Raw genomic sequence first — 72089 nt, forward strand, 5'->3', positions numbered from 1 at the left:
CTCCCGATAAAAATGGTACCTCACTTGTGTGGGTAGGCCTAGCGCCCATGAAAGGAAATGCCCCAAAACCCAACGTGGACACATCACATTTTCACAAAGAAAACAGAGCTGTTTTTTACAAAGTGCCTAGCTGTGGATTTTGGCCTCTAGCTCAGCCGGCACCTAGGGAAACCTAGCAAACCAGCACATTTTTGAAAACTAGACTCCTAGGGGAATCAAAGGTGGGGTGACTTGTGGGGCTCGGACCAGGTTCTGTTACCCAGAATCCTTTGCAAACCTCAAAATTTGACCAAAAACACACTTTTTCCTCTCATTTCGGTGACAGAAAGTTCTGGAATCTGAGAGGAGCCACAAATTTCCTTCCACCCAGCGTTCCTCCAAGTCTCCCGCTAAAAATGGTACCTCACTTGTGGGGGTAGGCCTAGCGCCCGCAACAGGAAAAGCCTCAAAACACAAAGTGGGCACATCAAATTTTCACAAAGAAAACAGAGGTGTTTCTTGCAAAGTGCCTACCTGTGGATTTTGGCCTGTAGCTCAGCCGGTACCTAAGGGAACATAGCAAACCTGCGCAGTTTTGAAAACTAGCCTTCTTGGGAATCCATGATGGGTTGACTTGTGGGGCTCCAAACAGGGTCTGTTACTCAGAATCCTTTGCAAACCTCAAAATTTGGCCAAGAAAACACTTTGGCCTCTCATTTCAGTGACAGAAAAACCTGGCATCTGAGAGTAGCCACAAATTTCCTTCCACCCAGCGTTCATCCAAGTCTCCCGATAAAATTGGTACCTCACTTGTGTAGGCAGGCCTAGCGCCCGCGAAAGGAAATGCCCAAAACCACAACGTGGACACATCACATTTTTCCACAGAAACCAGAGGTGTTTTTTACAAACTGCGTACCTGTGGATTTTGGCCTGTAGCTCAGCCGTACCTGGTGAAACCTAGCAAACCAGCGCATTTTTGAAAACTTGACAACTAGGGGAATCCACGATGGGGTGACTTGTGGGGCTCTGACCAGGTTCTGTTACCCAGAATCCTTTGCAAACTTCAAAATGTGGCCAAAAAAACACCTTTTCCTCTCATTTCGGTGACAGAAAGTTCTGGAATCTGAGAGGAGCCACATATTTCCTTCCACCTAGCGTTCCCCCAAGTCCCCCGACAAAAATGGTACCTCACTTGTGGGGTTAAGCCTCACGCCCACGACAGGAAAAGCCCCAAAACACAACTTGGACACATCACATTTTCACAAAGAAAACAGAGCTGTTTTTTGCAAAGTGCCTAGCTGTGGATTTTGGCCTCTGCCTCAGCCGGCACCTAGGGAAACCTAGCAAACCTGCACAGTTCTGAAAACTAGACACCTAGGGGAATCCAAGAGGGGGTGACTTGTGGGGCTCTGACCAGGCTCTGTTACCCAGAATCCTTTGCAAACCTCCAAATTTGGCCAAAAAAACACTTTTTTCTCTCATTTCGGTGACAGAAAGTTCTGGAATCTGAGAGGAGCCATAAATTTCCTTCCACCCAGCATTCCCCCAAGTCTCCCGATAAAAATGGTACCTCACTTGTGTGGGTAGGCCTAGCGCCCGCGAAAGGAAATGCCCCAAAACACAACGTGGACACATCACATTTTTCCACAGAAAACAGAGGTGTTTTTTACAAACTGCCTACCTGTGGATTTTGGCCTGTAGCTCAGCCGGCACCTAGGGAAACCTAGCAAACCAGCACATTTCTGAAAACTAGACTCCTACGGGAATCCAAGGTGGGGTGACTTGTGGGGCTCGGACCAGGTTCTGTTACCCAGAACCCTTTGCAAACCTCAAAATTTGACCAAAAACACACTTTTTTTCCTCTCATTTCGGTGACAGAAAGTTCTGGAATCTGAGAGGAGCCACAAATTTCCTTCCACCCAGCGTTCCTCCGAGTCTCCCGATAAAAATGGTACCTCACTTGTGGGGGTAGGCCTAGCGCCCGCAACAGGAAAAGCCTCAAAACACAACGTGGACACATCACATTTTCACAAAGAAAACAGAGCTGTTTTTTACAAAGTGCCTAGCTGTGGATTTTGGCCTCTAGCTCAGCCGGCACCTAAGGGAACATAGCAAACCTGCGCAGTTTTGAAAACTAGAGCCAGATGTAGCAAATTTAAAATTTGCGAGGTGCAAAGTGCGAGTCCATGCGACTCGCACTTTGCACCTCGCAAATTGGTATGCAGTACGGTGTCTCAGACACCGACTGCAACCCGCTATGGGGTCGCAATGACCCACCTCATGAATATTCATGAGGTGGGTCGCAAATTGCGGCCCCATAGCGAGTATAGGCACTCGCAAACATGGAGGCCTGCTGTCGTCAGCAGACCTCCATGTTCGTGACTGCTTTTAAATAAGGCAGTTTTTTTTTTTTAAGTGTAGCCCGTTTTCCTTACAGGAAAACGAGCTGCACTTAAAAAAAAAACGAAACCTTTAGTTTCGGTATTTTTTCAGGGCAGGGAGTGGTCCCTTGGACCACTCCCTGCCCTGAAAAAATATTTGCGGGTCCAGTCACAAACTGGAAGGGGTCCCATGGGGACCCCTTCCAATTTGCGAGTGGGTTACCATCCACTTGAAGTGGATGGTAACTGCGATGCCATTTGCGACCGCGTTCGCGGTCGCAAATGGTATTGCATACCACTCAGACTCGCAAATAGGAAGGGAACACCCCTTCCTATTTGCGAGTCGGAAATGCATATTTCGAGTGGGTACGGACTCGCAATATGCATTTCTGCATAGCAAAGAGGCATTTGCACCTCGCAAACGGCGATTTTCGCCGTTTGAGACGTGCAAATACTTTGCTACATCTGGCCCCTAGCCACCTAGGGAATCCACGATTGAGTGACTTGTGGGGCTCCGACCAGGGTCTGTTACTCACAATCCTTTGCAAACCTCAAAATTTGGCCAAAAAAACACTTTTGCCTCTCATTTCGGTGACAGAAAGTTCTGGGATCTGAGAGGAGCCATAAATTTCCTTACACCCAGCATTCCCCCAAGTCTCCTGATAAAAATGGTACCTCACTTGTGTGGGTAGGCCTAGCGCCCGCGAAAGGAAATGCCCCAAACCACAACGTGGACACATCACATTTTTCCACAGAAAACAGAGGTGTTTTTTACAAACTGCCTACCTGTGGATTTTGGCCTGTAGCTCAGCCGGCACCTGGGGAAACCTAGCAAACCAGCACATTTCTGAAAACTAGACTCCTAGGGGAATCCAAGGTGGGGTGACTTGTGGGGCTCTGACCAGGTTCTGTTACCCAGAATCCTTTGCAAACCTCAAAATGTGGCCAAAAAAACACCTTTTCCTCTCATTTCGGTGACAGAAAGTTCTGGAATCTAAGAGGAGCCACATATTTCCTTCCACCTAGCGTTCCCCCAAGTCCCCCGATAAAAATGGTACCTCACTTGTGGGGTTAAGCCTCACGCCCACGACAGGAAAAGCCCCAAAACACAACGTGGACACATCACATTTTCACAAAGAAAACAGAGATGTTTTTTGCAAAGTGCCTGGCTGTGGATTTTGGCCTCTACCTCAGCCGGCGCCTAGGGAAACCTAGCAAACCTGCACAGTTCTGAAAACTAGACACCTAGGGGAATCCATGAGGGGGTGACTTGTGGGGCTCTGACCAGGCTCTGTTACCCAGAATCCTTTGCAAACCTCAAAATTTGGCCAAAAAAACACTTTTTCCTCTCATTTCGGTGACAGAAAGTTCTGGAATCTGAGAGGAGCCATAAATTTCCTTCCACCCAGCATTCCCCCAAGTCTCCCGATAAAAATGGTACCTCACTTGTGTGGGTAGGCCTAGCGCCCGCGAAAGGAAATGCCCCAAAACACAACGTGGACACATCACATTTTTCCACAGAAAACAGAGGTGTTTTTTACAAACTGCCTACCTGTGGATTTTGGCCTGTAGCTCAGCCGGCACCTGGGGAAACCTAGCAAACCAGCACATTTTTGAAAAAAAGACTCCTAGGGGAATCCAAGGTGGGGTGACTTGTGGGGCTCGGACCAGGTTCTGTTACCCAGAATCCTTTGCAAACCTCAAAATTTGACCAAAAACACACTTTTTCCTCTCATTTCGGTGACAGAAAGTTCTGGAATCTGAGAGGAGCCACAAATTTCCTTCCACCCAGCGTTCCTCCAAGTCTCCCGATAAAAATGGTAGCTCACTTGTGGGGGTAGGCCTAGCGCCCGCAACAGGAAAAGCCTCAAAACACAACGTGGGCACATCAAATTTTCACAAAGAAAACAGAGGTGTTTTTTGCAAAGTGCCTAGCTGAGGAATTTGGCCTCTAGCTCACCCGGCACCAAGGGAAACCTAGCAAACCTGCGCAGTTTTGAAAACTGGACAACTAGGGGAATCCAAGATGGGGTGACTTGTGGGGCTCTGACCAGGTTATGTTACCCAGAATCCTTTGCAAACCTCAAAATGTGGCCAAAAATACTTTTTCCTCTCAATTCGGTGACAGAAAGTTCTGGAATCTGAGGGGAGCCATACATTTCCTTCCACCCAGCATTCCCCCAAGTCTCCCGATAAAAATGGTACCTTTCTGAAAAGTAAACGAAATTCTGAATTCATCAAGGGGTCATTTGTGTAGATCCTACAAGTTTTCCTCCAGAAAATAACAGCTGAAATAAAAAAATATTGAAATTGAGGTGAAAAAAACAGACATTTTTCTCCACTTTTTACTCTGTAACTTTTTCCTGCGATGTCAGATTTTTGAAAGCAATATACCGTTACGTCAGCTGGACTCTTCTGGTTGCGGGGATATATAGGGCTTGTAGATCCATCAGGAACCCTAGGTACCCAGAGACAATAAGTGAGCTGCACCTTGCAATGGTTTTTTATTCCATACCAGGTATACAGCAATTCATTTGCTGAAATATAAAAAGTGAAAAATAGGTATCAAGAAAGCCTTTGTATTTCCAAAATGGCCACAAGTAAAGGTGTTGAGAAGCAGTGGTTATTTGCACATCTCTGAATTCCGGGGTGCCCATACTGCCATGGTAACTACAGGGCATTTCTCAAATAGACGTGTTTTTTACACACTGTCTTACACTTGGAAGGAAAAAATGTAGAGAAAGACAAGGGGCAAAAACACTTGTTTTGCTATTCTCTCCTCCCCCATGTCTCCCGATAAAAATGGTACCTCACTTGCGTGGATAGGACTAGCGCCCGCTACAGGAATCGCCCTAAAACATAACGTGGACACATCACATTTTCACAAAGAAAATAGAGCTGTTTTTTACAAAGTGCCTAGCTGTGGATTTTGGCCTCTAGCTCAGCCGGCACCTAAGGGAACATAGCTAACCTGACCAGTTTTGAAAACTAGTCACCTAGGGGAATCCATGATGGGGTGACTTGTGGGGCTTCGACCAGGGTCTGTTACTCAGAATCCTTTGCAAACCTCAAAATTTAGCCAAAAAAACACTTTGGCCTCTCATTTCGGTGACAGAAAGTTCTGGCATCTGAGAGTAGCCACAAATTTCCTTCCACCCAGCGTTCATCCAAGTCTCCCGATAAAAATGGTACCTCACTTGTGTAGGCAGGCCTAGCGCCTGCGAAATGCCCCAAAACACAACGTGGACACATCACATTTTTCCACAGAAAACAGAGGTGTTTTTTACAAACTGCGTACCTGTGGATTTTGGCCTGTAGCTCAGCCGGCACCTGGTGAAACCTAGCAAACCAGCGCATTTTTGAAAACTTGACAACTAGGGGAATCCACGATGGGGTGACTTGTGGGGCTCTGACTAGGTTCTGTTACCCAGAATCCTTTGCAAACTTCAAAATGTGGCCAAAAAAACACCTTTTCCTCTCATTTCGGTGACAGAAAGTTCTGGAATCTGAGAGGAGCCACATATTTCCTTCCACCTAGCGTTCCCCCAAGTCCCCCGATAAAAATGGTACCTCACTTGTGGGGTTAAGCCTCACGCCCACAACAGGAAAAGCCCCAAAACACAACGTGGACACATCATATTTTCACAAAGAAAACAGAGCTGTTTTTTGCAAAGTGCCTAGCTGTGGATTTTGGCCTCTACCTCAGCCGGCACCTAGGGAAACCTAGCAAACCTGCACAGTTCTGAAAACTAGACACCTAGAGGAATCCAAGAGGGGGTGACTTGTGGGGCTCTGACCAGGCTCTGTTACCCAGAATCCTTTGCAAACCTCAAAATTTGGCCCAAAAAACACTTTTTCCTCTCATTTCGGTGACAGAAAGTTCTGGAATCTGAGAGGAGCCATAAATTTCCTTCCACCCAGCGTTCCTCCAAGTCTCCCGATAAAAATGGTACCTCACTTGTGTGGGTAGGCCTAGCGCCCGCGAAAGGAAATGCCCCAAAACACAACGTGGACACATCACATTTTTCCACAGAAAACAGGTGTTTTTTACAAACTGCCTACCTGTGGATTTTGGCCTGTAGCTCAGCCGGCACCTGGGGAAACCTAGAAAACCAGCACATTTTTGAAAACTAGACTCCTAGGGGAATCCAAGGTGGGGTGACTTGTGGGGCTCGGACCAGGTTCTGTTACCCAGAATCCTTTGCAAACCTCAAAATTTGGCCAAAAAAACACTTTTTCCTCTCATTTCGGTGACAGAAAGTTCTGGAATCTGAGAGGAGCCATAAATTTCCTTCCACCCAGCGTTCCTCCAAGTCTCCCGATAAAAATGGTACCTCACTTGTGTGGGTAGGCCTAGCGCCCATGAAAGGAAATGCCCCAAAACCCAACGTGGACACATCACATTTTCACAAAGAAAACAGAGCTGTTTTTTGCAAAGTGCCTAGCTGTGGATTTTGGCCTCTACCTCAGCCGGCACCTAGGGAAACCTAGCAAACCTGCACAGTTCTGAAAACTAGACACCTAGAGGAATCCAAGAGGGGGTGACTTGTGGGGCTCTGACCAGGCTCTGTTACCCAGAATCCTTTGCAAACCTCAAAATTTGGCCCAAAAACACTTTTTCCTCTCATTTCGGTGACAGAAAGTTCTGGAATCTGAGAGGAGCCATAAATTTCCTTCCACTCAGCGTTCCTCCAAGTCTCCCGATAAAAATGGTACCTCACTTGTGTGGGTAGGCCTAGCGCCCGCGAAAGGAAATGCCCCAAAACACAAAGTGGACACATCACATTTTTCCACAGAAAACAGAGGTGTTTTTTTACAAACTGCCTACCTGTGGATTTTCGCCTGTAGCTCAGCCGGCACCTGGGGAAACCTAGAAAACCAGCACATTTTTGAAAACTAGACTCCTAGGGGAATCCAAGGTGGGGTGACTTGTGGGGCTCGGACCAGGTTCTGTTACCCAGAATCCTTTGCAAACCTCAAAATTTGGCCAAAAAAACACTTTTTCCTCTCATTTCGGTGACACAAAGTTCTGGAATCTGAGAGGAGCCATACATTTCCTTCCACCCAGCGTTCCTCCAAGTCTCCCGATAAAAATGGTACCTCACTTGTGTGGGTAGGCCTAGCGCCTATGAAAGGAAATGCCCCAAAACCCAACGTGGACACATCACATTTTCACAAAGAAAACAGAGCTGTTTTTTACAAAGTGCCTAGCTGTGGATTTTGGCCTCTAGCTCAGCCGGCACCTAGGGAAACCTAGCAAACCAGCACATTTTTGAAAACTAGACTCCTAGGGGAATCCAAGGTGGGGTGACTTGTGGGGCTCGGACCAGGTTCTGTTACCCAGAATCCTTTGCAAACCTCAAAATTTGACCAAAAACACACTTTTTCCTCTCATTTCGGTGACAGAAAGTTCTGGAATCTGAGAGGAGCCACAAATTTCCTTCCACCCAGCGTTCCTCCAAGTCTCCCGATAAAAATGGTACCTCACTTGTGGGGGTAGGCCTAGCGCCCGCAACAGGAAAAGCCTCAAAACACAACGTGGGCACATCAAATTTTCACAAAGAAAACAGAGGTGTTTCTTGCAAAGTGCCTAGCTGTGGAATTTGGCCTCTACCTCAGCCGGCACCTAGGGAAACCTAGCAAACCTGCACAGTTTTGAAAACTAGACACCTAGGGGAATCCAAGAGGGGGTGACTTGTGGGGCTCTGACCAGGCTCTGTTACCCAGAATCCTTTGCAAACCTCAAAATTTGGCCAAAAAAACACTTTTTCCTCTCATTTCGGTGACAGAAAGTTCTGGAATCTGAGAGGAGCCATAAATTTCCTTCCACCCAGCATTCCCCCAAGTCTCCCGATAAAAATGGTACCTCACTTGTGTGGGTAGGCCTAGCGCCCGCGAAAGGAAATGCCCCAAAACACAACGTGGACACATCACATTTTTCCACAGAAAACAGAGGTGTTTTTTACAAACTGCCTACCTGTGGATTTTGGCCTGTAGCTCAGCCGGTACCTAAGGGAACATAGCAAACCTGCGCAGTTTTGATAACTAGCCACCTTGGGAATCCATGATGGGTTGACTTGTGGGGCTCCAAACAGGGTCTGTTACTCAGAATCCTTTGCAAACCTCAAAATTTGGCCAAGAAAACACTTTGGCCTCTCATTTCGGTGACAGAAAAATCTGGCATCTGAGAGTAGCCACAAATTTCCTTCCACCCAGCGTTCATCCAAGTCTCCCGATAAAATTGGTACCTCACTTGTGTAGGCAGGCCTAGCGCCCGCGAAAGGAAATGCCCAAAACCACAACGTGGACACATCACATTTTTCCACAGAAAACAGAGGTGTTTTTTACAAACTGCGTACCTGTGGATTTTGGCCTGTACCTCAGCCGGTACCTGGTGAAACCTAGCAAACCAGCGCATTTTTGAAAACTTGACAACTAGGGGAATCCACGATGGGGTGACTTGTTGGGCTCTGACCAGGTTCTGTTACCCAGAATCCTTTGCAAACTTCAAAATGTGGCCAAAAAAACACCTTTTCCTCTCATTTCGGTGACAGAAAGTTCTGGAATCTGAGAGGAGCCACATATTTCCTTCCACCTAGCATTCCCCCAAGTCTCCCGATAAAAATGGTACCTCACTTGTGTGGGTAGGCCTAGCGCCCACGACAGGAAATGCCCCAAAACACAATGTGGACACATCACATTTTTCCACAGAAAACAGAGGTGTTTTTTACAAACTGCCTACCTGTGGATTTTGGCCTCTGCCTCAGCCGGCACCTAGGGAAACCTAGCAAACCTGCACAGCTCTGAAAACTAGACACCTAGGGGAATCCAAGAGGGGGTGACTTGTGGGGCTCTGACCAGGCTCTGTTACCCAGAATCCTTTGCAAACCTCCAAATTTGGCCAAAAAAACACTTTTTTCTCTCATTTCGGTGACAGAAAGTTCTGGAATCTGAGAGGAGCCATAAATTTCCTTCCACCCAGCATTCCCCCAAGTCTCCCGATAAAAATGGTACCTCACTTGTGTGGGTAGGCCTAGCGCCCGCGAAAGCAAATGCCCCAAAACACAATGTGGACACATCACATTTTTCCACAGAAAACAGAGGTTTTTTTTACAAACTGCCTACCTGTGGATTTTGGCCTGTAGCTCAGCCGGCACCTAGGGAAACCTAGCAAACCAGCACATTTCTGAAAACTAGACTCCTAGGGGAATCCAAGGTGGGGTGACTTGTGGGGCTCGGACCAGGTTCTGTTACCCAGAACCCTTTGCAAACCTCAAAATTTGACCAAAAATACACTTTTTCCTCTCATTTCGGTGACAGAAAGTTCTGGAATCTGAGAGGAGCCACAACTTTCCTTCCACCAAGCGTTCCTCCAAGTCTCCCGATAAAAATGGTACCTCAGTTGTGGGGGTAGGCCTAGCGCCCGCAACAGGAAAAGCCTCAAAACACAACGTGGACACATCACATTTTCACAAAGAAAACAGAGCTGTTTTTTACAAAGTGCCTAGCTGTGGATTTTGGCCTCTAGCTCAGCCGGCACCTAGGGAAACCTAGCAAACCAGCACATTTTTGAAAACTAGACTCCTAGGGGAATCCAAGGTAGGGTGACTTGTGGGGCTCAGACCAGGTTCTGTTACCCAGAATACTTTGCAAACCTCAAAATTTGGCCAAAAAAACACTTTTGCCTCTCATTTCGGTGACAGAAAGTTCTGGGATCTGAGAGTAGCCACAAATTTCCTTCCACCCAGCGTTCCTCCAAGTCTCCCGATAAAAATGGTACCTCACTTGTGTAGGCAGGCCTAGCGCCCGTGAAAGGAAATGCCCCAAACCACAACGTGGACACATCACATTTTTCCACAGAAAACAGAGGTGTTTTTTACAAACTGCCTACCTGTGGATTTTGGCCTGTAGCTCAGCCGGCACCTGGGGAAACCTAGCAAAACCAGCACATTTCTGAAAACTAGACTCCTAGGGGAATCCAAGGTGGGGTGACTTGTGGGGCTCTGACCAGGTTCTGTTACCCAGAATCCTTTGCAAACCTCAAAATTTGGCCAAAAAAACACTTTTGCCTCTCATTTCGGTGACAGAAAGTTCTGGGATCTGAGAGTAGCCACAAATTTCCTTCCACCCAGCGTTCCTCCAAGTCTCCCGATAAAAATGGTACCTCACTTGTGTAGGCAGGCCTAGCGCCCGCGAAAGGAAATGCCCCAAACCACAACGTGGACACATCACATTTTTCCACAGAAAACAGAGGTGTTTTTTACAAACTGCCTACCTGTGGATTTTGGCCTGTAGCTCAGCCGGCACCTGGGGAAACCTAGCAAAACCAGCACATTTCTGAAAACTAGACTCCTAGGGGAATCCAAGGTGGGGTGACTTGTGGGGCTCTGACCAGGTTCTGTTACCCAGAATCCTTTGCAAACCTCAAACTGTGGCCAAAAAAACACCTTTTCCTCTCATTTCGGTGACAGAAAGTTCTGGAATCTGACAGGAGCCACATATTTCCATCCACCTAGTGTTCCCCCAAGTCCCCCGATAAAAATGGTACCTCACTTGTGGGGCTAAGCCTCACGCCCACGACAGGAAAAGCCCCAAAACACAACGTGGACACACCACATTTTCACAAAGAAAACAGAGCTGTTTTTTGCAAAGTGCCTAGCTGTGGATTTTGGCCTCTACCTCAGCCGGCACCTAGGGAAACCTAGCAAACCTGCACAGTTCTGAAAACTAGACACCTAGGGGAATCCAAGAGGGGGTGACCTGTGGGGCTCTGACCAGGCTCTGTTACCCAGAATCCTTTGCAAACCTCAAAATTTGGCCAAAGAAACACTTTTTCCTCTCATTTCGGTGACAGAAAGTTCTGGAATCTGAGAGGAGCCATAAATTTCCTTCCACCCAGCATTCCCCCAAGTCTCCCGATAAAAATGGTACCTCACTTGTGTGGGTAGGCCTAGCGCCCGCGAAAGGAAATGCCCCAAAACACAACGTGGACACATCACATTTCTCCACAGAAAACAGAGGTGTTTTTTACAAACTGCCTACCTGTGGATTTTGGCCTGTAGCTCAGCCGGCACCTAGGGAAACCTAGCAAACCAGCACATTTTTGAAAACTAGACTCCTAGGGGAATCCAAGGTGGGGTGACTTGTGGGGCTCAGACCAGGTTCTGTTACCCAGAATCCTTTCCAAACCTCAAAATTTGACCAAAAACACACTTTTTCCTCTCATTTGGGTGACAGAAAGTTCTGGAATCTGCGAGGAGCCACATATTTCCTTCCACCTAGCGTTCCCCCAAGTCCCCCGATAAAAATGGTACCTCACTTGTGGGGTTAAGCCTCACGCCCACGACAGAAAAAGCCCCAAAACACAACGTGGACACATCAAATTTTCACAAAGAAAACAGAGCTGTTTTTTGCAAAGTGCCTAGCTGTGGATTTTGGCCTCTACCTCAGCCGGCACCTAGGGAAACCTAGCAAACCTGCACAGTTCTGAAAACTAGACACCTAGGGGAATCCAAGAGGGGGTGACTTGTTGGGCTCTGAACAGGCTCTGTTACCCAGAATCCTTTGCAAACCTCAAAATTTGGCCAAAAAAACACTTTTTCCTCTCATTTCGGTGACAGAAAGTTCTGGAATCTGAGAGGAGCCATAAATTTCCTTCCACCCAGCATTCCCCCAAGTCTCCCGATAAAAATGGTACCTCACTTGTGTGGGTAGGCCTAGCGCCCGCGAAAGGAAATGCCCCAAAACACAATGTGGACACATCACATTTTTCCACAGAAAACAGAGGTTTTTTTTACAAACTGCCTACCTGTGGAATTTGGCCTGTAGCTCAGCCGGCACCTAGGGAAACCTAGCAAACCAGCACATTTCTGAAAACTAGACTCCTAGGGGAATCCAAGGTGGGGTGACTTGTGGGGCTCGGACCAGGTTCTGTTACCCAGAACCCTTTGCAAACCTCAAAATTTGACCAAAAACACACTTTTTCCTCTCATTTCGGTGACAGAAAGTTCTGGATTCTGCGAGGAGCCACATATTTCCTTCCACCTAGCGTTCCCCTAAGTCCCCCGATAAAAATGGTACCTCACTTGTGGGGTTAAGCCTCACGCCCACGACAGGAAAAGCCCCAAAACACAACGTGGACACATCAAATTTTCACAAAGAAAACAGAGCTGTTTTTTGCAAAGTGCCTAGCTGTGGATTTTGGCCTCTACCTCAGCCGGCACCTAGGGAAACCTAGCAAACCTGCACAGTTCTGAAAACTAGACACCTAGGGGAATCCAAGAGGGGGTGACTTGTGGGGCTCTGAACAGGCTCTGTTACCCAGAATCCTTTGCAAACCTCAAAATTTGGCCAAAAAACACTTTTTCCTCTCATTTCGGTGACAGAAAGTTCTGGAATCTGAGAGGAGCCATAAATTTCCTTCCACCCAGCATTCCCCCAAGTCTCCCAATAAAAATGGTACCTCACTTGTGTGGGTAGGCCTAGCGCCCACGAAAGGAAATGCCCCAAAACACAACGTGGACACATCACATTTTTCCACAGAAAACAGAGGTGTTTTTTACAAACTGCCTACCTGTGGATTTTGGCCTGTAGCTCAGCCGGCACCTAGGGAAACCTAGCAAACCAGCACATTTTTGAAAACTAGACTCCTAGGGGAATCCAAGGTGGGGTGACTTGTGGGTCTCAGACCAGGTTCTGTTACCCAGAATCCTTTGCAAACCTCAACATTTGACCAAAAACACACTTTTTCCTCTCATTTCGGTGAAGGAAAGTTCTGGAATCTGAGAGGAGCCACAAATTTCCTTCCACCCAGCATTCCTCCAAGTCTCCCGATAAAAATGGTACCTCACTTGTGGGGGTAGGCCTAGCGCCCGCAACAGGAAAAGCCTCAAAACACAGCGTGGGCACATCAAATTTTCACAAAGAAAACAGAGGTGTTTTTTGCAAAGTGCCTAGCTGTGGAATTTGGCCTCTAGCTCAGCCGGCACCTAGGGAAACCTAGCAAACCTGCGCAGTTTTGAAAACTAGACAACTAGGGGAATCCAAGATGGGGTGACTTGTGGGGCTCTGACCAGGTTCTGTTGTACCCAGAATCCTTTGCAAACCTCAAAATGTGGCCAAAAATACTTTTTCCTCTCAATTCGGTGACAGAAAGTTCTGGAATCTGAGGGGAGCCATACATTTCCTTTCACCCAGCATTCCCCCAAGTCTCCCGATAAAAATGGCACCTTTCTGAAAAGTAAACGAAATTCTGAATTCATCAAGGGGTAATTTGTGTAGATCCTACAAGTTTTCCTACAGAAAATAACAGCTGAAATAAAAAAATATTGAAATTGAGGTGAAAAAAACAGCCATTTTTCTCCACTTTTTACTCTGTAACTTTTTCCTGCGAGGTCAGATTTTTGAAAGCAATATACCGTTACGTTAGCTGGACTCTTCTGGTTGCGGGGATATATAGGGCTTGTAGGTTCATCAGGAACCCTAGGTACCCAGAGACAATAAGTGAGCTGCACCTTGCAATGGTTTTTCATTCCATACCAGGCATACAGCAATTCATTTGCTGAAATATAAAAAGTGAAAAATAGGTATCAAGAAAGCCTTTGTATTTCCAAAATGGCCACAAGATAAGGTGTTGAGAAGCAGTGGTTATTTGCACATCTCTGAATTCCGGGGTGCCCATACCGCCATGTTAACTACAGGGCATTTCTCAAATAGACGTGTTTTTTACACACTGTCTTACACTTGGAAGGAAAAAATGTAGAGAAAGACAAGGGGCAATAACACTTGTTTTGCTATTCTGTCCTCCCCCATGTCTCCCGATAAAAATGGCACCTCACTTGCGTGGATAGGCCTAGCGCCCGCTACAGGAATCGCCCCAAAACACAACGTGGACACATCACATTTTCACAAAGAAAACAGAGCTGTTTTTTACAAAGTGCCTAGCTGTGGATTTTGGCCTCTAGCTCAGCCGGCACCTAAGGGAACATAGCAAACCTGCGCAGTTTTGAAAACTAGCCACCTAGGGGAATCCATGATGGGGTGACTTGTGGGGCTCTGACCAGGTTCTGTTACCCAGAATCCTTTGCAAACCTCAAAATGTGGCCAAAAAAACACCTTTTCCTCTCATTTCGGTGACAGAAAGTTCTGGAATCTGAAAGGAGCCACATATTTCCTTCCACCTAGCGTTCCCGCAAGTCCCCCGATAAAAATGGTACCTCACTTGTGGTGTTAAGCCTCACGCCCACGACAGGAAAAGCCCCAAAACACAACGTGGACACATCACATTTTCACAAAAAAAACAGAGCTGTTTTTTGCAAAGTGCCTAGCTGTGGATTTTGGCCTCTATGTCAGCCGGCACCTAGGGAAACATAGCAAATCTGTGCAGTTTTGAAACCTAGACACGTAGGGGAATCCAAGATGGGGTGACTTGTGGGGCTCTGACCAGCCTCTGTTACCCAGAATACTTTGCAAACCTCAAAATATGGTCAAAAAAAACACTTTTTCCGCTCATTTCGGTGACAGAAAGTTCTGGAATCTGAGAGGAGCCACAAATTTCCTTCCACCCAGCATTCCCCCAAGACTCCCGATAAAAATTGTATCTCACTTGTGGGGGTAGGCCTAGCGCTCCGCAACAGGAAAAGCCCCAAAACACAACGTGGACACATCACATTTTCACAAAGAAAACAGAGCTGTTTTTTGCAAAGTGCCTATCTGTGGATTTTGGCCTCTAGCTCAGCTGGCATCTAGGGAAACCTAGCAAACCTGCGCAGTTTTGAAAACTAGACACCTAGGGAAATCCAAGATGGGGTGACTTGTGGGGCTCTGACCAGGTTCTGTTACCCAGAATCCTTTGCAAACCTCAAAACCTGGCCAAAAAAACACTTTTTCCTCTCATTTCGGTGACAGAAAGTTCTGGAATCTTAGAGGAGCCACACATTTCCTTCCACCCAGCGTTACTCCAAGTCTCCCGATAAAAACGGTACCTCACTTGTGGGGGTAGGCCTAGCGCCCGCGACAGGAAAAGCCCTAAAACACAACGTGGGCACATCACATTTTCACAAAGAAAACAGAGGTGTTTTTTGCAAAGTGCCTAGCTGTGGATTTTGGCCTCTAGCTCAGCCGGCACCTAGGGAAACCTAGCAAACCTGCGCAGTTTTGAAAACTAGACACCTAGGGGAATCCAAGATTGGGTGACTTGTGGGGCTCTGATCAGGTTCTGTTACCCAGAATCCTTTGCAAACCTCAAAATGTGCCTAAAAATATACTTTTTCCTCTCATTTCGGTGACAGAAAGTTCTGGAATCTGAGAGAAGCCACACATTTCCTTCCACCCAGCGTTCCTCCAAGTCTCCCGATAAAAACGGTACCTCACTTGTGGGGGTAGGCCTAGCGCCCGCGGCATGAATAGCCCCAAAACACAACGTGGACACATCACATTTTCACAAAGAAAACAGAGCTGTTTTTTGCAAAGTGCCTAGCTGTGGATTTTGGCCTCTAGCTCAGCCGGCACCTAGTGAAACCTAGCAATCCTTCGCAGTTTTGAAAACTAGACACCTAGGGAAATCCAAGATGGGGTGACTTGTGGGCCTCTGACCAGGTTCCGTTACCCAGAATCCTTTGCAAACCTCAAAACCTGGCCAAAAAAACACCTTTTCCTCTCATTTCGGTGTCAGAAAGTTCTGGAATCTGAGAGGAGCCACAAATTTCCTTCCACCCAGCGTTCCTCCAAGTCTCCCGATAAAAAGGTTACCTCACTTGTGGGGGTAGGCCTAGCGCCCGCGACAGGAAAAGCCCTAAAACACAACGTGGGCACATCACATTTTCACAAAGAAAACAGAGGTGTTTTTTGCAAAGTGCCTAGCTGTGGAATTTGGCCTCTAGCTCAGCCGGCACCTAGGGAAACCTAGCAAACCTGCGCAGTTTTGAAAACTAGACAACTAGGGGAATCCAAGATGGGGTGACTTGTGGGGCTCTGACCAGGTTCTGTTGTACCCAGAATCCTTTGCAAACCTCAAAATGTGGCCAAAAATACTTTTTCCTCTCAATTCGGTGACAGAAAGTTCTGGAATCTGAGAGAAGCCACACATTTCCTTCCACCCAGCGTTCCTCCAAGTCTCCCGAAAAAAAGGGTACCTCACTTGTGGGGGTAGGCCTAGCACCCGCGACAGGAAAAGCCCCAAAACACAACGTGGACACATCACATTTTCACAAAGAAAACAGAGCTGTTTTTTGCAAAGTGCCTAGCTGTGGATTTTGGCCTCTAGCTCAGCCGGCACCTAGTGAAACCTAGCAATCCTGCGCAGTTTTGAAAACTAGACACCTAGGGGAATCCAAGATGGGGTGACTTGTGGGGCTCTGATCAGGTTCTGTTACCCAGAAACCTTTGCAAACCTCAAAATTTGGCCAAAAAAACACTTTTTCCTCTCATTGCGGTGACGGAAAGTTCTGGAATCTGAGAGGAGCCACAAATTTCCTTCCACCCAGCGTTCCTCCAACTCTCCCGATAAAAATGGTACCTCACTTGTGTGGATGGGCCAGGTGCCTGCAACAGAAAAAGGCCATAAACTTGCAGAGATTGTGGGGATAGCACAGCTAGTTGATAAGCACATATTTTTCTTTTATACATCTTTTAGGCTGACTCTGCTTTGGGGACCCATGCAAGTGAGGTATCATTTTACTTGGGGGACTGAGGGGAACGCTGGGTGGTAGGAAATCTGTGCTGCAGCTGTGATCCTACAAAGAAAAGTGAGGAAAATATGATTTTTTTTGCAAATTTGGAGGTTTGCAGAGGAGTCTGGGTAAGAAAATGTTGGGGGATCCAGGCAAGCCACACCTCCTTGGGGTGTCTAATTTTAAAACATGTGTTGGTGTGGTAGGTTCCCCTAGATGAAGGCCGCACCCGGGACCAAAAACATAGGTGCTCCCCCCAAACACAGGTAGTTTTGCAATAGATCATTTTGGTGTGTCCACATACTTATGTGATGTTCCAAACACTAAAATTGTGAAAAGAAATACACTTAGGTTATGTTAAAAAGATCCCTCACCCACCAACCAAGTTGGTGGCATGCTTCATCATCGGGGTCCCACCCGAGACACCTAGCGTGTCACAGGTGTGCTGCGCCGCCTGATTACAGTGGAGCAGGTTTTGTCATTTTTACCCCACATACTGGTTGGATTTGGCACGAGGGTGAGTGATGGTTCAGTGGATCAAATTTTATTAATAAGGGATTTCACAAAAATGAAATGCACTGTTAATAACTGAAAGGCCAAAAAACGGAACCAATGACTCACAGCTTGTGAGCTGTAAAGCCACGGCAAGGAACCAACCGCTTTACAGTCCATTCACACACCTTTCATACATGACATGCACAAAACCATTCACGCCGCCAGCCACAGGCCCAGCACATTACAACACACGCTTCGACAGACAGCGCCACTCAAGGGCCCATCAGTTGCATATGCCCACATGCCTGATACAGCAATCACACCAGCTGATGGGAGTGTGTGGGCGTTTGGCTGGCAGTGTGTTGCTGTAGGCAACAGCAAGTCAATATGTACACCGTCAGCCAAGCGCCACTCCACACACAATGGCATCACTTTTTTTTTTTAAACAAAGAAACCACTAACTAATTAGAAATAATTGCAAAACTACAAACACAAAAGCTCTAACTTAGTACATGACAGAAATGCCAACCATGAAACTGAACACATGTAAATACAAAACAGGCAGTTTACACTCATGGTTGTTCCCAGTAATTCTTCTGGGTGTGGTAATTCTTGCAACAACCACCCACACACAGCCCAGGCTTTGAAGGACAATCTAGGCAGTACATTTGAGTCTCCCTCCGGATACCTCTTTGAAAACACACTCTACATTTCTTAGCTGGAAAGTCTTTTTTGGGTGTGGGAGGAATGTGCTCAGCAAAGTGGCGATCTTTCAGTCTATCCACATCCTCCACCACTGCTTCTCTAGGAACTCTGGCCTGTTCCACCACAATAAGGCTCTCTATCACTGACTCCTGAAATTTCACAAATGTCATCTTTGACTCTGGAGACCTATCCTTAAACACAATAAAAGCATTAAAAGTTGCTACGTGGAAGAGGTGAATCGCTAACTTCTTATACCAAACGTAAGACTTACGAATAGCAGTATAAGGTTCCAACCTCTGATCAACTCTATCTACACCTCCCATGTGCTTATTATAATCTAAAATGCACACAGGTTGGCGCACTTCAGCAACCTGGTCCAAAACAGTCATGGGGGATGTACTCTCATCATGGATGCTATTTAGCATGTAGACATCCCTCCTGTCTGAAAATTTCAAAGCTAGCAGCTCATCATTCTGCAAGGCACTGCACTGTCCCCTCTCAAGTTTTTTACAGACAAGCTCCCTTGGATAGCCTTTCCGGTTACAATGAATTGTGCCACAAGCAACAGTGCCCACTCTAAATAATTCCTTGAACAACTGCACTCCAGTGTAGAAGTTATCTACATACAAATGGTGACTTTTGTTGAACAGTCGTCTACCAAGTCCCCACACAATTTTCTCAGTAACTCCAAAAGTGGGAGGACAACCATGGGGGTCAATACTGGAATCCCTACCAGTGTAGACACGGAAACTATACATATATCCTGTACTACTTTCATACAGCATATACAATTTAATTCCATATCGAGTCCTCTTGCTAGGAATGTACTGCCTAAAAACCAAACGACCCTTGAAGAGGACCAAAGACTCGTCCTCCACTATTTCTTTGCCTGGAACATAGACCTCTAAAAACCGATCTACAAAATGATCAAGGACAGGCCTAATCTTAAAAAGACGATCAGGATCAGGGTGATCTCGTGGCAAGGCTAATGCATTGTCAACAAAATGCAGCATCCTAAGAAGAAGCAAATACCGATTATGACTCATGGTTGCAGGAAATATAGCTGTTGCCATCAAGGGACTAGTAGACCAATAAGAAGCCAGTGACGGCTTCCTTATCAACCCCATCAAAAGAGTCAAGCCCCAAAACCTTTTCATTTCCTCCAAATTTGTGGGAATCCACTGGGTAGCTCTAGAGTGTGGCCTAAGTCTACCAGTGTTGTCCCTCAAATAGTGCTCCGCACACAAATTAGCCTGCTCAACAATCTCTTCCAAAAACACATCATCCACAAATGACTCATAGAAATTGACAGGCAAAAAGTTCTCTGTATTGACTCTACAGCCCGGGAGACCAGTAAAGGCAGGCAACTCTGGCTGCTCCATGTTTGGGGCAACCCAGAGTTCAGGTCTTCTAACGGGAAACCTTTCAGCCCCAGGTTGCTGCACTAATGGCACATCAGTGTCCTCCTCTAAAACAGGCCCTTCATCTGCACTGAGTGTGGCTTCCTCATCAGAAGATTCCTCTCTGACAGAAACTTCACTGCCAGAATCTCTCACTTCCTCCTCTGCCTCAGATGCAGAGTCCGTCTCATAATCATGATCAGACAATGACTCAAAAAGCATACCAACCACCTACTGAGCGGTCATCCTGCAGCTAGCCATGATCTTTCCTACCAAAATTAGCTGAACAAATGCACCACCAACAACCAGCTCTGTGTAAGAGAAGTAATAAAGTGTAGCTTCATCATTAAGAGTTATAAACTCAAAAACTATACCGCTCACTTGCCTGAAAAAGCTTAACTCACCAGCAACTAATCTGCACAGACACAGCAATCACCAATGATATCCCACTAAAAAGAAAGAAAGAAAAGCAAATTAGAAATAAATATCATTGTGCACAAATCTAAGGACAATTTCATACACAAACCTGCATTTAGTACACCACCTACAAACATGTCATTCATGCATGGCAACAATACTCCTTTGGAGTAAATTGTTTTTACTTACCTAAAACATGCAACTATGCAAACCGCAGGTCAACCACTGCCAAAACTGCAAGGAGCCACAGCAAAAGCCACAGCAAAAAAAGCAAAAGCTTTCAGCTAGAACAAAAAAGAGATTTTTTTTAAAATCACAAATGCAAATACTTCATCAATTGACAAACACCCAACAATCAAGCATTTAGAAATTGGTGCCTAAGTGGATTCTGCCATAAGGGCAGATGGGCCTACTTAAAAATAGGCCTATCTGCCCCAAGGAAGGCAGAAAATACATTTAGTAGTGTGCCCCAATGGGGAGCGACTCTTGCCCAAGGGGCCACACCCCAAACAAAAAAGAAAACCACACACACACACTATCCCTGGTGCCTAAGTGGCTTCTGCCCCCCCTTGGGGGCAGATGGGCCTAAAAAAAATAGGCCCATTTGCCCCCAAGGGAGGCAAAAATGGGCAACAGCTCAATGCCCCCCTTGCCCAAGGGGACACCCCCCCCACATAAATAAACATTAAAAAATCCCTGGCGTTCTAGTGGTTTCTGCCCCCCTTGGGGGAAGATCAGCCTAAAAATAATAGGCCAATCTGCCCCCAAGGGCCCCCCACCCCCTAACGCACACACACACTATCCCTGGTGTCTAAGTGGCTTCTGCCCCCAGGGGGGGCAGATGGGTCTAATAAATTAGGCCCATCTGCCCCCAAGGGGGGCAAACATGGCCAACAGTTCAATGCCCCCCCCCACATAAATAAACATATAAAACAAATCCCTGGCATTCTAGTGGTTTCTGCCCCCCTTGGGGGAAGATCAGCCTAAAAATAATAGGCCGATCTGCCCCCAAGGGGGCCGAAATGGCCAACAGTTCAATGCCCCTCTTGGGGGGGCGCCCCTTGCCCAATGGGACACCCCCCACATAAATAAACATACACAAAGAAATCCCTGGCGTTCTAGTGGTTTCTGCCCCCCTTGGGGGCAGATCAGCCTAAAATAATAGGCTGATTTGCCCCCAAGGGGGGCGAAATGGCCACAGGTAACATGCCCCCAAAATGGGAGCGACCCTTGCCCAATGGGACGCTCCCCGACGCAAAACATTAGATAAATAAAGAAAAAAAAATCCCTACCGTTCTAGTGGTTTCTGCCCCTCGGCCTAAAAATAATAGGCTGATCTGCCCCCAAGGAGGGCAGAAATGGCCACAGGTAACATGCCCCCAAATGGGAGCGAACTTTGCCCAAGAGGCCGCTCCCCGACACAAAACATTAGATAAATAAAAAAAATAAAAAATCCCTGGCATCTAGTGGATTCTGCCCCGCCTGGGGGCAGATCAGCCTAAAAATAATAGGCGGATCTGCCCCCAAGGGGGGAGAAATGGCCACAACAAACATGCCCCCTAGTGGGAGCAACCCTTGCCCAAGGGGCCGCTCCCCGCCGCAAAACATTAGATAAATACATTTTAAAAATCCCTGGCATCTAGTGGGCATTCCTGCTGCCCGATCGCAATGCGATCAGGCAGCAGTAATGCTCAAAGAGACACCGGGGGAAAGGAAAAGCCTTTCCTTTCCCCCGGTGCCTCTTTGTTCCAAACCCCCCACCCGCCGGAGGAGAAACTCACCTGTTTCTCTCTAGTCGCACTGGAAGCTAATGGCTTCCAGTGCGACTGGCACCCTGTAATGATCTCAGCGTGTGATCACGCGCTGACGTCATTACAGGGAGGTGAGGGGGCGGGGTGGAAGGGGAAAGGCTTCCCCTTCCATCCCTACCTTGCGGGGGTGGGAGGAAAGCCCACAGAGGGAGCGCTAGGGCTCCCTCTGAGCTCAGTGCCCAGGACATAATGGTTACGTCCTCTGCCCATGAGCACTGTGCCGCGGGACGCAACCATTGCATCCGCTGCACAGAAGGGGTTAAAGCTGTCAAAGTTCATGCAAACGAAAAGAAACACAATGAAAATAACTTTCATCACTACTAAACGCCAAAGTCATAAAATCACGAAGTTGTAGTGGAACTTGTGTGATAGAGCCAACACCAGCAGAGTATGTTCGATGAAGGGGGCACGATAGAATAAAACTTGTACACTGAGTACATTCTCTTGTGTTTTAAACGGTTAACAATGGATATACACCTAAAATTCACAACGTCCAGAGCGTTTTCATTTGTTTCACTAAGTAACTTGCACCTTGCTTCTTTAGCACACAGCATATCAGTTTTTAGGTCAAGCACACAAGGGCTCTGGGCTGTTGTAAGTATTGTAGGCTTTTAACCACGCCCATCACACACACATTACTATCACTTGTTCATGGGCTTGCCTTTGAAAAATACTTTATCATTGGTAAATGCTTTACGTTTGTCCCGCCTTGAGGCGGTTTGGTTACCGCCTTGGGCACCTACCCTGTTACAAGGATAGTGTAGATTTTCCTAGTATTCATGACAGAAAGTCTTAATTTTATTAAAGACACGGAGGCCAGTATTATGCGTTTCTTTTCTTGCAGATTTTAATAGCAGCAGTCAAGATCAATAAACTACAAGTCCCAGAAGGCAAAAGAAATAAGCCAATGGGAGAAAACACGTAGTCCCAACATAAGAGCCAATCGCAATAACATATTAAGTATTAAGTCGTCACTTGACTGCGAACAGCCCTATTTTCTTGCTTAATAAGTCAATCAGAACAAAATAGAGGGAAAATGGAAAATAAAATCAATATAGCCATAATAAAGGAAAACAATTCAGAACAAAAGTTCATAATCCCAGGATATGAAAAAGCTCAGAAGAAACAGAAATTGTAGAACTGCCAACAAATCCCGATGAAGTAAAATCCGAGAAGAAAGACTTCCAGTGGTAAAGTGAAGAGTTATGTGTTAGGTTGAGTAGGAGTTGCTGTGGCTGTGAGGGAGGGAAAAAACAAAAGTTATACAGTGTGGTGGGATAATACTCACCTCCGTGTCTTTCATAAAATTAAGAGTTTCCGTCATGAATGCTAGGAAAATCTACATTTTATGTCAAGACCGGAGGCTCCTATTATGCTTGTTGAAAGCGCATTATTCACATTAGTAGAAACAGTAGCGATAGGTTTACAATAAAAAACTTTGAAAACATTATCGTTAGACCAATCTGCAGATCTAAGAATGTCCTCCAAGCGAGAACCCGCCCAAAAGGCTTTGGATGCCATTGCTCCTCTTGAAGAATGGGCCCCAAAAGAAGAAGTATCAATACCCGCTAGGGACATGACCCATTTGACCCAACGGGCAAGAGTAGGGGAAGATACAGGATTGTAAGTTTTTCTGAAGGAGATAAGAAGTTAGGAATCAGAGGAAGTTCTTAGATCTGCAGGTTTTTGTTCATAAATCTTTAAACATTGCCCCACACATAACTTTGGATGGTTAGGAAAATAAGAATAAAAAACTGATGTCAAATTAGTTTTGGTTTGGCGAACCACAGAGAACAGAACGCCAGAAGGAGTAAACTGGCGAGAAGAAATGTCAAGAGCTTTAACATCAGACAAGCGTTTGATAGAAACGAGACATAACAGCATAGTCAGTTTAGCAGACAACATTTTCAAAGAAAGCAAAGCATTATCTGGCCATGACAAAAACTGATAAAAAACAAAATTCACATCCCATAATTTACGATATTTGGGAAGTGAAGTATAAGAAAACGTTACTGCTCTGAGAAGACGGCAAACGAATGGATGTTCTCCAACTGATTTCCCGTTGCCATAGTCATGGTTGGAAGATATAGCTGATCTATAAAGATTGATGGTGCGATAACACTTTCAATTGCTAGCTTCTGCTGCTAGGAAATTAATAATGAACGTTACATCTGCTGAAAGGGAATCAATGTCCTTTCCCAAACACCAGCTGTGCCATAAAGACCAAGCTAACTTATATGCCTTCCTGGTTCCTGGGGCCCAGGATTGTTTGATGAATTCTGAAGCCTCCTGCGAAATGACAGGGAAAGGTGTTGTATTCCCGAAATCTTCCAAGCGGAAAGAGTCAGAAGGTTGTCTATGATGGGACTGTGAGGCTGATTCAGAGAGTCTAACAAGAGGGTTGGAAATGAAGGAAAAAGAGTGGGAAAATCTATTGAAAGTTCCAACAGAGTAGGAAACCATATTTGGGATTGCCAGAATGGAGCTACTAGCCTGTTGACGTCTTGTTTAAGCAAGAACCTTTGTTGATCATGAGGAAAGGGGGAAAGGCATAATTCAGGGAAGTTGACCAATCTTGCAAGGAGGCATCTGGGCTAAGGCTAACGGATCTGGGCACCAGCTGTACAATTGATGAAGTTGAGTATTGAGGTGGGAAGCAAATAAATCTATTACAAATGGGCCCCACTTGCCGTGGATCGAGCGAAAAAATAAAGGATGAAGTTTCCAATCTCTCAAATCGCAAAGGTGTTGAGAGTGCCAATCCGCTACAGAGTTGAGAGTTCCTGGAAGGTACTCTGCATGAACCGAATTTTGGTTTAAAAGGCAGAATTCCCAAAAGTCCTTTGCGAGTTCCGCTAGGGGTTTAGACTTTGTACCCCCTAAATGATTTTTGTGAGTACTGCTGAAATGTTGTCCATCCGAAGAAGAATAGCACAACGAACCCTGTTTTTTTGCGAGGCTTATGATTGCAAAGGATCCCGCAAGCATCTCTAAACAATTTATATGCAATTTGGACTCCTCTAAAGACCATGTACCTCCAGTCGATATTGAGCCACATCGGGCCCCCCACCCTGTGCGGCTTGCATCTGATTCTAACACAAGATCTGGGGCTGATGCGAAGATAGTCCTGCCGTTCCAGGCATCTACATGGTCTATCCACCATTGGAGTTCTATACGGGAATCTAGATGAAGAGGAATGACATCTGAGTAAGAAAGGCCTTTTCTTAAATGACATATTTTTTGTCTATGTAGAGCCCGATAGTGAAGAGGACCTGGGAAAATTGCTTGGATAGATTAAGAAAGAAGGTCTACTATGTGAGCCAGAGATCTGAGAGAGATCAAAGAGCTGCGTAATATCTGGAGAATTTCTGATTTTATAGATTTTATCTTTGGAAAAGGAAGAAGAAGGGAAGCGGAAACAGAATTTATCTGGAAACCTAGGAATTCCATTAATTGAGAAGGGGAGAGAGAAGATTTTTCCTTGTTGAGAATAAATCCTAGATCGGATAAAAGCGAAGAAGTTATCGCCAAATGGGAAAGAAGAGTTTGAAGAGACTGGTTCATTAAGAGAATGTTGTCCAAGTAAATGATAAGTTTCACACCTTGAGCTCTGAGAAAAGCCACCACCGGTTTCATTAGCTTGGTGAAGCACCACAGGCCTGAAGAGAGCCTGAAGGGCAGAGAAGTAAAGTGATAATAAAGGCCTAACCATTGAAACTGAAGACATTTTCTGTAGTCTGGGTGAATTGGAACGACCAGATATGCGTCTTGTAAATCTAAACAAACCATCCAATCGGATTGAAGGAGAGTGTCCCTGAGATGAAGGATTGTCCCCAGTTTGAAATGACGATAGACTACAAACTGGTTGAAACCCTTTAGGTTGATTACAGGTTGCATTTCTTTGTTCTTTTTTAGGACAAGAAATATGGAGCTGATGAACCCTGCAGGATTGGGTTGAGTCTGAGCAACTGCTTGTTTTTGTAGAAGAGAGTGAACTTCTAAAGAAATAAGATCGCACATTTTGTGTGAAAATCGAGGAGAGAAGAGTAAACATGTTTGTTCGGGGTTTGAATAAAGTTCAATAGCGTACCCCTGGACTGTGTTTAGAACCAAAGGGTCTGAGGTAATTGATAACCATTTTGGGAGGGAAAAACGAAGCTGACCCCCTATTGGAGGCGGTAATGCAGCAACAAGACAACTAGTATAAAGAAAAACAGAGCGCAACGCAACGTGTCGGCACAATATAGTAAGCAAACATTTATATAGAAACCATAGATAAAGAAAATATAATAATCATGAAGAATAAATTAGGTAAAGTACTTAACTTGACTGCGAGCAGCAAGAAAAGAGGGCTGTTCGCAGTCAAGTGACATCATAATACCTAATATGTTATTGTGATTGGCTCTTATGTTGGGACTACATGTTTTCTCCCATTGGCTTATTTCTTTTGCCTTCCGGGATTTGTAGTTATTGATATTGACTCCTGCTCTTAAATCTTCAAGAAAAGAAACGCATAATAGGAGCCTCCGGTCTTGTCATAAAATTGCACTTTTGCCAATACTGTGAGCAAACTTCTTTTCCCTTTTGTGTCTCTCTTTAGCTCTCACACTCATGGCGGCCGTGGCTCTTTGAATCAACTTACTTATGTCAACTGTTTTACTTTTTATTTTCAATTTAAGTGGCAAGAAAAGTCCAGTTAGGAATTTACAACATTAACAGCTCTAACTCGAGCAAACGCGAGACCCTTTGCATTGTAAATGCTTGTTTTTCATTGTAAGGCTGATAGTAAAGTATTGTAAGTAACACCAGTACAAGCAGACACATTTCAACACTGCACAAATAACTCTTGTGAGGGGGTGATTTGTCTATATTTAGACAGGCTGAGAGTGTAAAATTAATTTTATATTGTTGTTAGTTGACACAAATGTTTTGCACTTGTCAAGCAGTTTAAATATCACTGCAAAATTACAGTAACATCACTATAATACATGCAATACCAAAATGGTGTAAAATTTCAGAAGAGTAAGCTACATATCCCGAACCATGGTGTTTCAGAAAACAGCATGCTGGATTTGTTTTTTCAAATTTCTACTTATACCTAGGCCTGTTAGTTTAAACAAATAACAGTTTTTTTCCTACGAGACAGCCAGGAGGAGAACAAGCCCAAATCTGCCAACTGATAGAAATCTGGGCTATGCCTAAGGTCTAAAACTGAACTCCGAGAAGACCAAAAAAAAATCATTTGAGTATAAAAAGAAACACACAAAATGAATGGAGTAATTTCAAGTTGCCCAGTTCCATGCATTAGTTGCCAATCCAGTGCAGCATTTTTCGTTTCATTCTGGGATTATTACTCATGTTTATTACATAATAAAAACAGGAATACAAGTCCCAGAATGTCCATAAAAACCTAAACTGGACGAGCTATGCATGGATCAAGGAAACATGACAGTTGTGTGAATAACTAGACCGGAAGGTAAAAACTCTATATTGAACAAAAAAATATTACAGAAGCACTGTATATGCGCTTCCACGACCAATCATGACTTTCTAACAAGGAGAGCTATCAGATTAAACATGACTCCATGCTATCAAGAACAACATGCCCTGGTGCCAGGCTTTTGTTTAATAATAGTATATTCTGGGAGTTACAGGCCTGGTTCACCTCAGTTGCGATCACAATGGCATTGCCAAAAAGAAACTACCACTCTACCATGATGCCTCTAATGACATATACTCAACTGGTACTGTAAAGGAATCGGGCGGCACCTCCATAGTGCGGAGGAGTGTCACCCTCCTGCCAGCAGAGGCAGCTGCAAACCTTTTTCCCCCCAAAAAATCATAAAGTATGTTTATGATCGTTTTTGGGGAAAAAGGGGCAGGGTCAGTGTGAGAGGGAGTGGCGTTCACTCCTCCTCAGAGCACATGTGTGTTTGGCCAGCCGTCTCGGGCCAGCCAAACACACATGCACACAGAGCTCTCTCCAGCCCAGCAACACGGTTACTGGGCTGGAGAGAGCCTGCACAGGTACCCAGTCTGTCTGGGATCATCCAGCCAGGTCGCTCCCAGTCAATCCTAATGCTGCTCTAAGCAGCGTCAGGATTGGTGCCGAGCAGGCTGGGAGCCTGTGCCTGGCGCGCCAGCGAGACAGAGGAGCAGAGGAGCGGTGTGGCCCGGGAGCAGATTTGTGTTTAAAAAATAATAATAATAATAATAATAAATAATTACCCCCTCTGCACGCGTGCATGCCGCCCATCCCCTTTCCATTAGTGCAAGCCGCAACTGAAAGAATTGAAAAGTTCCTGCTGTTTGATAGTCGTTCCGCCATAAAAGTACCCCACCTTCTGTGTATTCGGATCCCTCTTTTTCCAAAGCAAATCTGGCATGAGTGCTCTGGCAGAATAGCACTAAGAAGACAAGACTGACTGTTGAGTGCTGTGACTTGGAAAAAATACACCACTTCTAAGTGTTCATATATTTTTTGCTTGTTTTTTTCAACTAAGTACACAGTAACCTTTTAAACAATCTCTCTGATGTACAAAGATCATGTTGCTTATCATATGAAGAGAAACAATGCGGTTGTCCATAGCTACTTTGGTAGAACATATGGATAACAGCAGGAAGGAGCCGACTTAGAGGATTTGATGTTACGTGTAAATCTTTAGAACAACCCTTAAACAAATGGAACAAAAACATAAATGTCCTTAAGCAGTCTAAAAATAAAGTTGCCCAGAGTGCACTGGCATACACATACTCAAACAGTTTTAACAAGCACTGTCAATGCCAATAGTTCTGGCTTTAAAAGGATGTTGTATGGTAATGTGAGGTAATACAAGTAAATAGTAAGGAGAATGAATAGATATTTGTGTGGAAACAAATAACTGTAGAATAGTATTGATGTAAGTTAAAAGATCAGGTAAGAATTGCACTGTCAAGTCAGACCTAAGAAATCCATGTAGGTTAATGACTGACCTCCTCCTATCTGTTCCCCTGACAGAAAACAATATAAATTATCCAGTTATCTAAGACACTTTAATAGCATTCCAATGTCCCAAGTCTGCCCCATAACAATTTAAGCTCAGGCAGCTGGATATAAACACAATGACCACAGGTGTGTGGATGTCAAGCCCTTTTTTTGTGGAAGCACACAAATTCTGCTCAATTCAATCATATACTCCTGGCTCCCAACATGTGGGCGGAGCCAAAGCCCCTCTCTAGTAATGCTCACATAATTGCCTGGCGACAGCTTCACTGTCAAACCAGACCACAAAAACGAAGTAACATAGCACACAGGTGTGTGCATGTGAAAAACACATTTTCTAGATGTTGACAGTAACAAACAAAGCAAGAATACAGTAAAAGCAGCAAAAGGGAGTGACCACGCACACTGGTGTGTGTATATGGAAGCAAATAATGTTGTAAATGTAAATAGAACAAACAAAGCAAGAATATAGTTAAATCAGCTTGAAAAAGCAGAAACACGATGCTCTGTTATTACAATATGTCCAGTCTAAGGAGAGGAATACACATGGGGAAGAGAGAAACACATGTGCTCTCATAAACTGCTCACTGAAAAAGCGAAAAATAGTTTTCTGACAGCGAGCACAGACATTAGACTAACAGACAGATGGCAGAGAAGGAATGCTGCATGTCAGAGAACCAAATACAAAATTGACTAGCTGGGACATGAAGTGGAAGCAGGCAAATGAAGGTGGTAGAAACAACAACCACTCATAAACAATGCCGAGGTCAACGCCACTACTATGTGCTTGGTAATCCCACAATATGTCTTGCTACTGATAGCGCATGCGCTCTCTAGTAGGCTTCACCTAAAAAGTAACACCTGAAAAGTGACCAGTGGAAGGACACAAGTAATGTGTCCATGCGCCTGGGAAGGCACAAACACAAGATGTGGAAGGAATCTTCACACACACTAACTAAATAAGACACAAGCAAATGAGAGAGCTAACAAAGGCCCATATTTATTTTTATTCACGCAAAACTGTGTTAGCGCAGTTTTGCATGAAAAAGTATAGCGCAGGTTAGCGCCATTCCAATGGCCGGCCGGGCGTCATATTTATGGAATGGCACTAGCTGGCACTAATGCCCTGTTAGCGTCCTTGTGAAAGACGCAAACATGGTGGGGGAGGCGTAGGGGAAACCAGAGCTTGTGTGCCAAATTATGGCGCTACACTGTTTAGAGGCAAAAAATTGCCTCTAAGCAGTGTAGCACCATTTTCTGGTGCACACCCCCCATGGACATGACTCCTGTCTTACTAAAGACAGGAGCCATGTCCACCACCCCAATGGCCATGCAGGGGGCCCCAAGTCAGGGCCCCCGGGCGTGAAAAAATTAAGAAAAAAATACTTACCGGGACTTACCTGGGGAGGATCCCCCATCCTGTGGTGTCCCTCTGGTGTGGGTGGAGGTGTCCCTAGGGCCAGGGAAGGGCACCTTTGGGCTCTTCCATGGTCTCTGACTATGGAAATATGCCTACAGGTCCTCTAACGCCTGCTCTTACGCAGGCATTAAATAATGGCACTAAGCAAGCTTAGCGCCATTATTTAAGGCACCCATTCCCCGTGCTGGATTTTAGCACAGGGAGAAATATGGCACTAAGGCCAAATAGTCCTTTTCTGGACAGGAACGCCTACCTTCCATCTCATTGACGCAAGGTAGGTTTTCACGTCCAGAAAATGATGTTAACCCCATAACTTTGGCGCCAGACATGTCTAGCGCCAAAAGTATAAATATGGAGTTAGGTTTCCACTGAATTAGTGTAAAAACAAATGACGCTAATTCAGCGCAAACCAAGTATAAATATGGGACAAAATGTCTTGCATGCAACAATGAGACATAAAAGATATATACTCAACCATCTGCCTCACTAGGAATCCATTTCAGTATCTGAACTAAAACAATCACGTGACTAATACTTCAAATTCCAATCCACATATTATTTACGTGGAAAAACTGTTAGTTAGACATGTTGGACGTTATATTTTAAATCGTAGATAATAGGTAATTTACATTGAGAGTCCTAATATGGACAGTGATGCACTATAGAGAATTGGCATTATGACTCACTTCCTCTTGTGTTTTATATGTTTTATGTTTTAATTGGTTAATCATTACATTATATATTTCATCAATATATTTATTTTACTTGTTTGTTTTAAGTGTTTGTGTAACTAGCAAGAGCTGCAGCCTCTTCATCTCACTTTGTCCTAGGCCAGGATCATAGATGTTGAAGTTTCAGAACTGCAACCCAGAAGGGTTGTTGTGCAGACTCACCTGCACCCCAGGGGATTCTTCAGCAATCTATTTCTCATCAAGAAAGAGAAAAGATTTCATCCTGTGATGAACCTAAGGGAGTTTAATGGTTGGAGGATCTACAGGCATTTCAAAATGGAAGGGATCCACCGCCTTCAAGATATCCTGTTGCAGGGAGACTGGATGGTCAGATTGGCCCTGACAGATGCTTTCCATACTCTTCCAATCTTCTGCACCCCCCCCCACACCGCTGGTTTCTTCGGTTCTGATGGCAGGACCAGGTCTTTAACAATCATGTCTTTTAGTTCTTTATTGGCTCTGTGGTGTTTCACCAAACTCCTCTGACCAGTGACAGAGATCCAGGGGCCTCCTCCTCATTATTTATTTAGATGACTTCCTGCTCATGGACCAATACAAGTAACAACTTCTAAGCCATCTGTGATTTACTATGAACCTGCTTCTGAGTCTCGGTTTCATTATCAAAGGGGAGAAATAGAGCTGGCTCACAATCAATGCAAGCCCTTTTTAGGCTTCATCATAATTCGGTTCAGGTATCTCTACACTTTCCAAGGAACAAAGTGGTCAGCATCCAGAGGGAGCTGAGGAGGTCCCTGTTGATGGTCAAAAGTTTTCTACACAGATTGATGAGAATAGTTGGTCTCCCTTTGCCATTGATTTGGGTGATATTTTCAGGACCCTTTCACTACTGAGTCCTTCAGAGGCTGAATACCCTTTGCAAGTGGTTGAAGTGCTCAGAACTGACCCCCTGTCTTCAGAAGCGAGAAAGAAATCCAATGGTGGCTAGATTACATGGAGGCCTGGAATGGTAGTGCAATCTTTGGGAACACTCCAGACCTGGTCATGAAGTCGGATGCCAGGTGTCTTGGTTCCATGCGCAGAAGGCTCCAAGGGGGAGTGGTCTCTGTTCTGTAGAGGAGTTCTACCTGCATATCAGTTGCTTGGAGCTCTTAGCAAGCTCCTTTGTAGTCAGATGTCTGACCAAGGACAAGTTGTTTTGCTACATCCTTCTCTGAATAGACAATGTATCGCTATCTGATACACAGTTCATCTGGGGGAACAAATCCAGGATATTGGCAGAGCGTGCCAAGGACTTTTTGCACTTCTGCTTGGGCATAAACATTTCAGTGGTAGCGGATCACATTCCTGGCTTTTCAAATGTGGCTGTGGACTGAATCTGCAAACATGTGGAGGATTCCAGTGATTTGATCCTGGACCAAAGGGTCTTCCAGAGTTTATTTTCCTGCTGAGGACTCTTTGAGATAAATCTCTTTACTACTCAACTGAATCACCAGTCAGATGTCTTCCTCTAAGACTGGAGTGGTTAGGTCAACTATTCTTTTCTCCCCTCCACCATGATCATGATGATAATAGCACAGACAGGAGATAAAGGGAGAATATTGCATTGATAACTCCCCCTATTTGGAGGGCTGAAGTATGGTTTCTAGCTCTTCCAGACATTTCTTGAGAATCTCTGATCCTTCTCCTGCTCTCCCCAGATGTTCTCAGAACAATCAAGGTCAGCCTCACAAAGTGATTTTGGAGGGCCTCTGCAGATTTTAGGGGACTTTGGTAGCTCCCAGATATCTTCAAACAAGCTCAGATGCTAATTGGCAAGGCCTGGTCACAAAGCACCAAGAACAGGTACAGGTCTGCTTGGAGGCAATGGGCTGGTTGGTGTATGAGACACAGCCTGGTCCTCGTCAGGGCCAACCTTGGCATATAATAAACTTCCTGACAAGCTGTTGGTATCCTGGCTGGCCTACAGATCCTTCAATGCCTTTAGTTCTGATGTGTCGGCAGGACATATTCCTCTCCAATGGGTTGCCGTGGGAGAGTATCCCCTAGTCTGTAAGCTGGTGATAGATATTCGGCTTTCATATCTGGCAAATGCAAAGTACTTAGGGGCATATTTATACTCCGTCTGCGCCGAATGTGCGTAAAATTTTTGACACACATTCAGCGCAAACGTTGCCCCATATTTAAACTGCCCGCAGACGACAAAATTCCGCCGTTTGCGTCATTTTTTGGATGCGGCAACCCACCTTGCGTTAATGATATGCAAGGTAGGTGTTCCCATCCAAAAAATGACTTAAACGCCCGTGCGTCGTATTTCTGCTTCCGGGCAAAACACACTGCAGAAGCAGCAGGAAACAAAACAGGGGTTCTACCTCATTAGTGGCTTCCCACACGTCCTTGGTGCAATCGACTGCACACATATACGCCTTGTGCCACCTGCTGCAACTGAACACCTCTACCGCAACAGGAAGCACACACACTCTATCAATGTGCAGGCCATTGTCGATCACCAAGGATTGATCACCAACATCGTGGCTAAATATCCTGGGAGTGTCCATGACTCATTCATCTTCCGTCACTGCACCATCAATGAACACTCCCAGGATGGTATGGCAATGGACTACTTGATGGTAAATACAAAAACCTACTTATATACACACTGCACAGCAACCCTCTAGTACACACAACACATACACCACAACAGCAACATGTGAACAGGAATACACTGAGGTCGTGACATCTCTAGCCATGTTTCTTAGGTCACCATTGAACCTGTCACACATCGGAAATTAGTGTACAGTCTAATGTTAAGACGTCAAAGATCACAACGTGTGGAGTGGGTTGCCTAAATGTCACCTTGCAAATTGTAAGTGTCCCAATGACGTTTGCATTAATCCATTGCATAAGTCTAAAGGTATGGGATGTCCAGGGTACATTGATATGAACGTGTTAACAACACTGTCAAAATGAATCTGTGTATGGAACTATCATTTCACCCCCAGTGAAGACACACGGACACCTGTATCACAAGTCACAATGCTAGGGAGGGCACACTGTACTGTAAATCCCAAAACATACTGCTGACAAACGGCTAGCAGCCAAACACTTGTTCAGCCAAGAAAACAACACAATGCAGATGGTACATCCTACAAGCCTAGGATGCGACATAATAACACAAAAGAGTCACAGACAACACAAGACAACTACTGCCATGAAAGGTGATTTCAATGGGGCTAGCTACACCAACATGATCCCATTCATTTTCTCTTGCAGCTGATCAGGGGTATGTCATCCAGCCATGGATAATGACACCTATTGGCAACCTGAGTACTGCAGCAGAGCGTACCTACAATGACGCACATAGGAGGACACGCACAATAGTCGAGAGGACCTTCAACATCCTCATGTCAAGGTTCCGGTGCCTCGACATCACTGGTGGTAGCCTCCTATATTCCCCGGAGATGGTCTGTAAGATCATCCTAGCATGTGCTATTCAGCACAACATTTGCATCAAAAGGAACTTTCCCCTCCTGGAACCAGAGCCACACATGCCTGAAGAGGAGAAAGAAGAGGAGGATGCTGGCCTGCAACATGAGGGGGAATTACAGAGCACGGCCGCTGGTATACGCAGGCGGCAACATATCGTGAACAATTTTTTAAAAATATAATCACCATCACCACTTTAATGAACTAATTTAAATAAACACCTATAATAATCACCATATCATGGTCTGGCTAATCATTTTTGCACACCTTCATCTCTAACTATCAGAATAAGAGTGTTGCCTCATGGAGCATTGCTGATATACCGATTAGGACACTGAAAATCCCAGAGCTTGTTCTGTGCTCCTCCTTGTGACTGAAGGTGGGGTCTGGAGGGTTTCAAGTACCTGTTGGATAGTCTCCTGGGGAATGTTTATCAGCTCATCATCCATGTCATCAGGGTAATGTGGGACAGGCATATCCGCAGGAGATCCATCTTCCTCTGCAACGAACAGGGTACAATTAGTGTGTCTGTGTTGTGGCATGAGTGATGTAACATGCCTGCCTTGTGAGGAATTCACATTGTCATCTTGTTTCGTGTTTATTGCTCCAGTTTTTCAGATGGGCATCCTCCCAGGCCTATGGCCCACCTGCATGTCACATGTATGCTATTAAATTATTAGACTTGTCAGCATCATCTCTTCTAGGTGTTGGTTTTGGCCAAATAGTGAATTGCCACCTTCTTGTCCTACTCAACCCTCCGTCTACATCCATTCTCATGGTGAGACTTTTCACTGGCTGTGGGTGTTCTGATGGCACTGGCAGCACACCTAACAATCTGGACCTGCCCCAGTCTCTGATCTTTCACATCCACTTAAATGTATTTGACATGCAGCATATGCTATGCATAGCAATGTTATGACACGATATGGATGTTGGCATTGGTAATGTGTACAGCCGATGTTGGGAATGTGTGGTACATTGGATTGCCCTGATAATCGTATCAGTGTCCTATTTCCTCCTCTGACTGTGCAGGTGTGTGTCCCCCCCTCAATGCTGTTGTCCGAGTAGTCTGTGCTGTCCTGTCCTTGAATCCCTGTGACGATCTCCTCAGGGATGACGGCTGCGACCATCTCCTCCATGTGGTCCAGGGCCTCCTGCTGTGCTGGACTCCCACCTCCAGTCTGCAGTGCTGCCTTCCTGTTCCTGGCCATCTTTTCCTTGGTCCTGCGCTTGCAGTCATGCCAGAGTTTCTTGCACTCAATGGCAGTTCTGCGTACTTCTGCCACACTGTTATTCTTGTCAACAATTTGTTGCCATATTGCCTCTCTCCTACTGATTGGCAACTTTGAGGTGACAAACAGTTGGTGCTGGTGTTCCGTCACCTCTTTAACCAGAATTTCCTGATCCTCTGCACTGAAGCAACACTTTTTGTTCTTCTTATAAGTGTCCTGGTTCTTGTGTGGGTCCTCCTGGCTGGTTCCTGGTCTGTTGTCATCTTCCTGGGGTCTGTAGTGGCATCTGGGATCCATTTTGGCTCTCCTCTGGTGAAATGCCAGTGTTCGCATTTTTTTTTTACGCTATTGCATCAAAAAACGGCACATATCCGGTTTGCGGGGTCGTAAATTGACCCACAGTAATTTCCGCTGTGTTAACGTTGTTTTGCTTTACGACTTGACGCTGCGGTGTGCGTCAAAATAAATGACTCCCACCTGTGGTTTGCGCCGCCGTGCGTCAAAGTATAAATTTGACGCCCGCACAGCGCACCAAAATGGCGTTAGCCGGCGGTAATATTTTTGATGCAAAACTGCGCCAGCACAGTTTTGCGTAAAAAAGTATAAATATGGCCCTCAGTATTCTGGGATGTTAATGTGGTGATGAAACCTTTTCTTTCATGTTGGGACAAAAGACCTCAGCAGGAAAGACATTTTGACCAAAAGGCTACACTCCTCTGCTAGGTTTCTTGCAAAAGGATCTCAGATGTCAGCTTTCTTGACTTGTCAGGGACAGGTTACACCTTGAATGGGGTAATCCTCACTATTTCCAGGCAAGTTAAATCAGATACTCACAGGGTTTCATGCCATAAGTTTGATGTCACAACTCCATCTTGTGCTCTATATGCTGTGGGGTTTACACACTCAGCTCATGTCATCCTTCCCTTGTGTCGCCTTCCAGTCTCGAGCACTCCAAGGTCCCCCTTTCAGGAAGCTTGAACCATTGACCTTCCTGTTCTGTTGTTATACAAGTTCAGTACAGTTGGCACCTGAAGACTAAAACGTGTCTTTTAGGACAAGTTATGTTATTCACTGTGACCATTTGAATTGTACCATCGGGCATTGGGTTCCATAATACTTGTTAATTGTTTCCAGTTACCATTTGCACCTGCCATCTGCAAGGCATCACTTCCGTCGTATGTAACATGTGCTCTTCCGCAGGTTCATTGGAATATTCTATGCTTCCACATGGGACATGTGACTTCCGGAACACTCTTTCCTTCCAGCATAAATACCCTATTTGAACCTGCATCGTGGCTCGGCCTCATTCCAATCCTGCACAAGCATCGTCCCTGCATTTACCTCCTGAGTTGCTCAGAACTTCCAGCTCTCTAGTCTTCCAAGTCTTCTTGATGATCTCATGATCCTGGTGTCTGCGACGCTTCCAGTGTCTTACTTCATGGTCTATAATTCAGCCTCCTCTTGAGCTTCTTGCACCGAGTCTCCTGTTATTTTTGGATTCCAGTTAAAGTACTAGACATGGTTGAGTACTTCCCCTGAGGTTAGTGAGCACTAATACATAGATTAGCAAATAATTAAAAGACTGATTCCTATGAAGGCGTGATCATGGTTTCAGGCATTGGACATTGTTTGAATATTAACTCTCATGAGACACAGCACTCTGGACTATTTCATTGCAATGCTCTGAACTCTACTGTACCCAAACTGAAAGTTTGCCACTGTGTTTCTCGACAAGTTGTGTCTAGTATTTTGGGAGAAACGTCTAGAACTTGAAGTTGTATTTGAGTTTTATACTGAATCCTGTATGTTCCGGAGTGCCAGAAAATCTCCAGTTTATTTTTTAAATAGTTTTTGCTCTATCTCATGCAAAATTTATGATGAAGTATGTAAGTGTACATATAGTGTAAACAACGGATAGATCATTTTGAGTTGGGAACCTATGGGCAAAATTGCCTCTTGTTCTTTTTAGTGTATCACACCTGCATTAAGGATAACAAGGTCCAGGGAGTCCTGATTCTACTAGGCAGTGCACAAGACAGTAGAGGAGTTCCCTCAGTGACGCAAGTTCATATTTTCTTGTTTTAGCCCATCCTCCTTTCCCTTCAGGGGAACGTTTTTGGAACTAGACAGTTGTTAATTGTTTTACTAAGCTGCCTCAGCTGGGATTGGAGGTCCAGCATCGTTTCTGCAGTTGGAACCGAGTGAGTACTTGACAAATGGGCAAGCCTCGCACTTTTCACTGCTCATACGAGGTGGTCGACCAATTACATGTTAACGATTTAGCTCAGGCATTATCTGATGCACAAGGTGAATTTCAATCCTTGCGACAGGAAAATCTGTTGCTTAAGGATGAGTTAGTTAGATATCACTTCCGCCATTCACCCTGTTTAGCTGGGGCAACTCCTAAAGACGTGCAGATTTTTCTACAACTGGCACACTTTGGCAAAACAAAAAATACCACTAGTACGCCTTCCATTAAGGTAATGTTAATCCTGTGCACGTCACTGTAACTACTTCCACCCTTGTGACTCTAGCCCCCCTAGAAAGATTTTTCGGGGATAATAATACATTTGATGGCTTTTTGAGTCAGAGCCTGTCCTTCTGACATAGCTAAGATAGCCTTTTTATATCCTATCTTCGGGGCAGAGCTGCTAACTGGGCTATCCCACTCATTGAAAATAATGATCCTGTCATATGATTTTCGAAGATTTAAAGAGGCGATGCGTTGTCTCTTTGCCAAACACACGTCTGATCAGGCTAGTGATAATGAGTTACTGAATTTATGTCAGTGTAGTAGTAAGGGTCTGCTAACTTAAATTACAACCTTTTGTAGACTGGTCACTGAAACTCAATAGCCAGAAGGGAAGTGAATTCCCCTCTTTTATAGAGGTCTGAGAGAAGACTTGAAAGACTCTTTGTGAATGTCCCATCTGACTGTTCTGAGTTTATTGATTTAGTTGTCTGGCTAGACCATAGGTTAACTGAATGTAAGGGAGAGCACCATTGAAGGGAACCTGGGCTATTAGTGATATGTCCAGAAGGTAGAGAGATAGAGACCAAGAATCAGGATAACGGAGAACTCTTGCAGGTTTACGTGGTCCATTAACTACAGAAGAAAAAGATTGAGGAAGAAAGTTAAATCTTTGTTTGTATTGTGGTAAGGCAGGGCACTTCGCCTGTTAGTGTACTGTCAAATCTAAAGGGATTCAAACAACGTTGCTGTAGTGTCCACTTCAATGCAGGAAAACTGAAGAGCCCGGCTGATATAGGGGGTCAGCCAGTCAGGTAAGGTCCTAGTGCAGACCCCCCAATTTTTGGCAAACACTTCACAAAGTCCCACAACATTTTGGTATATTTGTCACTTTAATACCTTCAAATGAACAGCTGATGGTATTTCCTATACTCTTGGATTGTGGGGCTACAGGAAACATTTTTGATCTTGCTTTGATCAGGTCTCAGCATATACCTTGTGTTAAGAAAAGATAACCAGCACCAGGCAAAGCTGTGGATCACTCCGAACTTTCTTCCAGAAAGATTATTCATGAAACTATTCCTTTTATTCTAATATGCGAGAATGGGCATATGGAGACCTTGACCTTTGATCTCACCTTTGGCGCTATTTTAGGGGTCCTCTGACTTCAGCTTCACAATCCACTCATTGATTGGTCTTGTCACCCTGGGTTCCCAGTTTTGTCAAAACCATTGTTGTAAAGAGCTACAGGAAGTTTTATCTCTATTGACATGTGTGACACTAAAACAAGAATGCGCAACTCAAGTTCCTGCTGAAAATCAGGACTTTAGTGATATTTTGACAAACAAATGGCTATGCAATTACACCTCCATAGAGAATATGATTGCTGCATGGATTTAATTCCAAGAGCAGTGCTTCCTTGCAAATGCGTCTACGCCCTCTTGGAACCAGAGATAAAGTACCTGAAAAAATAACTGGATTAGTTACTAGCCTTGGGATTCATCCGCCATTTCACCTTCCCTGCCTCGTCATCACTCTTTCGAACCAAAGAAGAATGGTGACTTAAGGGTGTGCACAGACTATAAGGCCTTGAATAAGGTTACTGTTAAGCAGAGATATCCGTTTGCCGCTAGTCTGGGCAACCCTATCCACTTAGGGCGCACAAGGCAATATCACAAAATAAAATGATGGACGGAAACATCTTTCTTTTGTGTTGCTAAAGTCACTTCTATAAAGGACATAGAAGTGAGGATTATCCCGCCTGGCTTTGTTGATTCAAGAGACCCCTCCCCAAAGTTTAACCATAAGGTATAAGTATCAGGTTTTATTTGGTTCATGTATTGTTACTTGTTTGTAGCTAATCCACTCATAGTATAGCAGTGTTTTTTCTTTGAGGGCTAATAGCTTGTTTTTTCTCATGATCTCATCCCCTGTGCTATTAGGGGCTGATCAGAAAGAAGAATGATTATAGTCTCAGTTTCGCTGTGTACATCTATTTGCATGAAGAAAAGAAGATGGAAGGAAAGTCTTGGATACAGTATGATGGGAACGGTCACAGGGGGAAGCAAAGGGTCAAGCCTAATGAGATTTGCGGCCCACACACTGAGTTTTGATGTATTGTTTATTTAAATAAATTTTCGAATACAAATGAAAATAAAATGTTGCTTTGTGCACTTCTGGGCTAGGTAAGGATAAAGAGTGTTGAGCATTATGTAGATTTTCCATACCCAGCTAGGCAAAAAATTTAGATTTTATGTCAAGATCACAAGACCAATATTATGCAATGATCCTTATAGGAAGTAACTATAACTCGTGCCCTAAGGTAACCATATCTTGCGTCCTTGCCAAGCACTGCTAATTACCCCAGATATGATAGAACTCATGACAACTTTTCTAACATCATTACAAATATAAATGAAACATTAGTAGTCAAATTATTGAAGAGAAAACTGTGCATGACATTGGTTTGATAATAATGTGGGTGAAGTTTGATGAATTAGATGAATCTTCACTAAACTTTACAAAAAAAGTTAATCCAATTCAGCTCCTTGCTCGAACGTCTCAGGGGAATCCGTCAAGTGGAGGCTAAGAAAAGGGAGGGGGTGCCAAAATGCAGTTTACTAATGTAATTTCTATAGGGAATTTTGGGCAGCCCTACACCCATAACATCTGAACAGAATTACACCAAATTTGACAGAAAGCTAGATATTTAACCAGAAAGCATGCTTTTGTGATTTAGCATAAATCCATTCAGTTGTTTTGAGAAATTAGGATTCAAATTGTACAGATATATTGACAGTTGTTGTTAAAAAACTCAAGCCTCCTGAATGGCTGAGGGACCTTTTTTGGAATGAGCGATCTGATTGGCTGGCTGCAACTTGAGCAGAAATGTTGCAGCAGCCACGGGACAGAAAGGGAGGCTTCTAGTCCTGTTACTGTGGTGGTTAGTACCCTGGGCAGAATCTTCCTCCTTTCCCATGTCTGGGTGTGGCAGTGGGAGAAGATCGTTGTACCCCTCCAACGCTCCATGTGGGTGAATGAAGAGATTGAAGTTGCTCTCTCACGCTCACAGCAACAGGAGTGCAAATCGAATAGGAGCAGAAAAGCCCTGCTCTCAGGAGGGCAGGAGTAGGCAGGAGTTTAAAAGAAAAGTGGTTGCCCCAGGTAGGAACAAAGCACTGAACATTTTAAAAAGGCAGCACAGGCATTTCTAGTTCCAAAAAAGTGAAACACTGTGGGGACCCTGGGTAGGACTGAGGCACCCAAAATTGAATAAATTAAGTGTTAAAGTTGCGGAGTAAGGGCGCCAAAGTAAACAAAGCAACAGTAGGCACTCATTTATTATTCATTGCTCGCAGCAAGAAGGACCCATAATTTTCTCTGTGGGTTTCATTGCATATTTCTTCCAACTTTATGGTGCCCCAACTGCGCAGGGGCACTACTATCATGTTACAAGAGTGTTGTGGGGGGCTGCAGGGAGTGTAGCATCACCCTCTGAAATAATTCATTAAAAGTAACCCTATGTTTCCTGTGGTGCTTACAGTGTGACCCCAGGAAAGGATTATGTATTTTTTAAGCATTCTCAAACCTGAAGATTTTGCTCTCCAGCTGAGGATTTCAGAAATCCCTTGATGTAGTAGTGAGATAAGTTAATTTGGATGATTGTCAATGTAAACATTCTAGGAACAAGAAATACAAACAGCTAAAAAAAATGAAACAACCAATGTCAAAGCCTCAGCTTAATGAGAATTAGGAAATGGGCAATTTCTACAGCCACATCAAAATATTGTATGTTTGACAAAACTGCCACTGCATTGAGTCTAGATTGTGTTTGTGTTTTCTTAAACGTAGGCCTTAAAAGCTTAATATAGGTGGACTTGTAAAAAGAACAATCCAATGTACCATGACATAATGAACAGTTCATATTTAAAAAACACAAAGACCTTTTATATCCCCCACACTCATATGCTCCGTGCCTTAGAAAGACTGCATGTCACCCGAAACCCCATTTTAAAAATTTCTTTGCAAGCTTTGGATCAGGCAACTGGGTAAGGTATGGAAAAACAGCCCCATGTCCCAGGGTATTCAAGATAAACCTTATTGAGGTTTTCTTTGAGGTATTATGAATGCATTTTGTGGTCTAAGGAGTGTAAAAGAAAGAATCTGACACATGTTTAATTTTGGTTTGAATACACGTGTTTTATTTAGAGATTTATTGACATACCTTCTAATGCTTGTTATTACGTGTATATTATTGTCCAAAAGCTAACGTTTGAATATGGGTTTACATTCTGTGAGTTTTAATGCTTAATCATAACATGATTGTGGTTTTATTATGGGGTGGACCCCTTGACAAAGCCAGTAGGCTAGCCTTGTATATTGGTGTGGTCACACCTTGGCAAAGCAAATAAGCCTGCATTTTACGCAATGATGTGGTGACTGCCTGAGAAAGCCAGTAAACCTGCCTTTTTTAAAAAGTCACCCTTTATATTGAGATGAATGCTGTCATTAGCTGGCCATGCACAAGGGGAGGGTGGGGGTAGGCTGACCCCGGTGGGCTTGGGCACTGAGCCTGTCTTCCACAGGCCAGTGACGTTGTAGTTAAGTATGGTAGTAACATCATACTTTGCATAAAAGCCGTAGACATTCACTGAAAAAACAATGGTTAAGATGATTTATAGTTACGTAGAGCAATAAGATCTTACTTTACATTAAAAAACAAAGGTTAAAGTGACATTATAGGTAGGCCTGGTAAAAATATGTTTAAACAAACGTTAAAAATTCACTGAAAAAACACAGGTAAAAGTGATGTTATAGTTGATTGAAAATGTAAGTTATAAAATACTATTTAAACTAAAAAAACACTGAAATTCACTAGTTGTGACTTCAGGTATTACATCACCCATGACGTATTCAAAGACATCACTGATGACCTCTAAAATTATATCATATGATGCGAAAATAAGATGAACGTTAGGAAAAACATTCTAGACAGGAGCATAACCTTCTTATTGTGAAGGGGATGGAAGCTCACCTCAACAACGCTTTAAAGAAAAACATGGTGATGTAGTATCATTACAGTAATAACGTATGCACCTTAGCCAAGTGCTGTACATTGGTAGGGACAAGTAAGTCCTTCTTTATTATTTTCCAATGTTTTTCTTGCTGTTAGATTCTGTTTTTGACTAGTGATTTAAAGAAATGTTTATAGAGATACAATTGTATGCCATTGCCCCATTTCCTCTTCAGTATTATTATGAACCAGCAGACAGAAGTGTTTTTTCCATTTTCACATCCATGCTAAGTTTATGTTTTAGGACAAGCATCAAATTTTCCATTATTAACAGTTTCATGGTAGAGGCTCTCCTCATACACTCTTTCACTCTATACCCAGCAGAAAGGAGAAGCCCTGAGCACCAGTGTGGAGCAAATCGACTCAGGGGTACTTCTCTCTTTCTGCCATGCCCTCCATTCACACGCTTCTGTTTAGAAACGTCTATCACTTATGTTTTCTCTCTGTTGCTAAGCCCTTTTCTGAACGGTTACTTGTCATACCACTGGCCTTGTCTACGCCCACCTATCCTCCTCCCATGGAGCTGGACTGTTCCCATGGCGAGCAGGATCAAGACTGATTTCCAAATGAATGGGTCCAATTTAGGCTGGCATGGTGAACAAAAAAACAATCGATTTATCCCAGATCTGTGACTTGAGGTGAAAGTTTCAGCACCCTGCCTATCATCTTGTTCTCTTGGTTAGGTGGTGTGTTTAAAATGGTTAAGTCTTGAGTAAGCTTCAGATTTCTGTACATTTATTGTGCGTGCACCAGGGTCATTAAAAATGAGACAAGGTAGATATCTTTTTAAAAGCTGATATCCATTCCTGCAAGGGAAAACGTAAATGCTTCAATCAAAAAGAGATTTAACTCTTTTTAAGATAATACGTTTTAATCTGACAGGTCTCTCTAGCCTTGAGGTAAATCGGGTGCAATCTGCATACAGTAGTTCTGTAACACTTCCTCATAGCACCAGCACCCATGTAAGGTCAGGCCAGAACACTTTACGTTTTTAACATGTCACTCTTGGTTTTGAAGAATTTCTTCATGTATGACTTTAGAAAATTTTAATTCTGAAAGGGAGACACTTCAGAAGGAGCACCTAGTCATTATTACCCATCTCCTGCTAGATTCCATGCATTCAAGTTGTAAATAACCTACTCGTTCCTTGTACTGATAGTCTGACCTGATTTTTTTTACCTGAGTCAATGAGGGAGTGGCCTTTCCCACGTGACCTCGCAAAATTCAGCATGCAACACACCCCAATGAAAAAAAAAACTACAATTCCCTGTCCCTAACAACTGGGCAAGGCACCTCTAATTTCTAAAAGCCACTTTGCACATTGACAATGCTATCCCAGGATCAATATTTGGTAAATTGCCAGTGAAGTCATAATGCCATCCTTCAACATCAACACTTCATCCATCATCCAAATGTTCCGTCACTTAGAGCCTCAAGACTAGAGGCATCAAGTTCCTCTTGATTAAATTCACCTTGGACCTAGATGACCTTGAGTATTGTCATCCAAAGACTAGGTCCATATCACAGTATGGCACAGGAATGTAAAACCTTTTGGTGGCCAACAATATTCTACAGATACATGATGACATCTACTGGGTGCCTTTTCATCCTGCTGACCTCTCTGAAGTTTTGAACTCTCTCAAGACCTAATTAATTCAGTGAAAACCAGAATGGACTTTCTTTAACACTATTCTCTACTTTATGGTTAAAGCCAGAAATTGCAAATATAACCAAGCATTCTCCCATGAACTCAAGCGAACATGAACCCGTCCCATTCCTCTGTGGCAGTCCACAAGATACTATCTTTTCAACTGTAATGTCCCTGGAGCCCATGGAAGTCTTGAAGGCCACAAGTTTGTAATCAAAGTTGATAATGGTACATGGATGACACATATCTGAATGTCTCATATTGCCAATACGTATACCAACTGAAAGATTGCTTCAACACGATCAAAGCCTGGATATCCAAGGTCAAACCCAGAAATCTTATTGCAGTGAATGCTGACACCTCCACCTAGATTGGCTCTTCAGTATGAACATTGATAGCTTCAACTTTCCTGATGAATTGAGAGCACAAAGTCTGTGATGTTCAACATAGACAACAAATTTAGCTTCAAGAGCCAGATCACACACAAGTAAATACTGCAGAACTATAGGCGACTTTACGGTTAGCAGGGTCTGTTGCTCTTCTCTCTAGATCAAGGAAATTCTCTGTGGGGCAGCGCATCAGGTGCAGTATTACAGAAGGACTCAGGGGGGATAGGCGCAATAGGCATGTGTGCCTGCTTTGTGCACCCTTGGGTACTTTGGTATTCTATAAGAGGCCAAAGATGCTAGTGCAGCCCCTTCTGTAATACGGATAGTGCTAATTCACATATAGCGTCAGCGCTATCCCCATAGGGTTTTCCCTCATTTGCATGGGGGACTGTGCCTGTGCCGTGTTATAAATGTGGGTGCAGAGGCAAAGAAGCTGTCACCAGTACACTTTACATTTTTAACTTTTCACTCTTGCTTTTGAAGGATTTCTTCATGTATTACTTTAGAAAAATTTAATTCTGAAAGGGAGACACTTCAGGAGGAGCACCTGGTCAACATTCCCCATCTTCTGCTAGATTCCATGCATTCAAGTTGTAAATAACCTACTCGTTCCATTCATTCCATGTGTGACTTAACCTCCTGATCATTAGACAACCAGCCACTCCAATCAAACCACTATTTGAGACCACAGAGTGATGCACTCTCAGTGCGCACCCTGATGGCTGCCCTCTGGAGGGTGAAAAGGAGGTTCTATGGACCCCTCAGACATTCCCTTGTGGGCGGGTGCCATCACTCACTGCACCCTCCTGCCAGGGGATCTCTAATTTCCCTTAAAAGTGCAGGCTGATTGCCGCCTGCACTATGAAACACAGAGCAGCTTTAAAGCAGTCACTCTGTATTTCACACTCCCTCCAGGGTAGCGTGAGTTCACAGCTTCCCTAGGGGAAGCACATTCATGCTAATATGGCTCATTTTCCTTGTTTGCCCCAGGCACACCTTTTAAAAGATGCGCCCAGCACAAACAAGGAAGATGCTCTTAACATGTGATATGGCCCAAGAGATGTATTACATAAAGCGTCCCAGGGGAGCAACGGGCATTTCCATCCGATTTGAGCACCCCGGGGCACTTTGGTTTTACAGAAGGGGTCACTTGTGCGGCCCCTTCAGTAATACCGATAGTTCTGGCACATATATAGCACCAGCACTATCACTAGAGGGTGTTCCCTCATTTGCATGGGTTCATAGCCCCATGCAAATGAGGGAATCCCTTTGCCCTTATCCGTGCCGCATTACAGATGCAGGTGCAAAGGCAAGGAAGTTGTCAGGAGGCACACTGACAGTGCGCCACCTAAAAGGTAATGCACTGTCGGTGTGCCCCCTGATGGCAGCCCTCTGGAGAAGGGGGCGGGGTCCTATGGACCATGCAGACATCCCCTTGCAGGCGGGTACAGTCACTCACTGTGTCCACCTACAAGGGGATCTCTAATCCCCTTTAAAAGTGCGGGCAAGTTGCTGCCTGCTCAGTGAAACACGGAGCGCCTGTAAAGCAGCCGCTTTGTTTTTCACTTGGATGTGCAGCCCCAGGGCAGCGCGACATTACTGCTGCCCTAGGGGCAGCGCAACCAGTCTAATTATGGCACATAATCCTTGTTTGCGCAGGAAGCCCCTTTTAAAAGGTGCACCTGGCACAAACAAGGAAAATACGCTGTATGCATATTATGACCCCAGAAACTCACCTATTCCCCCGAAGTGCTTTGTCCATTCAGTCGTCTGCCTCAAATATATTTGCAAGTTCAACAAAATTACACTTTCTGAGAGCTCTACTAGCTTCCTCTATTCACCCATGTCACATTTAAAGCCTCCTGCACATTTTATAAGGCCCTCAGTGGTGACACACAACTTACCTGCCATCTATCATGAAAGACCTCTGGCGGAACACACATGACACACAGCATCATCACTAGATTGGAAATCAAAAAGTGCAAAAGGTGGGAAGAGAAGAAGCAAATAATTATTTGTCTATGCAACTAGGATCTGGAGCATCATTATATTACAGATAAGTCAATCTCCCTCCCTTTCCCACATCTGTAAACAGCTGGAAAACCAACTCTTAAAACAACACCTCATCACAATATAATTTTCACCAAATAAGGGGCCAGGGGCCAGATGTAGCAAACGTTTGCCGCTCGCAAACGGGCCGAATCGCAATTTGCGACACCAACTCGCTAATTGCGAGTTTGTTTTTTGCCCACTCGCAAACAGCGACCTCGCAATCTGCGGACTCGCACACAGCGTTGCGAGTCCGGATGCGAGTCGCTAAATCGGACTGGTTTATTTCCTGGCATACCAAATTGCGAGTCGCATTTTGCGAGTCGCATTGACTCGCAAAATGCGACTCGCAATTTTTATTTTTCCTACATCTGGCCCCAGATGTAGGAAACACTTTGCGAGTCGCAAACGGCAAATTTTGCCGTTTGCGACTCGCAAATGTGTGTTTCCTATGCAGAAATGCATTTTGCGAGTCGGGACCGACTCGCAAAATGCATTTCCGAATCGCAAATAGGAAGGGGTGTTCCCTTCCTATTTGCGAGTCGCAGTGGTATGCAACTCCATTTGCGACCGCGTACGCGGTCGCAAATGGAGTCGCAGTTACCATCCACTTCAAGTGGATGGTAACCCACTCGCAAATTGGAAGGAGTCCCCATGGGACCCCTTCCAGTTTGAGACTGGACCCCAGAATATTTTTTCAGGGCAGGGAGTGCTCCAAGGGACCACTCCCTGCCCTGAAAAAAACGAAACAAAAGGTTTCGTTTTTTTAAAAAATGCAGCTCGTTTTCCCTTAGGGAAAACGGGCTACATTTAAAAAAAAATAAAACTGCTTTATTGAAAAGCAGGTCGCTAACATGGAGGCCTGCTGACGACAGCAGGCCTCCATGTTAGCGAGTGCCTATACTCGCAATGGGGCCGCAATTTGCGACCCACCTCATGAATATTCATGAGGTGGGTCATTGCGACCCCATTGCAAGTCGCAGTCGGTGTCTGAGACATCGTACTGCATAGCAATATGCGACTTGCAAATTGCGAGTCGCAGGGACTCGCAATTTGCAAGTCGCAAATTGCTATCTTCCTACATCTGGCCCTATGTTCCCATTCCCTAACTCCACACCCTCCTCCACAACTCCATCTTCTAAGGGTCTCTGCCCTCAGCCCCCAGGATCTTTCCTTTAAGCCTTACCACACCTCTTTTTTCAAGTTTGTAACCCACCACCCTCCTGCTCCTCTCCAGCCTCTCCCACTGCACCATCCACACCACCACACTGTAAATCCATCTCCTTATAAAGCACCCTGCTTTGTAGCTTAATTCATGCTAAAATATTCATGCACCATGCACACATTTATAGCAAAGGTTGCATTCAGACCTGGGTCCTACGAAGCCTAAAGGTGAATGTCGACTTGTTTAAATGGTGGTGAGTTCATGGACAGTTTTTAAGTGGGTGGTGAGATTTGAACTAAGATGGGCACTGGACAACTGGTTGTACCACTCACGATAACCAATCTCCTCTGCGCTTCAAGGTCCCGATCTCAAGCAACTGGGTAGGAAGAGAAACTATTGTGTGGAAGGCCAACCTCCTCTGTGTGTAATCTTTGGAGGACGCACATAAATATAAAGTGGAAATATAGATTCTCGTTGTATCAGCCAGAATGTGGCACCAATCTTAACGTGTGGCAAAATATTACCACCTGAAGTTAAACCAAGGCTATCTGGTTTTCCCTGCAAGTTACACCAATGTAGTGGCTAACGTTTGGAAACTTATTTGAAGCACATCTACTAAACACTTTGAAGTATGGGTGAAAACGAATGATCCCCAAGCAAGGGAGGGCCCACTGTAGGAAAGTGCCTCTTCTGACATAGTCAACCCCCCCACCCACACACACACACTGTGTGCCTAGTTTCTGGTGCAATTTCATCCTGCTAAACATGTCCCCAGTGCCAGATCACTTTCTCCAAAACTGCACAGTTGTTTTTTCCAATCGGCAAACCTTTAGCTACCACTGTAAGTCCCTAATAAATGGTACCCCTGGTACCTAGGGCAAGGGGTACTACAGGAAAGCCTCAGAGGAATGCAGCATGAATTGTGCCACTCTCAGGGACCCTCTCACTAGGTGCACACAGTGCTGCTTTCCCAGGCTCTGGGTCTTGGTGCAGAACTAAAATAAAAACACAACATGGCACACAACCTGTGTGCCCTGTCTTCTTTACACTGCAAACAATATATGTAAGACACCCCTCTAGCAGGTCTTCCAGCCCTAAAAGGCAGGGTGCATTATATTACACGTGAGGGTATATCCGCATGATCAGATATTCCCCTGCTATGTCTTTGTTGATTCTCTTACATAGTAATTCAACAGTGAAGCCATTTTAAGTACATGTGCTGGACAGTAGTCATTTTGAGTTCCCCAGCTGCTACATGATTGCTTCACTGACAATAGATATGTTGGTATTAAACATCTTGTAATAATAAACCCTTACTTTATCCAGTGATGGGCTTATTAATACATGCACTCAGGGGTGCTCCCTGAAAACCTACTCATTCTTAGCCTGGGCATTATCTGGTCAAAACCAGTACAGTCACTTTAGACAGAGTTCTGCCCCCCTGAGGTGAGCGCCAGTGCTTTTGAGGGCTCAGAACAAAGGCCTTCTCTGGGACAGAGGTGTGACCTCCTCTCCCAGGATAGGATGGACATTCCAGGAGGGAAGCTTCAAAGGTCTTGCTGACTTTGAAATGCGACTCAGACCTCTCCAAATCGTAGAAAAGGCTTACCCCCAGTTCCTGACCCCACTTTTGGCGGCTGAACTGGTGGGAACATTAGTTAAATTAAGAGGAGTGCCCACTTCATGCCAGTTCCACCCCTATGGTTGACAGGCTGAAGTGGACACTACTTTTTAAATTCCTACATCGTGTGTGGAAGAGATTAGGCCAATAGGGTTAGGACTATGCCCACCTCCCAAAGGAAGTAGTCATAAGAAGGGTGTAGACACCCTAAAGGTGAGTAGTCTATTGGCTACCACCTGGCACTCCCTGTAACACCCCTAAAATCAGCATCTACGTGGCACCCCTGAACCCTAGAACTCAGATTCCTGTCGACCTAAGAAGAGCCAGACACCACAGAAGTCGCACCAGCAGAGAAGACTGAAGAAACCAACTGACTTGGCCCCAGCCCTACCAGCCTGTCTGCAGCCCTCAAAGAACCTGCACCCAAAAGACGACTTGTCGTGTAGCCCAGCAATCTCCAAAGCCTTGGGAGAACTGCCTGCCTTGGATAAAGACAAATAACTCCTGTGGACAGTGGACCTGCCTAAAAGAAACCAACTCCATATGAAAATTATTCTGACGGAGGAAGCACAAAACCACTTCTGGATCCAACTCTGCATCCAACACCCATGTCCTGAGTCCGAGTGGCCCACTGATCTTGTGAAAGTTCCCCAGCACTTCTGAAAAAGAGTCCACTGTGGGCTGACCCCTGTCAGACTCCACAGTGACACCTGCAGTCTCATTCCAAGGACTCGCCCTGACCGCGACCTGCCCGGTAAGCTGTTTCTGATGCCAAAAGACACCCTTGCAGCTGGAGCCCCTGGGCCTTAGGGAGCTGGACCTTCAGTGCCCCAATGACTCCTGGCATCTATACTTATCTGGGCAGCTGTGGGTTCTCCTCACCTGGCCCCCTGGCCAAAGCCTGCAGCCTGTTTCTGAAATTGATCTCCTCCATTGGATAACATTGGCTGCCCAACACTGTGTTGGCACTCTAACATGCCACCCCGTGCCACTGGAGGTGTAAGTTTGGTGCTACCTTGTGGTCCCCTTGTGCTGAACTCAACTCCAGGAGATCAACCCCACTCTATTCACCTGTGAGCAGTGCTTCATCAGTTACCCCCGTCTCCATTGGTTAACATTGGGCACCCGACCGTGTGTTGGCACTCTGCATCCGGCCACCCCTCTGCTACTGAGGGTGTAAGTTTGGTGCTGCCTTGTGCCCCCCCCCCCCCCAAAGGTGCTTACCTCAACCTCAGGAGACCAATCTCTGACACTGCTTTTACTTACCTGTGAACAGCGTATCCCCAGTCTCCATTGGTCAACATTGGGCACCGAAGATTACCTCTGCACCAGGCCACCCCTGTGACATTCTGGGTGCGCTCTTGGTACCAATTTGAACCTTGCCTGGTGCAGACCTAAATCCCTGAAGACTGAATTTGTAAGTCGTGCACTTACCTGCAAAATTGCAATTTTGTTTTCCTCCTATAGGTTAACATCGAAGACTCTGAAAACTGCACTCTCTTGATTTTTGACACTGAAAAATGTTCTTATTTTTAAAACTGCTTAGCTTGTAACAAAGTTCTTTGGTTCAAAGCATATATAAAAGTAACTGTTATTTGTCCTAATTGGTCTCAGATTTATTCTTTGAGTGTGTGTCACATTTATTTCCTCAGTGAGTACAACAATTGCTTAACACAGCTCCTTAATAAGCCTAACTGCTCGCCCACACTACCACAAACAGAGCAAATAGAGCACTAGAACTATCTATTTATGCCTCTGCAAGCTTTTGGGGATCTACTGGACTCTCTGCACAGTGTACCTCATTTTAGTGCACTATATAGAGAGCCGGCTTCCTATACCAACCCTTTGCAAGTGATCTTATCTGCAAAATAATGTAATACATCTCCAAGTCACTTTAACATCACAAACGTTTTGCAGGGAATATCAGGGAGCTCTATCTGTGGTATAAATATAAATGTGCACGTTTATATCAGACAGAAATTTAAAGCAATTGTGCAAGATAACAAATACACAAAGCTAGATCGATTATACCACTAATGGGAAGACCCAGCAAATATGGCTAAGAAGAAGTGGGAATAGGTAAGAGTTAGGACATACTGCAAACAAGGCAGTGGTGTTACTTAAAATAATGCCCTCCCACCCACAGAAAGTGGTGAGGGGTCCTTAGGGACACCCATATCTCCCAGATAAGCTTTGAGTTGGACAGGGACCTGCTTATGCTCCTCTCTGCCTTGCAGCCCGCTTGTACGATTATACCATAATCTGTAACAGAAGCCCATGCAAAATAATAATGTATCTTTTCTCTCTAGTAAATGAGCCTCAACCAATTGCTGGAATAGTAGACAGAAAGAGGGTAAGTCATTTATTGTGCAAAATATTCTGATCTCAAAAAAAGAAATACCATAATATAACATTTCCAAATTAAATGCATTGTCTTGCAAAGGTGGGAGGGAAAAAATCATCATGCCTCAATACCCAGGGGATTTTCCACCCCATGTATCAACCCATGGTTCACTTATCTTTGTCATTGAGTTGTGTGTTTTAGTGGCGAGTAAGCCATCCTTCTGGCTTAGATAACATACGCATCAAGAGTGGCCTGATCCCATTGTGTTAATTTGTTTCCCAGCTGTAATTTGAGACAAACAAGATACTCATCTTTGTTAAGGCTCTTTCTGGTGGATACTCTACCTGGATCTACAGCATTTTGTCAGTATTGCTCCTGTGTGCTGGTAGATCCAGGTAGAGAGGCTCATCTCTGTGTTTACTCTGATCTGGCCCGGAAGTGACAACTGTAGCCATACATAAGCTTCAGCTATGTGCAGTGATGTTAGTTTATTTCTGAGTATTGTCTGGCCCCTTGGCCACAGAGCTTGTAGTAATCAATTATGTTAGTGTTTACATCTCTAGCATTGGGACTATTTTAGGTGGAAAAAGAGCCCCTTCGACAGAATGGGGAGGTGGGAGGGTGTTGAGGAATCTGTGGTTAAAGTACCTACCAGTAAGAACATTGTGGAAGGTAAGTAATGTGTTCTGCTTATGGATACTATGGATATTATGGAATGTCTCAGACCAAGAAGTCCTCCAGGACCAAATAGCCAAGATACCCTTCCCATCAGACCTGGCTGTTAAGGCAGCACTGCTTGGTAAAAGTATCCATTGATGCCCATGTTGCAGCCTGACATATGTCCGCCTGCCAGTGAGGTGGTAGCAGCTTTGGCCCTGGTGGAATGGACCCTCAACCTTTCTGAAGGCTGCTTCCCAGCCATCAGGTAGCAAATCTCAATACATAGAACTATCTATCTGGATAAAATCCACTTCTGGCACTGATTTGATCCCACGCCGCAACAACATTTCCCCCCACCTCAGAGACCATCAATGGCAAAGAGGATCACCTTCAAACTCCTCATCCACGCACACAAGGCCCTCCATGACACAGGCCCAGCCTACCTCAACGACAGACTCACCTTCCACACCCCCACCTGCAATTTTCGCTCCTCCAGTGTCGCCCTCTTCTCCATCCCCCTCATCTGCCGTACCACCGCCAGAGGAAGATCCTTCTCTCACCTAGCCGCCAAGACCTGGAACTCCCTACCGCTCCAACTTTGCCAGACCCAAGACCTCTTGACATTCATGAAACTCCACAAGACATGGCTCTACGACAAGTAGCTCCCCCCCCCCCAGCGCCTTGAGACCCTAACGGGTGATTAGTGCGCTCTATAAATCCTTGATTGATTGATTGATTGATGTGCCTTTCTTTGCCCCGGAGAACACCAAAAAGAGATGATCGTCCTCTCTGACCTTTAGTACAATCCATGTAGAAACTGAGCACTATGTTGCGGTCCAAGAAATTAAGTCTCTCTACCTATTTCAAGGAATGAGGCATGGAAAATAAAGTTGGAAGAATACTATATTGTCCGACATGGAAAGGCATTCCAACCTTAGGAAGTAAGACCACCTTGGTCCTGAGCACCAGCTTGTCTAGAAGAAAAGGAAATTGGTGTGAGGCCGCTGAGCAGGCAAAAGGCCTGATTTAGATATTGGTGGATTAGTCCATCACAACAGTGATGGATATCCCATCCCCTGAAATCTAAATCCCATTATAATCCTCTGGGATTTAGATTTCGGTGGACGGGATATCCATCACCGTTGTAACTCGTCCACCAATATCTAAATCAGGCCCATAATGTCTAGCTCTCTCACACATTCGGATGACATTACAATGTGAAAAATGGTCTACAAGGTCAGCAGACAAAAGGGACAACTGTGCAGTGGTTCAAAAGCGGTGCACATCAGAAAATTAAGAGCCAAATTAAGGTGCCTCTATGGCATCAAAAGAGTCTTTGGGTGGAAACAAATGGACCAAACCTTTTAGGAAACGATTCACAATGGTTGGCTTGAAACAGGATGGTTGGTCCAAAAAGAAAGCTGATAGACTGACATCACTGGTACTACACCAAGGCACAAACTTGTCCAAACGTCCTGTTTTAACAGATTTTGTGGAAGGATGTCTGGCTGCCAGGATAACATCCTCCACCTCAGAAGGGAGATCTCTTCGAGATCTGACAAACAGTCAAATCAGTTGCTCAATCTCCAAGCATGTAGATGTAGATTGCACAGGCCTAGATGCTGCCCTGCTACTGCAACAGAAGATAGCCCTGGAGCAGTAGCTTGATTAAAGGAGAGAGGCTCATGCCAAGATGTCCCAGGTGCAACACTCTCTTGGCCCAGTATGCAGCTTCTGGTGTGACTTGGGCATGGTCATTTCTGATCTTCGCCAGGACTTGGGGCAGAAGAGGCATTGGTGAGAAGAAGTACAAAAGTGTGCCACTCAAGGTAAAATGTGCCTCCAAGAGAGAGCCATTTTGGGAATTGCAGGTCAAAAAAGTTGTGACACTGCACATTCTCAATGGTTGTGAAGAGATCTAGCCAGGGCTCTCCCCATTGATGGAAGACTTCCTGCACTACCTCTAGATGTAGCTGCCATTTGTATCCCACTGGGTGTTGCCTTCTGAGTACATCCACTTTTATGTTTATAGAATCTGCCGGGTGGTTCATGATCAGGGAAATACCCTGAAGATTCAACCGATTCCAGAGGCAAGGAGCCTCCTGGCACAAGACCCAGGCCCCAAGATCACCTTGCCTGTTGCAGTATGACAAGCCAGCAGTTTTGTCTTTGAGAACCTGAACCAGCCTCCCCATGATGGAAGATAGGAAAGACTTTAATGCCAAGTGAAATAACCACAGCTCCAGCAGGTTGATATGGAGATGGTACCCCATCGGAGACCTGGGTCTTCTGATCTTCACCTATCTCAGCCAGTAGTGATATATCTGTTGCCACCATCAACCCTGGGTGGGGTAGGGAGAGGGGGTCTGCTGCTGGTCCGATTGCAGTTGAATAGCCACCACTGCATTTCGTTTGCAGTCTCCACTGACACCCAGATAGAATTCAAATGGGTTTCCTGATGCTGAGACTACTGAGTCTTCAGATTTCAACAGCAGAACCTGCATATGTCATCTGGCATGGTCAGCAAGTAGGATGCTGGAAGCCAATAGGCCAAGAAACCTCAGAGACAACCTTATCAAAATTCAGGCTTGAGGATAAAATATCAGGATCATATCCCCACTGTTAGAAATGGGGTATGTGGTTGACAGTCAGGTTACCCCCTGTTCAAGCAAGGACCCTCACTCTAGTCAGGGTAAAAGAGAATCACCCTCGGCTAACCCCTGCTTACCCCCCTGGTAGCTTGGCATGAGCAGTAGGCTTAACTTCAGAGTGCTAGGTGTAAAGTATTTGTACCAACACACACAGTACCTTAATGAAAACACTACAAAGTGACACAACACAGGTTTAGAAAAATAGAGAATATTTATCTAAACAAAGCAAGACCCAAAACGACTAAAATTCACAATACACAAGTCAAGTTATCAATTAAAAAGCAAAAAGAGTCTTCATGTTGTTTTAAACATACACTAACACTTTTAGCATGAAAATGTACCTTGGGTGCATCAAAAATAACGCTGCACGGTCGAGTGCACGTCAAATAGGGCTTGCGATGCGTCTATTTCACTCACGAGCGAGATCTTGCATTGTTTCTCCTTTTGTCGGGTCGGGGCGCGTCGCTTTTTCTCTCTGCAGGAGAGCGATGCATCGATCCAGTCAGCACTCTCGGGTACGGGTAGGCCTTTGTTTTTTTTTTTTTGACGGTGCGGTGCTTGCGTCGGAAATCCAGCTGCACGATGATCCAAAAAACACGCAGTGTGGTTTGCGATCTCACCAGTCTCCATCAGCGATGTTGCGCGTCATTTTCTCCAGCTCCGTGCATCGATTCTTAAGGCGCGTTGCAGACGAGCGTCAATTTGTAGCCGCAAAGCCGGCAGCGCGTCAATTTTTCAGCCGTAAATCGGAATCGTGTTGATCTTTTCCCCACATGGCATTCTGTGCTTCCTCTTAGGCTGCCGGCTTCTCCTTTCAGGGTCCCAGGAACTGGATGGGCACCACTTAGCAGAGTAGGAGTCTCTCTGGAGACTCCAGGTGCTGGCAGAGAGAAGTCTTTGCTGTCCCTGAGACTTCAAACAACAGGAGGCAAGCTCTAAATCAAGCCCTTGGAGATCTTCACAAGATGGAAGGCACACAAAGTCCAGTCTTTGCCCTCTTCCTCTGGCAGAAGCAGTGACTGCAGGATAGCTCCACAAAGCACAGTCACAGGCAGGGCAGCTATTCTTCCTCAGCTCTTCAGCTCTTCTCCAGGCAGAGGTTCCTCTTGGTTTCCAGAAGTGTTCTAAAGTCTTTTGTTTTGGATGCCCTTCTTATACCCATTTGCTCCTTTGAAGTAGGCCTACTTCAAAGCAAAGTCTCTCTTGATTGTGAAATCCTGCCTTGCCCAGGCCAGGCCCCAGACACTCACCAGGGGGTTGGAGTCTGCATTGTGTGAGGGCAGGCACAGCCCTTTCAGATGTAAGTGACCACTCCTCCCCTCCCTCCCAGCACAGATGGCTCATCAGGAAATGCAGACTACACCCCAGCTTCCTTTGTGTCAATGTCTAGTGTGAGGCGGAACCAGCCCAACTGTCAAACTGACCCAGACAGGGAATCCACAAACAGGCAGAGTCACAGAAATGGTATAAGCAAGAAAATGCTCACTTTATAAAAGTGGCATTTTCAAACACACAATCTTAAAATCAACTTTACTAAAATATGTATTTTTAAATTGTGAGCTCAGAGACCCCAAACTTCACATGTCTATCTGCTCCCGAAGGGAATCTAGACTTTAATCATATTTAAAGGTAACCCCCATGTAAACCTATGAGAGGGACAGGCTTTGCAACAGTGAAAAACAAATTTAGCAATATTTCACTGTCAGGACATATAAAACACATTACTAAATGTCCTACCTTAACCATACACTGCACCATGCCGTTGGGGCTACCTAGGGGTGCCTTACATGTAAGAAAAGGGAAGGTTTAGGCCTGGCAAGTGGATACACTTGCCAAGTCGAATTTACAGTTAAAACAGCACACACAGACACTGCAGTAGCAGGTCTGAGACATGATTACAGAGCTACTTATGTGGGTGGCACTTACTTAGATTAGACACGTGAATCCGGGTGCTTTGTAATAAGCAGATCAAGACAAACGTGTATGTATGTATGAGTATGTTAGCTGCACAAAAATAATGAATAGGGAGTTAGTAGAAAATGTGTAAAAGTAAAGAGTTTTTCTATACAAGAAAATGCACATCGTGAATGTTTACCCAATTTTGTCTAAAAACTGTAAGCTTTTCACTTACTTCAATTTTCCAAAATACATTTCTCAAATGTATAAATTATCATTTGTTATATACATTTATTTATAACTTTATAAAATACTATTTTAATGTTTGCCTCTCCTCCAGCAAACACAGGTTATTTGGTTCTGGACAGTTTCTTCATGGTATGTTATATCCATTTAATAAAGCACAAACAAATCACACCCGATATGTAACTTGCATCTAATAACTAAAAGAGACAGGTTTTCAGCAGTTTTTTAATTTAGCGAAATCCGAGTAACAGCGGAGATATAATGGAAGTGGAGTTCACTCCAATGGGGCAGTATAGGAGACGATTTGTCCCCATATCTCGAGGCATGAATATAAGGAATGGTCAGGAGCACCTTGTTGCTGGACCTTAGTGTGCAAGAAGGACAATGATAACTTAATTTGTCTTGCAGATACAAAGAAGATTTTTCAACAAAGCTTTGTAGGTAAAACAACATATTTTGAATAAAATGCACTTTCTGACTGGAAGCCAGTGAAGTGCTCTGAGGGAGGTAAAATGATATCTTGCTGGGCATTCCAAACTAAACAGGCAGCCATATTTTGCACCACCTGTAGTTTAGACAGGAGGGTATAATTTGCTGCCATAAGCAAAGCATTGCTATATCCAGACGACTAATTACCAAAGCCTGGACTAATGTTTTCCTAGCGGAGGAAGGAAGCCAAGGGACAACATTCTTTAAAAGCGGCGTGGCTTTTCATTAACAATTCTTGGTCACTTTTAATACCTACGTTTTTTTGCAGATTGACTTGGACATGGGGCTAACCCCCAGGAGGCCACCAGTCAAGGGAGCAGAGATGTTGGGCTTTGTTAAACAGGACTGCTGTCTTCTCGCTGTTCAACTGAAGACAGTTCTTAGACATCAAGTTTTTAATAATGCTCATACAATATAGAAATCAGTGTATAACACTTCCAAAGTCCTATCCTAGAGAAATGATCAACTGGATATCACCAGCGTAAGAAATTACTTCGAAACCAGATGCTTTCACAACCTGAGCCAAAGGAGCAACATAGATGTGAAACAACATCGAGCTCAGTGATGAGCTCTGTGGTACTCCTTCGGTGATGGAAACCTGACGAGATATAAATGGACCCAGGGTGATTATTTGACTCTGTCCATCTAAAAAGTCAGCCAACCATTGAAGGACAGCACCTCTGACACCGTTTGCATGCAGTATGCTGATCAAAATTCATAGCTACATATTCAGCATCAACTCTCTTCTTTACTGCCTTAGTCAGATTATTAGTCCACCAACTATCACAGTTAAGCAGAGAGGGTTTGTCCACTATTCTAATCATTCCTATAAATGTGTACCATGAAAAAGCATCTGCTCGTTCTGCTAAGGAAATATTGTTAGATTAAGCTGCTCAGCAACAGATGCAGCTTAAGTATCCTCCATGTTCATGTTTTTTCAGTTATGTGCAACAGAGTCAACCATTTTGTTGCAAAAAGAACACGTACCAGTACATTTCTCAAAAAAAGAAATAAGTGCTGATGTTGGAGTTTATCCAATGCTTTTCCTTTTGGAACACCATTAGACATAGGTTTTAATGTGGAAAATGCAGGGAACATCAATCATTTTTTGCTTTTTCCCTCTGACCGGATCAACCATTTAAAACAAATTAACAAAGGCAGCGACCGCAGATATCAGGGGGAGGGGTGGGGGATGACAGGGGCAGGGGGGAATAAATTAAATGTAAAAAAACATACAGTTCACTGCCGCTGCCATCCTGTTCTACCGCCTCGCTCTTCCTCCTTTCCTGTTCTGGGGTCCCAGAACCCACTGGGACTCCAGAAGAGGCCTCCCAGCAATCCTGGTGCTGCCTACATGCTAAACATAGCATGTAAGCAGCGTCAGGATTGGTCTGAGCGGCAGTGACTGCCGCTTAGTCACAACCCTGGGGCCTGTGCAGTTTTTCCAGTCCGGCTCTGTACACAGCCACGCTGGTGAAACCTAAGTGAACATGTGTGTTTGGACGGCTGTGTTAGGCCGTCCAAACACACATGCACACTTAGTGCACACAATTCCTCAGCCCCTCTCCCACCTCCCATGGCCCAGCACCACCCCTCACTGCACCTGCTTGATGAGTCAGCAGCAGAAAAATAAAACTATAGGAAAATATTGTTTTATTTTTCTGCTGCTGGCTCTTAGCCAATGGGGGTGACGCTCCTTCGCCATTGTTGAGGAGCCACCCCTGCAAATTAATCCAGGTCATGATGAAGAAGGTTGTAGGTTTGGATATTGACGACACTGTTGACCACGTCCAGCGCACACTAAGCATCAGTTCAAACCTGGACTCTTTCCTCTGATGGAATAAGGCCAAGCCGCTCCAGTAACAAGTTGATTGCAAAGCTAACTGATGCTTAAAGAAGGAGCCAAAAGCAAATTTTCAATGAAATAGAGGTCAATGATTTAGGAAAATCAGTATTTAAACTGGGGACTCTACGATGCCCAGTATGCATATTAAGAATGGATACCCTTCCATAATCCAACCTTGTCCCACTGTTTCAGCAGTTGCCTCCCCTCTAAAGGTCTCACACTCACTCCTTGCAACTTCAACCACTAGTTTATAAAGTTTACACAACCCTAACAATTCTGTAGTCACCATGTGCTCTTAAGCAACTGGGAGATCAACTAACTGGTGTTCAGCCTATGGCACCCGCCATATTCAAGTTAGATACCAGTGGACACAGACTAATGTAAGGGACTTATATACTGAACACAACACTACAAACTATACTTTGCATTTCTACTCTGACTAACTCAAAACTAGGTCTCAAATAGTGGGTATTGCTCAGGGTAACAAGTAAAATTATATTTAATCTGGAACCTCTATGGACCCAAGGGTAAAACTATGTCAGATTTGTGAAATCAGCTCTTGACCTTTTCATGAAGTTTCTTAAGACTTTGGGCCTGAGTTAAACTCGACAGGCAGGGTACTCCGTAACAACGGTGATGGATATCCCGTCCACCGAAATCTAAAACCTACAGGATTTAATGGGATTTACATTTTGGCTGACTGGATATCCGTTCTAGATAAGGCCCTTTATCATTTTGAGACACCCATAACCAATCCAAGGCCTGGATTGACTGGTTCATGCCCTGCCGTTGCTCTTGATTGAAGGAAAGTGTTGCATTCACACCATGATCTTTCTTTAACGCATTCTATAGACCCCAACAATGGATTTGAAAGCTGGAAACACCAACCCAGCTACCAAATCTCATCCACAATCGCCTCTGTAGTTACAATGCTTGCTCCAACAGAAAAGAGGAATTAATGAGGTTATGTTCTGAAAACTGGGAGGTAAAATCCAGGTGCAACATGTCACTTGCTGTACTTCATGGACCTCTTTTTTCAGGATGGTCTATTGGATGGTGTGTCATGAGGTGCACACATGTTGAAAAAGCACATTGACTAGTATGACCACTAGCACAACTGTGTTTCTGTTACAGAATGGTACCACTCTGGAAGGGCAGAAATTCATGGGCAGAGGATTGTGGTGCTCTCACTGGCTGAGGCAATCAAAAAAAGCTTCATCATCCTTTCTAACAATTAGGGCAAACAACACTGAAATGATAAAAAAAGAATGCCAACAAGAGAGGGAAATTATATATCACATTTATCTCTACAAGCACCACGGGGACAATGCAATGAATAGCACAGAATGGGATATAACCCATCAGGTGGTACAGTCTAGTCGTTTCTGAGCATTACTGTGAATGATGGCAGATCATATGGAGCAAGTCCAGCTTGCATTGAAAAGACTTCAAAATGTTAATAAACAGTATTCAAGTCCTCATCCTCATCCCCACACTCCTTATATCAAGTGAACACATTTTTAACTAGGAGCCCACATATTCATTGACAATTAAAACATATGAAACACTTTTTTGACGCCTTGTCCTGGATTCTAGTTAAGCCTGCATCAGTCACTTCTACCATGACAGGACCAGCAAACAAACAATGAGAGTTGTCATTCATATTTTACAAATTGTAGGTGAGACGGTTAGAAATTATTATAGGGTGATGAAGAGCAACATTATTTCAATAGGAAAACCCTCAAGTTTTAAGGTTTGTAGCAACTCTTACACCAATCTTTGCCTTGTCTAGACTTTCTTTCAAGGGGAGGAGGATGTGGTTAGTGATTAGTGGCGATCAAGTTCAGGGACCATCAGTCATTGAGGAATAGATTGTCTAGGTTTGAGTCAACGCATGGGCAGGACTTGGGATCTTGTGCTGCCTGTGGTCAAAAAGCTTCCAGCAGTATAGGTTGCATCCATAGTCTACAGGTGGAGCGGACTTGGATGATCTTTAGTCCAAGTGATATAGTTGTTTTCATTCAGTAGTGTTATGGTGCGGTTTTCACACCTCTGAAGGAGGGATTTTCTCATTCCATCACTTATTTCATCACCCATCACATGTAAGGTAGGGAATAATGGCTCACTATCTATCTTTTCTAATCAATTTTAGGTATACGCCTGTAGGAACTAATTAGGTTTTTTGTGTTCATATTGTGATTAATATAATGTTTTTCTCAAAGAGAAGTGCCTATTCAGAGTGCACTGAAGCATAATAATCATCATCATCTTTATTAATGTGAAATTCACTAATGGCGTCTAGACTAAGTAGCTTTAAGAATTCCCTAGGATCTGTGATTACTCTGCAACACTGCTCAGCAACAGGTCACTAAGGGACTGAGCTCAAAAACATGTTACCAAATAACGTTACCCCACCATGTGTTACTAAGCTCCTGCTCCCAGTAACTGCCATGACCCTACCAGTTGAATACTATACGCAAGCACAAAAAAGTTACTTACTCATGTTAACAATATTTTTAACAAAAATGATCTTACAACAGATACCCTGCCGTTTGAAAATGCCCTAAGCACCAGAATGAATTGTAAATGTTTTTCTCAGCAATAGCTCTTCAGCATTTCCAAGTAATGCCACGTGTTATGTTATAATATATTATGTTATGTTAACCCATCATATAAAATGCAAACAGCCACCAAACAATGGGCACGGCCTGCGCTGATAGATGAAGCACAACAAAACACAGAGTTGTATAAAGCTGTTGTCCAGAGCCTGTGCAAAGAGTTGTGTATTTAGTTGCATTCTAAAACTTAGTAGGTTGCAGTTTGACCTGAGCTGAACCAGGAGAGTATTCCACAGTTTAGCGGCACACTATTCAAAAGAGCAACCCCCTCCTCTTTCTCTCTTAAAACTAGGGACATCGAGAAGGGAGAGATCATTTCATCTTAACACTCTGGGGGCTATGTGTGGAGTGATGAGATGTTGGAGGGTATGTGAACCTGCTGGGTACTCCAACCTGTGGACAATACATAAGTCTTTGAATTCTATTCTACTTTCAATCGGCAGCCAGTGAAGTTCTGCTAGTGCCGGGCATGCAGAGTTCATTTTTGACACACCTAATAATACTTGTGCTAGAGCATTTTGAATAACCTGCAGCGTTTTTGTAGCATGTGCTGGGCTTCCCAAACACAAGGAATTACCATAGTCCAGGCATGACAGGATAAGGCCTTGGATCACCCACCTTCTGCAGTCTAAAGGAGGCCATCTAAGTGTTTTCCCCTGGGATCTCAATAACCCAAGACATGCATCCAAAAAAAATTTAGTCTGAGAAGCCAAGGTCAGATCCTTGCCCAAGGTAACACCAAGGCTTTTAACTTCAGGTTTGGGGATAGGTGGTTCTCCCAAACAAGGGAGGGCGTAGATGTTGGGCCAACAGCAAAGTGTTGTTTCCAACCACCAACACCTCAGTTGTGTCCCTATTGAGCCTTAGGCGGCTTTCCACCATCCAGCTACCCACCGGTTCCATGCATGTGGTCAGCTTATTAGAGGTAGAAATAATTTCAGGGGACAACGAGACAATGATCTGAGTGTCGTCTGCATAAGATACCATTGTAAATATCTTGAAGCAGGTAATGTCAGAAAGCGGATGCATGCATATATTGAAGGGCGTACTGATCTAAGAAGAACCCTGCAGCTCTCCACAGTCCAACTTATGCATTTTTTACAAGAAAGGTCCTTCACTCACTTGAAAGCTTCTATTTGTTACAAAAGATGTTAACCATTTTAAAGCTGTCCCTAAAATCTAATTGCTTTCCTCATGTCACTCAGGACGCTGTGTGAAACAGTATCAAAAGCTGCACTGAAATCCAGAAGGATGAACGCACCAGACACTCCAAGGTCCAGCGTCCTTTTTACGTCCTCGGTTGCCAACAAGAGGCTGTCTTTGTGCTACATCCTTCGTGAAAGCCAGTTTGTGTGTGATGTAGCAGATTATTGGTTTCCAAGAAATTCAAAAGAAAGCCATTTAAGAGTTTCCCTAGAATTTTACGTATACCTGGTAGCAAAGAGATGGGCCTGTAGTTTTCTAATTTATCCTGATCTAAAGACACTTTTTAAAAATAAGGTCCGGATAATTGCATGATTCCATGACGCAAGCACCAGGCACACCTCCAACGAGGAGTTATACAAAGCAATTTGAGTGGAAATTACAGCCTCTCCTCCTTGTAACAGATTGTTCAGTTGTGCAGGATCAAGAGGTGATCATGATTTTATTGTCCTTGCTGCCTCTAAAATGTCAGAACTGCTCACCTTCGGAAATGACAAGAGAACTGCTGCTGGCTTCCTGGCTAGATCACTGGATTGCATTATAGCAAGTGAGTCAGGTATCCCTGCTACAGAATCATAAATCTGTCTGACTTTGCCCATAAAGTAGTTTGTCAGCTGCTCACAGCACTTCTTAGAAGGAAGAGCACTTTTCTCCGTCACGTCAGGTTTAAAAAATTAGTTGACAATCGCATAAATTTTGTTGACAGGGTATTTCCCTTGTTTGATCTTGGCTGAAAAGTCACTCAATTTAGACCTTTGGGTGGCGTAGTGATACTTCTTTACTGCTTCCTTATAAAGTTTTTTTGTTTTCCCCATCATATAGTTCTCTCCACCTCCTGCCCTGCATTTTGTATTCCTTCTTTAATTCTCTCAATTCAGATGAGAACCACCCAACACTCACTCTGGCAAGTACTGGTTCACTTACTTTTATAGGGACCAGCGTCTCAGCTGTCAGTTCTATCCATTCCCTGAACATAAGATAGGATTTGCAAACATCACCATTAAGTTTAGGGTCACATTTACTCAGAGCTGATTGCCAGCTTAATGTGTCCAACTTTGCCCATTGCCTTTACACTACCCACCTCAGATGTGATGACATTGGAGAAAACAAGGCGCGTAACAGCACACACTGGCATCAGTTCCTGGGACATTTTTACACGCTCCATCAAGTCATGCAGAAAGGAAGCCAGAGAGAATCAATGACAGTGACAGCAGAGCATATGATAAGTTTGTACACGCTCAGAACTTATTAAGCACAGCACCAACTCACTGGGGAGGAAGGATGGAGGTGAAGCATCAACAGAAAGATTAGATATCCACCAGAAATATTGTTACCAAAGGTAATTAACTTTTTTTCTGATGGGTACATTCAAACTTGCAGATTTCTCATTATATGAGGGAGTCTAAAAGCAATAACGTCTGCGTTGTGAGACTGAATAGTTTATCAAGTTGACTGAGTAAATCCCAAAACACCACTCTGGCAAAGTATTCTTTGTTACATGCTTGGGTTGTGAGGCAGGGAGGTTTGACAAAAGTTTGTAAATATCACCATGTGGCAGCACACACATGTCATCTATTAGAACACTTCTGATGTGAGCAATGAGAGGATCAAATGACACTAGCAGAGAGGGCATGAAAGGCTTGTAGGGGGCCTCTCTTGGCACGCAGATTTTGAAGCAGATAACTGAATGTGAAAGGTTTGTTTGGGTACCATTTTGCTCTTCTCAGTTGCAGGGAAGTCCACAAAGAGCTGATCATCCATTGTGTCCTGTTGAGTGCAGTAGATGGAAATAGGTACCATATGTCAGCACTCGAGTCTACGTAGCCACTTCTCCTTTTTGGTGAGATGAAGAATAGGGAAGAAAGATGAAATAGTAATGGACTGGCTCATTTGAAAAGCTAATCTCTACTTCGGTAGAAAGATGGACAGGTGCGAAGAACCAATTCATCCAGGTAAAATACCATGAGCATTGGTCAATTTGTCAGTGCTGAAGTTCACTGATCCTAAGGGCTAAAGTCACAGGGAGAATACAGTCTTCAAAGTGAGAAGTTAAAAGGGGCAACTGTGCATCAGCTTGTATAGGGACTTAATAAGAAAAGTCAAAACAAGATTCAAATTCCACTGAGCAACAATGAACAAAGTGGGAGGAAAAAAAAGGCCTTCAGAAAACATGCCATTAGCTGCAACTTAAAGTCTACTCAGCACACCCAAGCAGCACTTAAAAATAGCCTCATCTAGACATTGATGGAGAAACAAAAGTGCAAAATGGAGAACACATGAGAGGCAAGAACTGAAGGAGTCAGATATGCCCATATTTCAAAGCAGCCAAAATGACTTCCACAGGTTCAGATAAGCAAGGGGGCTCTAGTAGGTGTCACTAAATCTCCACACATGCAGCTGCAGTGTTTGGCAATTAAGGTGGAGTACCTGACCAAGTTGCCTACTGCAAGAGGAGATCCACTATGCGAGTGAGAGTAAGAGGGGGTTGAATGCATAGTACCAACAGAACAGTGAATCAAATCCTCCACACCCAGCCAAGATTGATCAGAATTAGATGTGCTTGACCTGCAGCGAGTCATCACAGGACTATCAACAGAAAGCTGAATCAGTGAAATCTCATAGTGTAGGCCTGTGACCAACTGAATCCAGAAGCATCACAGAAGGAACTTTTCAGAAGGTAGTCTATGGCACAAAACCAAGGACACTTTCTGTTCTGGGCCATGAAAAAGAAATTCCATTATTGGTGCTCTAACCTACAGAAGATCATTTCCATCACTTTGGAAGTTCCCATTTGTGGTTCTATAAGCGTGGCAGCTCAAAACATCCCTCTTATGGTGAGGAAGCTTGCAAGGCGTACACCATCAGGAAAACCCCTATTGTGGAGCCCACTACCACAGCCAAATTGCCTCCCAATACAGGGTTCATGAACTTACATGGCCATGACTGTCTGTTGATATAATGGGTGGTGGTGTTATTGTTAGAAGGGACCTCAATATCTCTCTGTCAGATAGAAGAGAAAAAGGGCCCAAAGATAAGGCAAATGGCTCCCAGCTACAGAACATTTATGTGCAAGCACTGCTCCAATGGACACCAAAATCCCTGGTACTGTCGTGTTGACTAGATGAGTGCCCCAGCCCAGGAAGGAGGCATCTGTGACCATGGTATCATGAACCTGGGAATGACTGAAGAGATGCCTAACCAACAGTCTGGAGGGATACATCTCATCCACCAGTGCAGAGCTTATATGGACATACTCTAAGTCTGCACCACAGCTGAGAGAATCCTGATGTTGAAGCCATAGCTTTCCGAGGCATCACCAAAGGGATCTACATCATTAGGATCAAGAGGATATGACCCAGCAGGCACAGTACCTGCAGAACCAGGGTCCATGTCTGGGACACACAAATCAGATTTACCTCCCAAATAACCACAACCCTCTAAGCAGGAAAAGCCTTCATGCAGATTGGGTTCAGTACCGTCTCTATGAATGTTAGCCTCGATATGTGTATAAGATATGAGATTTCTTAACATTGATCTTAAATCCCTAGTCATGGAAAAAATGTATAGAACCTTGAAAATGTTCCTTACCAAGAGCTACTGACCCTACCTTCACTCGCCAGTCATTTCAGTATGGAGATACATGGACTCCTGACCTCCATAGTGAAGTTACTACAGTTGCCACCACTGTCTGCAATCTAATGAAATTATGATGGGACCCCGCAGTTAACCTCGGGTAATATCTGTAGCCAGGGAACGTTGGTAGATGAAAATAGGCAGCCTGGAGGTCCAGAGATGTCAGCCAATCCCCACAGTAAAGGCCAGCTGGACTTGGCTAAAGGACCACATCTTAAACATGTTCTGCCAAATGAACAGCTTCAAATAGTGAAAGGCGAGGATGGGTCTCCAATCCTCATAATTCTTGTTAACAAAGAAGTAATTGGAATTGAACCCTATGCCTTTTTTCCTGAGGTATCACATCTAGGTCCCCATTGCTCATCAGGGAAAGAACTTTCACCTTCAAAATCGAACCGTGTGCTGGAATGCATGATTTTCTGGTAGAAGTAATAGAGAGAGGGATAGGAAAGACAGGGTGTATTCCTTGCATATTACCTTGTAACTGTCCCCCAATTAGTAAAGAGTACGGTGACTGAAAGAGCTAAGCAAGAGAGGTTTTGAGAGAGGAGAGCCAGTGGAAGTTGACAGATACAAGATCTGCTATTTTTGTTGGTGATGTGACCTTTAGATCCACATTTGTTGGGGCATCTGGCATGGATGTCAATTCACCGAAAAACCAGGGGTAGCGGAAGTGACATCATATGCCCTTTCATCTCTACTTTCACTCACACACATATTGATACACAAATTCACACCTACATACTCTCTCTCATAAACACACTCTCACCAGCAATCACGCACCCAACATACATTTAAAAGTATTTTTACTTACCTCAGCTGCCATGGAAAGGCATATTACAGCTAATTGTACTCCATTTTTATCACACTAATAATATATTATTATTCACTATTAGTATAATTAAAAAACAGACAGAAAAAAATAGCCTGGAAGGTACATGACATTCTGGATGCATGGGAACCAGAAACAGAAAATTTCCTTTGAACAGTTCAGTCTCTTAGACTCTTGGGGCTGCACACAAAGTTACATTGATAATTGATTAAATCTGCACATGTCAGTTTACTCCTACACTTTTGAGTAACTTTGCTACTTTCGGCTGTTCACCATTTACAAGTGTAAAGTTATTCAGAAGTGTAGAATAACATTCCCCCAACCCATGAAACGGACAGCAGAATCAATGAAAACATCATATACGACCAATAGTGACTTTACAACTGTATTTGATGCTCCGCACACTTGGTGGACACTTCTGAAGTCAGAGCAGAGATCGCTCTATAGTGAAGTATAAGGAAAAGTTTTAAAGTGTATTAAAGTTTATAAAATTGTGCTAAAATATTTGTAAGTTAATTGTTAGTGTAAAATCATTTTACATGCTTATTTTAAATTTATAATAGTTTGTAAAAAATGCTGCAGCACTGGTAATTAAATTTCATATGAGTTTCATTAAGTTAAATATATAAAATGTAATTCATTTTTTACATACTTTTTACAGAAATACCACCCATCTAAAGTACAATTACATTTGTTTATTATGTAATCAAAGTTACTAAAAGGTACAAATAAAAATAAATGTAATCTAATTATTGTTTTAAAAAATTTTTTACACTTATTTTTATATTTAAAAAGCTATTCAATCTTTTTCATATATTTAACATAAAAAATATATATACTTTGATAATTATTTCCAATGGGGTTCTATTTTAAGACCGTACTTACATTCACTTATGTGGGAGGGTTATACAGTACCCATCAGGGTCTATGGATATTGCTGGACCTACTCCAGCTCTGATTCGAAGTACATTTATCTCTGTTTGGGGTCCCTTTTGGTCGTGGTAATGAAGGAAGTGAATTTTACGAATAGGAAGTGCTTACTCTTTTGTGGGTGGATTCATGTTCCTCCCAAAAACCATTAAGTCATAAATGTAACCCATTTAAGCAAATTCTCCTATGTCCCTTCCACATTTGCTACTAAAATGCATAACTACGTGTGCAGAACAGATCTCTTCACAGAAAAGATATTTGAGGCAGACTAATAGACCTCCGTGAATAGATTAGTGAATAGCATTTTGTAGAACCTTGTTTGTACTGCTTTAGTAAAATTAAAAATATACTTCAAACTGCAGTAAGTGAATAGGCCCCTCAGTCTGGAGGGGCCATTGGAATAGCATTCGGGTTGAGTTTTGAGAGGAAGCTTGGACCCCCACACTTTCTGGCAAAGGGTTTGTTGACAAGAAATTCAAATCACAGGAGCTGAGCTGTGCCAAGGGCTGGTCCTGCAAACATGCATTCATTTTCTCTTTTGCCACTCAGATGACTTCATCTGACTGGTAGAGTAGCACCATAAGTGACTTGAAGTAGGTACTGGTTTGCTTGGTGTAGGTGGCTCTGAACACATAGGAGAAAGATACCTTGAAGGGCAATGACATCTTTGGAAGGGCCAATGCTGGAGGCTGTGACGTGAGTGTGTGGAATTTGGATTGGAGCTGCCAAAGTCGAGAAATTCACAGGACGAAATGGCCCAGGGGGTAACTGAGCCACACAAAAGAGCTTCATCATTGTGAGCTGGAAGGATTTGACCTGTGCAGGGGGCTGATGGAGACAAATTCCAGCTTCATCTTTTTCAGTACTGGAACAAATCCAATAGTAAGGAAGCGCCCGGTGTTGGAGAACCGTGTTGAGACAATAAACAGAGGGACTGTTTCCTCAAGGATTTGCAATTGGAATTTCAACTTCCTATGACATTTTTTGTGCTTTCTGTGGGATGAGGTCTTGGAAAAACATTCCCAGTCTGGGAATTACTATAAGGAGAAGGAGGGTGTGTGTCTTGATGTAGATGTCAAGTGGTAATGGCAAAGACATCTTTTGTAGCATCTGTAGTTGGTTTGAAACTCAGAAAACGTGTAGTCAGAGCACAGAGGGATTTTGCTGGTGAAGCAATGAGTCAGTTCCAAACCTGTATCTGTAAGACACACAAAATCAGGAATTGATGCCAGTGTGCATCAGTCATTATATATTACAAAGTAATCATATCAGGGGTGGAGTGGGAGGGATGGATGGCACCACCTAGCTAAACTGGAAAGCTGTGGCAGGGTGGAAGGACTTCAAATGCAGTCTGGTGCCTGGAGAATAGTTAAAATGTGGGAAACATGCAGGAAGATGTTTGAGAGGCTGTACACCAGTGGATGAAGCTGCAATAATAATTTGATGCAACAACCCAAAAGGTCTTTCAGTCGAGATAGTTAATCACTAGCAGTTCTTGGTACTCCTGAGCTCTGCATATAATTTCCATATCTTCAGTGATTACAGATCAGTACAGTTATCAATTTCCAATACATTGTACACATCAATGACGGCACAAAGGAGCAGACTGTTCAGCCTTTAATTTATTCATCATAGCGTACTCCGCACTCCCAAGATCAACAGGAGTAATTCAGCTCCAGTCTTATTTCACCTATTATATGCTGTTAGATGAACATCATTCCTCTCTCTTTTCTCAAAGCCTCTCATGAACAAGAAAAGATAAATAGATGAAAAAAATGTAAAGGTCTTTCTTTAGAATATTCATTCTTCGCAGAAATCAATGCTCTTCGAGGTGGATGAATCTTTGGACCCAGTAAATAGGTGGTAGAACCATCAACAGAATTTCAATCTGATTCCAAACAATTTAAGCACCATGGCCAATGTGGCCACTGAAGGAAAACACCAAGCAGGAAATAAATTAAAATTTTTATTACAAACACAAGCTCAAAGTCATGTAGACAATGCGCAAAACCAAGTTACAAAGATACATAAGCACCAATGGTTGCCCAAGGTGTCAAAATAAGTTCAGCCAAACTAGCAGTAATAAAACTAAGCATTCAAGTAGGACAACACACATCATCAAAAGAAATATCTGTGCTACAGATTGTACGCTGCTCAGCATTAATATTAATCAGTCAAATCAAGTTTCCAGAGTCAAATTTTGGCTGGGCAATGGAAAACACTACAACTACCCAAATCAGGGATATACATGTGTGGGGAGAAACACATGTAGGTAAAAGTAAGAAAGCACAACGAGGACAAAAACAATTTGGAAAAGATCATCTCGGACTGCAGGTCACTAATTAAGTTAGGCAAAAGATAGGTAAAAAGGGAAAGCATCAGCATATCAGAAGCTCGGCCAAGAGTCTTCTGAAGGGGAATATAGATCTAGTCTTAAAGGGCATTTCAAAGGGGCAATAATTTGAGAGGGAGATACCTCTCCAAACGACTAAGCGCTCAGGGGCTCTTCATCAGCAAATAATTTGCAAGCATCAGGACAGCATCTGGGGATCTCTGATTCTGACCTTCTCCATCTGACCAAAGTCTAAATGAGCATTGTCATCTCAAAAAGACATGAACATTCTGATTCGCCAAATGTATAATTCCAGTTTTGATGGAA

This window comes from Pleurodeles waltl, chromosome 3_1, assembly GCF_031143425.1.
Source record: "Pleurodeles waltl isolate 20211129_DDA chromosome 3_1, aPleWal1.hap1.20221129, whole genome shotgun sequence".
Taxonomy (NCBI): domain Eukaryota; kingdom Metazoa; phylum Chordata; class Amphibia; order Caudata; family Salamandridae; genus Pleurodeles; species Pleurodeles waltl.